This window comes from Dromiciops gliroides, chromosome 6, assembly GCF_019393635.1.
Source record: "Dromiciops gliroides isolate mDroGli1 chromosome 6, mDroGli1.pri, whole genome shotgun sequence".
Classification (NCBI taxonomy): domain Eukaryota; kingdom Metazoa; phylum Chordata; class Mammalia; order Microbiotheria; family Microbiotheriidae; genus Dromiciops; species Dromiciops gliroides.
Window position 1 is genome coordinate 183,241,090 of NC_057866.1, and position 70,039 is coordinate 183,311,128.

At 39.2% G+C, this 70,039-nt stretch overlaps 1 pseudogene; it reads right to left on the reverse strand.

Moving 5' to 3' along the window:
- Positions 1-18,785: 18,785 nt before the first annotated feature.
- On the reverse strand, positions 18,786-52,326 carry LOC122732157 (annotated as a pseudogene).
- Between the last annotated feature and the right edge of the window lie 17,713 nt (positions 52,327-70,039).

A 70,039-nucleotide genomic window follows, 5' to 3' on the forward strand; every position in this document is an offset into this window, starting at 1 on the left:
CTTACTAGCTGTGTGTCCCTGGGCAAGTCACTTAACCCCAATTGCCTCACTTAAAAAAAAACTTATTAAAAATTATTTTAAGGGGCAGCTAGGTGGCGCAGTGGATAAAGCACCGGCCCTGGATTCAGGAGTACCTGAGTTCAAATCCGGCCTCAGACACTTAACACTTACTAGTTGTGTGACCCTGGGCAAGTCACTTAACCCCAATTGCCTCACTAAAAAAAAAAAATTATTTTAAAACATGTAAATAAATGATGAAAAATATAAAACAATGATTTCAGGAATGGTGATTTCTCATTCCCAAATCCCAAAGACTAATATCTTTCAGGAATTTGGAAATGCTAAGTTCAGATGTGGCCCAAGGCCAGCAAAAGATTTTGTATACCAAACCAGGCTCTCAATAACTCAACCCTACCAAGACCAGTCCCAGTGTATCACTGTCCACCCAACCCCACCCCTCTGCCATGGAACCCAAGATAAAATGAAATATCCAAAAATCATAGTTTTGGAGTTCAGCACTAAATACAGAATTAAGAGCTAACTTGTCCCTCCATAAAAATTTTAAAAATTAAAACTGTGGGGAACAAGTGTGATCTCTTCTTCAAAAATGCAACTTTATTTGGAGGAAAAATAAAGTGACAAAGATAAACCCTTTCAGTTAAAATTAGACTGCACAGAGCTGTGAGTACTCTGATCAAAGTGGTCCCTCTTCTCATCCCAATGATGAAAGGCAGCCCTGGTGTTGCATTGTGTATTTCAAGAGCTTTTTTGTGAAAATGGGCGGGTAAAGTGATTTTATCAGCATAAAGTCCTCCAGAAAGCCTTGAGATTTCATAAAATAAAATACTTTCTTAGCTTGTAGGGGGAAATGAGGGGAAAAAAGGAAAAGCTCCTTTCAGAGCTGAGGGTCAAGATAAAACTTTGGGTGGCAGAAGTGATCAGTAACAGAGATAAAAGTCAGTGTCTGAGATGAAAGTGCCAGTTTTTCCTTTAGGATTATTCTTCAATAAATAACTTTACATGACAGATAGTATCTGACTTGAGCCTTCTGGCTGACTTCCAGATCCTTTTCCTTGAATAAAATAACTATTCCAGTTTCCCTAAGAAATTCCTTCAGACACTTATCCACAGGAACTGGCATTAGGTCAGTCAACCCAAATTTTGTACCAGACATCGTGCCAAGGGCTGGGCATACAAAAAAAGGCCAAAACATTGTTCCTGCCTTCAAGGAACTGACATTCTACTGGGGAGACAACATACAAACAATTATGTTAATAAATGGGAGTTAATCTTGGAGGAAAAGCATCTTTTTTTTTTTAATTTAACCCAAGTAGAAATAGAGAATATGGGACCACATAGCAGGGAGAGAAAAGCTCAGTAACAATAACTATTACTGTCATTTGTATGCACTTTCATCATTACCCTTTCTCCCCTGAGTTCAGAGTGCTTGGCAGACTTTATCTAATTAATCCTTCCAACAGTCCTGGGGGGAAAAAGGGTGAGTTGGAAAAACACAGGTTTTGTCATTCTCTTTGACAGATGAGGCCAGAGAGGAGTTGATCCAAGGCCCTCTGTGAATCAATAGCAGGAAAGGGACAAAACTCACAGCTCTCTAAATGTTCTTTCTGCTGGACAAGAAGGAAACTTTTCCAAAAAGTGCTTTGAATTTTGCTGTTAATGAAAAGCCTCTTTGGACAACTAATGTTGAAAAGGCTTTTTTGCTTTGTTTTAAACAAAAAAGCCTTTGGCCCTTTCTTCTTCCTATTTGCTGCTTTACAATCTAAGGCATATTTGATATTTCCCCCAACATTGCCTTGCTTCATCTCAAATCTTGTCCTAACTTTCTAGGCGTGATGGGAAATAGCACAGCAGATGCACTGGGTTTGGATCCTGACTCAGACATTATTAGCTTTGTGGTCCTAAGCAAATCACATGGTAATATGGTGTAGAAAGCTCAACCTGGAATCAGGAAGTACTGGGCTCAAATACCACCTCAGCAACTGATTAGCTAGGCAATGAAGTGTCAGAGTAGGCAGAATGCTGAGCTTGGTGTCAGAAACACCTGAGTTCAAATTCAGCCTATCCCAGCTACTCTAGGCACTGTGGCTATTTACAAAGTTGCTAATTATAGAAACAGTTATGAGCTGGAAGTAGTCTAAGGGGTTTCCTCAACAATCAGGGAAAGTAAAAATATACTCCATCAGATATAGGACAAGTAGTTTTATTCCTACACACACAAAAAAGGAATGCCTAGAATTAAAGATGTGTGGAATGATTAAAACTGTCTATTAATTTAGCACTACCATTATAATCAGAGCAGCTAGGTGGAACAGTAGATAGAGCACCAGTCCTAGAGTTCATCAAGTTCAAATCCGGCCTCAGACACTTACTGGTTGTGTGGTAAGTCATTTCACTTTCTTTGCCTCCGTTTCCTTCTTTGTAAAATGAGGTGGAGAAGGAAATGGCAAACTACTCCAGTATCTTTGCCAAGAAAACCCCAGATGAGGCAACAAAGAGTCAGACATGACTGATCAACAACAACAAAACCACTACAATCAGTTGGCCAGCTGATAGGCAAGCTTTATTAGAACCTAAAGCAGTTTTTGCAAGGTTGCTAATTAGCCAGTTCACTTTTTACCTCCGCTGAGTACAGTCAAATCAAACACCAAGCATGGGCTTCTTTCTGCGGACTCTTGATGCTTTCCATCTCACAAGCTCAATCCTACTACTGCTGCTACAACCACAACTCCTGACCTGCAGCACACAAGATTCACCAAGTCAATACAAGAAGAAAAGGAAATAACAAAAGAGAAGCAAGAAAGGCTGAAGTAAGCCTAGTTACTTTGTTGTTTTTGTTTTGTTTTTAGTAAGGCAATTGGGGCTAAGTGACTTGCCCAGGGTCACACAGCTAGTAAGTGTCAAGTGTCTGAGGCCAGATTTGAACTCAGGTACTCCTGACTCCAAGGCTGGTGCTCTATCCACTGCACCACCTAGCTGCCCCTGCCTAATTACTTTGAATCCATACCTCATGCCACAAGTGGAGGGGTGTGTGTGGAGGGGGAAGGGGATGGGAGGCGGGGAGAGGACTCTATTAAATTAGGTAGTGAAGGACCTTCCCCTCTTCCAACACCCAACTGGAAGGACATCTTGTTTTCTCAAGAACTGCCTCCAAGAGACTCAACAACCGACCAGAATTTGCATCTTCTACCTAGAACGATAGCCCATATCATCAGTTTTCCTGGCTCAGAAATCAGCCAAAAGACTTTTTGTCTTCACATTTAAGTCATTATTGGCTCTTGCTTTGAAAATGCATGTGGAAGAAGTACATGCTCTTGAGTGGAATGCCAATTGCATGTACCCAAGTCTTGGGGAAACATCACTTAAGGATGCTACAAATGAAAAGTAAATATAATTCCATGGGGAAGAAGAGAAAAGAATGTGGTAGTTGAGATTCTATGAGAGAGAAGCAAAAAGGGAGTATAGTCTAGGCATGGTAGACAGCCTATATGAAGGCTGGAGATCAGAGATGGAATAATAAACCAGTTTGACTGGACCAGAGAGTATGTGGGGGAAAAAATGTATAGGACAGTCTAGAAAGGTGGGCTGGAACCATATTGTATATTTTGTCCTAGAAATCATAGGGAGTGTTTCGTTCATAGCAATCAGGAATATGTTCCTTAGGAATATCATTTTGTGGCTATGCAAAAGGGGTAGGGAAGATTTGAGGAAATAAGATCATCAGGTAGGAGTCTATTGAAATAATCCACACTTGGGATGCTGAGGGCCAAGTGAATGGAAAGAAGGGATTCTTATATGATTCTTAGCAAAGTAAAACTTTTAATTGACCTTTCCAATGCAGCTGACAACTGAGATCCTAGAGTCTACTTATTGTCTCATCAAGTTGTAACGATTGGAATGACGCCACCTGCTGGAGACTTACTGTAGAAGAGTTCTGCCCATGAAGCAAAGGTCTTTGAGGGCAAGACCAGGCTTCAGGAAGTGACGCGGACTAGTGGGAGGAGGAAGGAAGAGACTGGCGCTCGGTCTCACTCTCTTTCCTGAGGACGTTGGTGGAGAAGGGAGCTAAAAATGTGCTCTCCCTTTAATAGATAGAAATCTAGGCCTTTCTCTCTCTCTTTACCAAATTCTTATTCTCCTTAATAAATGCTTAAAAGTCTAACTCTTGCTGAAGCTTATAATTTATTGGCGACCACTCATTAGATATTTTAGACAGACTAGCTAGAATTTTAGCCCTTAACAGATGGCTGACCACGAAGAGGAAAGCTAACCCTCAGTCTTCTTCTGATCTTCTGGTTGGGTAAGAAATTTCCCCTCCCTCTCCCTTTAACTGCTAAGTACTGGTGTACTGGCTGTGTTTTCCTTCAAATTTTTTCGAATGGACCTTTTAGACTCCCTAATTATCCTATTTTTGATTTTAGTCTGTTTAACCAGACAAATGGGAGATAAGATCATGTTAATGCTTTGTTTTTGTGGATTTTCTATTTTTCTTTTTATTTTTGTTAAAAGAGCCAGCAACTTACTCACACAAGGAAATATCTCTCCCTCTCCCAACCATGCTTTTTCAGAGAAACCTGAAGAGATTCCTGCAGCTTTTCCCAATTCTAACACTAATTGTTGCTCTAATTTTGCATGCCTGGAGGCAATGACCCCCCTCTAGAAGCTTTTAATCCCCTAGCACCTGGAGGCAAAGTGGGGGAAGAGGAATCCAGGCCTGAGTTCAAAATCAAATCTGATTCAAATTGTGCTGGTCCCTCCCCTCCTCTCCAGACCCCACCCTCTACTCCTCCCATGGCTAAGCCCATTGCTTCCCCTGCCTGGGAAGTCCAGAGATCTAATGCTCATGCGCAACTTTCTCTAACTACATTTGCAGCTTCAGGCTCAGCCCTTCCCCAGCCTGGCTGTGCTTCTGAGACAACTTTAGAAAACCCTTTAAATTCCAGATATGCTCGTTTTGTTCATAATTTTGCTAACCTGCTTTTGTCTTTAATTAGTAATCTTATAAAGCATTCGTATGGTGAAAAGACTGACAGACAATATAGAGGGGTTAAAGAAGAAAAACTTAAGCTGAATAAGAATGACAATCATCAACATAGTTCAAGACTCTGCTTCTTTTGCCATGGAAGGATATATATTTTACAGAAATGTAGAAGTAAGCAGCAAGGTATTGATATGAGTATTGGGGATTTTAGATACCGGAATCAAAAGTGTTCTGAATTCACTCAGAGTATTAATGTCAGTTCAGAGGTTACATAGGATTTCTATGCTATTACATATACATTTTGAAATTAATGGTATGGGTTTATTTTCATAGAGATTTTCATGCTTTTGAGATTGTGTCTTATACTTAGTTTCTAAAACAAGGAGAATATTTGTAAAAGCTTTTTATAGTCATGTGATCAAGTTTATATTTTATAATACTCTTATTAATATTAAGTTCACATTCATTTAGATTTCCCTAGTTTGAATTTCATTGTCTTTTATTGTTCCATGTGTATTTTTTTTTCTATTTATTCATCTCTCTAATTTTGAAACATTGCAAGATGGTTTTGATTTCATAATACAATGTTAATTCTAGGAGTATTGTGCTCCCATATTCTGAGTTGTTTGTTTTTGTTATTTTTTCTCAACTGATTATTTGATCAAACTCTTTAAAGCATTTCCCTAGCAAATTGTTTGCCATGGCAAGTGTAAATTGATTCTAGAAGTATTATTTTTGATAAGCATATTCCAAAAAAAAAAAAGAGGGGAACATTTGTAAAAGTTGTCTTTGAGATTGTGTTGTGCTTTAACTTGTATTTAAATATGTTCAGATTTTTCAAAAAAGTAATTGTATGCTAAGTAAAAAAAAGGTATTATTTGAAATTGTTGCATAATTATATATTATATTCTGAGTCAAGATGTATTCACATTTTTTGCAATCATTTATTATCCTTAATTTTTAAATCCATATGAGACTTGGATTATGGGAACTTATCATTTAAGACATTAATTGCCTTTATTCTGAGTTATCAGATGCCAGTTGGCCAAGATGCCATCCAATCACAAGAGGAATACATGCAAGAGCAGACACTGAACTGTCACATGAGGGGAGACATGCATGAAGTCAAGGTATGGCCAAGGGAACGGCTTTTGACAAATGTTGAGGTTGGATTCTCTTGGTTTAATATTTTATTTTATTTTTCCTCACAATATTGTACAGATGGCTGGAAGTATTGATCCCACCCATCTCACTTCTACACCTGGCTTCTATGCTCCCTCCTATATGCCTGATGCCATGGACCATCTCAATCCCATGCATCTGATTAAGTCCGACTCAGTTTCCTCCAATATGTTCGGTGGCATGGACGTATATTCCATCCACCTATTTTAAGCCTGGCATACTGTATGGGCAGTACATATTGCTCAAGTGTGGGAATGCTCATATCCCATCATTTCTCTGTTCTTTTATGGTAACCCCCATAATTATCTCAGGTGTCATGATAAATAACAGTGTTGAATTTGGCCTTGACATCTGTTACTAATTATATTAGATTTTAAAATTTCTCATAATGGCATGAGGATAATTAGGCAGATGATGCAAAAAGTGATGAAACAGATAAAAATTATTTTTAATAATTAATATTGCAGCAATTGTCTTCTCAATTACCCTCCATAAGGGGGGGACTATAGTAATATTATAATTTTAAAGAATGTTTCAATTTTTGTTTTATTATATGTTTCATGTGTAACAACTAAGATTCTGTATTCCCTTAGACATGTTTTTGAGAACTTTCATTGTTTGATTTTATTATTGACAAAGCTATTTTAAAGTTGTGTTAAGCTCAATTTTGTAGGAAATTTTCCTGGCTGATTACCAGCATCCATACCTCAACCCCTGAAAAGACTTCCATTCCATGACTACACCTAGAGGACATCTGAGAAAAGACTTTCAGAGACTTTAAATGAACAGTTTTGATTTGTTGTTTTTGTTGTTTTTTTTCTCTTTCTGTTATAATATACACCATCTGTAACATGTATTCTCTGCAGAGGCCCTCCCTTTGCAAGACCAATGTCAAAGCGTCGGTTCATGAGGACAAAAAAAAAAATCGCCCCTCTGGACAAAACTTTCCTCTCTTCCTTTTCTATATTGTTGTTCACATATTATTAGTTAGCAATAGTTATTATATTGTTTTTACTGTTCCGTCAAGGAAACATTTTGTTTCTTGAGGAACAACAGGGGGGACTGTAACGATTGGAATTACGCCACCTGCTGGAGACTTACTGTAGAAGAGTTCTGCCCATGAAGCAAAGGTCTTTGAGGGCAAGACCAGGCTTCAGGAAGTGACGCGGACTAGTGGGAGGAGGAAGGAAGAGACTGGCGCTCGGTCTCACTCTCTTTCCTGAGGACGTTGGTGGAGAAGGGAGCTAAAAATGTGCTCTCCCTTTAATAGATAGAAATCTAGGCCTTTCTCTCTCTCTTTACCAAATTCTTATTCTCCTTAATAAATGCTTAAAAGTCTAACTCTTGCTGAAGCTTATAATTTATTGGCGACCACTCATTAGATATTTTAGACAGACTAGCTAGAATTTTAGCCCTTAACAAAGTGAAGATTGACAATAATTAATCCAACAATAATTAATTATGCAGGACTAAGAGAGGAACAGTAAGTTCAGGTAGGTACTTAGTGTCTTAGCCAAGCTTCTGAATGAGTGCAGATTTGGTGGGTGTAAAGAATTTTTTATTTATCTACTTTTGCAATTTCCTGGGAATATTGTTCAACTTAAGCAAACTCCTCTCTAGAAAAGATATGAAGGGATTCAAACAAGAGTGACTAAAACAGTTTAGAGGTAAAAAGGATTGGTAATAGTTTTAACAGAGAAGAAAGGCCAGAAAAGATTAGCAGGATGTTCCTACCTTGGCATGTAACAAAGTAAACAGAGAAGGAAGATGATAAATACTGACAAACATCTAATGTTATGGAACACTTAGAACCCTACAAATCATCCAAATGAGAGATAACAGGAGGAAATGGAGAAAAGGAATGAGTAACTGGAGAACTAGCCTGGAGCCATTGTCCTTTCTCTTTCTAATAATTCTCAATCCCAGTTCTTATAGCATTATGGCAATAGGATATGGTTTGGCAGCAGAATTGGACGGTCTCTTCCTGATGAACTAAAAGAATGTCCATGACACAAGCTGAGAGTACAACTGGAATCTCAGGGTCAACTATTCCACTCTATTATCTTTTTTTAAGGAAATTAATCTGCTTTATTTTATTTTAAAATTTTAATAGGAAAAAAGTATACATACATATTTAATAGGAAAAAAGAGTTAGTAATGAAGCAAAAGGAAAAAATCAGAGTGTGAGTATACATATCACTTGCAGTCTAAGAGAGATGTCGTTGTCATATTCAGTCATGTTTGACTCTTCATGAGCACATTTGGGGTTTGTTGGCAAAGATACTGGAGTGGTTTGTGATTTCCTTCTTCAGCTCATTTTACAGATAAGGAAACTGAGGGAAACAGCATTAAGTGACTTGCTCAGGGTCACATAGCTAGTAAGTGTCTAGGGTCACATTTGAACTCAGGTTTTCCTGACTCCAAACCCAGTTCTCTTTCTACTGCAGCACCACCTAGCTGCCCAGCTCCAAGAAATAAGACTCCCCAATTTTTTTTAAATGGAGAATTCCCTTTTTCCCCTCCTTTGCATAGGTACTAATCACCTCCTCATAGGTAACAAATTGTATGACTAACTCCCTGGTCAGAAAACACCAAAATAGTGCTATTGTATAGTTACCAACTTTCACTCCCCACCTCCCTGCACTGGGGATCCTGCTTAAGAGTTCATTGTGGGAAGGACAACCCATCATGGATAGAAGGACCCAGATCCCATCTTAGCACTGTAACCACAATGACATTAAACTGTATTAAGAAAGATAATACTGTCCAGGACTAGGGGGTAATAATCCTATTGTGCTCTCTTGGTCAGACCATGTCTAGAGTATAATATTTAATTCTGGACATATTTTACAAAGAATATTGGTAAACTAGAGGGCATCTGGATGGGTGTCAACAGGATGAGTTCGGGTCTTTTAATCTTGCCAATGTGGTGAAAGAAGCAATATGAGATACTTGGAAGGAGCCACAATGACTGCCCCCATGTATACCATCTGTCAGGGTATAGAACAACAAAGTATGTCCATAGTATGCTCCTTCCTCCAAAGGAAGACAAGCAGCTAGAATGACTGATCAATCCTTGAGCAGCCACTAACATCAAAAGAATTCTATCAACACCTGTGTATCCTTATCTAGCTTACTCATAACTGGTGTATTCAGAAAGTCCCTGGGGTCTGCTCACACTGGGGTTAGGTACTTGAAAAAGGACTGGACTTCCTTTGGCCTCCAGAGTATAACAAAACAGTGAAACTCCTGACTACTGTTGCCCCTCTACCTGTCCTAGAACTTAGTCAGGATTGTTTTTCCTACAACTACAGCGTGAGCTAGTTTGGGTCTTAAGGACCAAACAAATAGCTAAAAAATTGCAGGGCTACCCTGGCATGGAGATTCATGCCTGTGATTCCTACTACCAGAGGAGGCTGAGGCTGGTGGATCACTTGAGTTTAGGAGTTCCACAATTAGGCTGTGCTGTCTGGCCATGATATAGTGATTGTATGGGACAAGCGGCAAAGAGGAAGAGATTGGAACTCTGGGGTGTTTGTATAAAGGAATGTGACATCATTTTTTAAAAGGATGGCAAATATGAGAGCCACCAGTCTTAAAATGAGTTTTCCTGAACATTCCAATCCTGCCTTGGTGAGATAACCTATTCATTAGAGTGAGCCGGAGGGCAAAGCTAGCCTGGCAGAAGATTGGAGTTTTGAGTATCTTAAACTTCATCCTTCCAATGACATGACATCTGCCTTGTAAAATCCAGCACCTACCTTTTGCTTCTTGCTTTAAGGATCAATAATCAAATCAACATAACCATTACTTCCATGAAGGGCATAACAATCTACTGCTCTATGAATCCCCATGATTCTCAGTCCTAGGATACTTAGGCTAAAGTTCCCTTCCTTGATTTCCACTATCTAATCCTATATACCATCTAAATCTGCCTCATTTCTCATTAGGACCATATCACATTCATTCTATCTTACCCTTTTGTTATGTACTCTAGAACCCAGTTCTTTGGGGTATCCTCTGTGTGTCCTCTCAGAAATCACTTAGTACAGTCATACCTCAGCACTCATCAGCTTCAAAACTCACTGAATTTGGTATTTGACGTGTTTCTATGAGGAAAAAATTCTTCAGCATTCCACACTTGCTCAGCAATCATTGCACTTGCTAAAACCTAATGTGTTCATCTCACAGTATCTCACACTCAGTGCAAAACCCCACCTATTTTACTATGTACTTTCTTGTGCTTTTTTTTTTAAATTTTCCCAGAACAGGGAAAATTCATGATCACAGCACCAAATCCCGGAAATATCATCATCCCCTCCTTTCCCCCTTGAGTTTGGATTTGCTCCTAAACAGACCCTTTTCACTTTAGATCTTCATTGAATCACTATGGGAAAAATCAAGTTTACTCCATGCCTTTGGATGGAAAGAGGGAATTTGGGGACTAGGGAAATGAAACAATCAATTTTTTAAGAGTTGACTTTTGTTATCTTTTAATTTTTTAAAAAAGGGAAAAAACATCAATTTATAAATTGGCAAGTAAAATGTGACATTTCTGGGGTTCAGAAACAGATTGTTTCAATTTACATTATTCCTTATAGGAAAAATTTGTTTGGTACTCGTCATTCCTGCCATTCATCATGCCTTCTGGAACCAATTAATGACTAGTACAAATGGACCACTATATATATTTTCAACGCACTTATAATTTCCTTTCCCCCTCCCCCAATAGAATGTAAGAAACTTGAGGCCAAGGATAGTTTAATTTCTTTATCTTCATATCACTAGCCCCTCAAAGGGCCTGGCACATACATTTTTGTTTAATTAAAGACCAATTAAAGCCACTGACTTAACAAAACCTGTATTAGGGATGGGCCTAATATAATCACCCTGTTAGTTCAAGTTTGAAGTTAGTTTGAAATGAAACACTGTGAGATTAAAATTGGATATTAGATCATAAATCTACCCTACTTAACCTTTCCCTTAATTTATCTCCCAGACTAGTAAATGGAAGAAGCTTCTGGTTTTCTAGATAGAGCTTTTATTGTATGGTAGTCACAAGGTGATGTTGATTAGAAGGATAGGAAAGTAGAAATACAATACAAATCGTCTTAAGTCTAGGCTTAGTCTATATTCTATATAAAACTCACCAAAACCCAAGGCCACCTTTGGGGAGAGAGACCAAGTCAAGAGCGTGCTGTTAACTGAGAGCCAGGCCGAGTCAAACTCCAATCCGCGTCTGTCTGTGCAGCGCAGCCAGGAGACCAGCGGAGCAGGAAAAAGGCCCCACTTCCATTCTCTCCTTGCCTTTTAAGCTCGCACCCCGGAAGTCGAGTGCTCAGCAGGCAATCTGGCGTGTGTCGCAGGTGGACTGGTGTGTGTAGCTCATGCTGTTGGTCTCCTCCCCAAAAGGGTGGTCCTAAAAAAAATTGGCTTCTCTCCATTATCTAACTGACTGTTAAAACTTTTTACCACAACACTTATAAATCAGTGAACAATTAACAAAAGTAGGTTTATCTTACCCTAACATAGAACGAATATTCAACAGTGATATGGTAGCACTTAGCTGAAGTAGGTGCTAACCCCCTCATCTCTATGTCATCTCTATATCTATAACACATCTAATTAGAAGACCAGGGTGTGGTGACTCGTATGGTGATTCCTTGAGACATACACAAGTCTGAAGGATGCACACCCCACATGAATGGGTGGGTTTTGGGGGGGTTTTTTGGCACTTAGGTATCCAGGAAGCCATATCAATAGAGGCTAGCAGGAAGCTAAGTGAAGGGAGGCATGGTGTGAAACTTGTCCCATTCTAAGATCAATCAATTCCCAGCCTTATTACCTTTTAGGGAAAATCTACCATCCTTTGGGGAGTAAAGGGAGAGAGAAATAGGAAAAACCCTACCAGATATTGGTTCTATTACAACCTATAAGACCCATACATTTATTGGGTGTTCAGAACCACTTAAGACATCCCAACCAGAAGATTAATATCATAGAAGTATGATGTAAACTTCATCATACTTTATTGCTAATTCAGAGTATAGGTTATTGATTATAACTAGCAGAAAGTAGTTAGTCTCAGAGTAATTTGTAATTCATCTAACATCATTTAAATCATTTTTATTAACGTGTGTCCCTGAATGTATAAGTCTTTAGTCATGCTTATATACTCCCATAAAAAAAACTATAGTGTAATAGGATGAGCACTGAACTGGGAGTCAAGAAACTAGCAGTCTAATCTTGGCTCTGCTATTTACTAGTTATGTAAAAACCTTCAGCTCAAGCACTTTTGTCTTTGTACCCACAAAACATACTACAAAATGTTTACTTCCTGTTTAACTTTCAAGTTACTTATCCTCCCTGGACCTCAGTTCCCTTGTTGGTAAATTTAAAGGGTTAGACTAGATAACATATAAGGTTCCTTCCAACTCTAGATCTATAATCTATACTGCACATGCTTAATAAATATTTATTGATCATATGGCCTTAAGCAAATAGTTTAACTTCTATAAGTCTAGCTTTTCTCAAACATAAAATGGTGGTCATGGTTCTAGAGTTGGAAGGGATTTTAGAGGTTATCTTGATCATTTAATTTACACAAAAAGGAAAATGAGACCTGAAGAATATATAAGCAATTTTTCCAAGGTAGCAGAAGTATTAAGTAGTAGAGCAAGGACTGAAACTCCATATTTGGAACTCTTACTACTATACCATGCTAACTTCTAAATAATAGTATTTAAAGTGTTTGAGGGGATTTTTAGGGGCAGAGTTCTTTATAAGCTTTTCTTTTTTTCTTTTCTTTTTTTTTTTTGCAGGGCAATGAGGGTTAAGTGACTTGCCCAAGGTCACACAGCTAGTGTCAAGTGTCTGAGGCTGGATTTGAATTCAGGTTCTCCTGAATCCAGGGCTGGTGCTTTATCCACTGCACCACCTAGCTACCCCCAGCTTTTCTTTATAAGCTTTTCAATGTTAAATAAAAAAGTGAGCTACTCTCATTCATCTTTATATATGAGGGAACTATACTAGATTGTCTCTCAGTTCCCTCCAGCTCTGGGATTTGGATGCTATTAAAATTAATCTTATTTGCTTTTCAATTGTCTCTTCTACATAGTAATTGAAGGGTTTGGGGGGGAATGCTAGGGAAACACAGCACCACTTTATTTATTCATCTCTGTAATAAAGTAAGATATACACATCAGTTGTGTTTTATAGTTTCCTTACCATACAGAAGGTTAATATGTTGCCAACAGTTAGGTAAATACTTTACATCTAGGGGAAAATCCCTCAACAAGAATCTGTACTGATTTAATTCTACTTCTTTGCATCTTATTGCTATGTTTCACTATACTTTCCCCTTTTTTTCCAGAATTGTACAAAAGAATCATGCTTTAAGAATCTCTCTCTGTTCCCAACCCCCAAATCATTTTCATTCAAAGTACCTCTTTTTGAACAACATACTTCTAAAATGGTACTGAGGTCAACAGAGACTCCCAAAAAAAGAGTCACTAACCCTATAAATGGAAGCAAATAGGGCTATAAAATTGTGAAGTCCAGTATCAAAATCAATGATAAGATGGAATATATGGACCTGACAGTGGAGTGTTGGCTCAGTATGGGGAACTCCCATGGTCCTCTAAAGCTCTAGAAAAACCACTAGACCTCTACCTCCAAAGAGATAAAAGAAAGAAGAAAAAGACCCATATTTCAAAAAATATTTTAAGCAGTTCTTCTTATAGTAGCAAAGAAATGGAAACCAAGAGGATGTCCATCAATTGGAGAATGGCTGAACAAATTATGGTATATGAATGTAATGGAATGTTCATATATTATTTTGCCCTAAGAGATAGAGAAATGGATGGGAAGACTTGTATGAACTGATGCAGAGTGAAGTGAATAGAACCAGGAGAGCAATTTATACAATAAAATCACAAAAACAAACAACTTTGAAATTCTTAAAACTCTGATTAATTTAATGACCAACCATGATTTCAGAGGGCTTATGATGATGTTTTCTAACTACCTCCTGACACAGAAGAAATGGACTCAAGATATATAATGAGACATATACAATTTTGGATATTGACCAATGTAGGAATTTGTTATGCTTGACTATAAATATTTGATTAAAAAAATTTTAACTTTGTTTTGGGAGCGGTTTTTTTTCTTGTTTCCCAATAAAGGGGACGAGGGAGTGAAAGGGAGAGAAAATTAATGCTTGTTAATTAAAAATTAAAAAATTTAAATGATGGGGGAAAGAATTGGATTTCCTTGTACAATCCTAGTTTTTAACAAGGGTACAGGTAGTATACAAGTGAGATCCTCTCAGTGAGGCTACCAATGCCAAGAAACAATATGGTCACTTTATCAGATGAATTCTTTCCTGGTATGCTGTAAAAACCCAAAGAAAATCTTAATGATGGGCAACTTGATGGTGTTTTGAAGGAAAAATAAAGTCAGGAGTGAGTGTGGGGCTGGGTTCCTTATGGGATTTCACTTACAGTTTCAATTTGCTCCTAAACGCAAATATTTGGTATTACTGGTAAGTTAGCAATCTATATAAGGTGAACCTTTCCAGGAAGCATCTTTAAAAGTTTCAGAATTGGGCAGCTAGATCGCGTAGTGGATGAAGCACTGGCCCTGGATTCAGGAGTACCCGAGTTCAAATCTGGCCTCAGACACTTGACACTTGCTAGCTGTGTGACCCTGGGCAAGTCACTTAACCCCCATTGCCCCACAAAAAAAAAAGTTTCAGAAATGCCATAGAAACTAAAAACTAGTTTATTTCTATAATGGATTCTCCTTCCATTATGTCAATTCACTGGAAAAGAAAAATACATGTATACTCCAGCTGAAATCCTATGCCAGTACCTCATGGAAGTACAGAGATGATTCTAGATTCTCAAAGACAGTGCTAGTGAAACAACTTTTTACAGATCTTGCCAAACTGAAAAAGCTTTGAGTATAAGCTCAGTGTCAAACAGTATATATATTGTTCAAACACCAGCCTAATTCAGTTTGGAAGGGTTCATCGCCAGGCTGGCTGCAAAGTGGTGAATTTTTTTACTATAACTTTTGAAGACCAACTATTAAGTTGTAGGGTGGGGTGGAAATACCCTTACTGATAAAATCATTACCCCTCAAAACCCTTAAAATAAGGGTAGCTCCTATTTGTCGTGATAGTATTTCTGCTAGATGTGTTAAATTTTAGCTATTAATTACAATCAACTTGCAAAAAAAGCTAGAGAAATCGAAATTGTATAAAGGCCTTCATCATGTGCAATTCTTTCTTCTTCTATCTATCCTGACTGTCCCTAGAGCACCTATCTGATTAGTTATTATCCTCTGTCATATTCTCCCTTCAGTTTCATCTGTCTGCTGTTACTAACCCACATTGGTATAAGAAACACAGGAAAGAGAACAGAAAGAAGGCCAGAAAGAAGCATAAAGAGGACAGCTTTGAAAGCTACAAATTTAATTTACTATATACGCAAAAAGAAAATAAACTTAAAAGAAGCCCACAATTTCATGTACAATTCTTTTTTTGTTCTACATATAGTAATAATATATATATACATATATATATATACACATATATATGTATGTATATGAAAGAGATTGAGAAAGAGAAAGGGAGAGAGACAGACAAAGAGAGACAGAGAAAGAGAGAGAGAGAGCGCTTTAAGGTTTACAAAGCATGTATATTTTTTTTTTCCAGATGAGGCAGAAAAGTTAAATGACATACCCAGGGTCACAGAGCTAGTAAGTGTCCAAGGCAAGATTTAATACAACGTCCTCCTGACTCAATTTCCAGCACTCTATCCATTGTTCTAACTAGGTACCTAGAAAACACCTGTTTTATTTGTTGTTTGTTAGCATCCGAATGTGTGTAAATATGTGTATATACACACATATGTATTTTATAAATACATACATGTACATATGAAATGTGTATTTTATGTTTTTATTTATATATGTGTATTTTTATATACACACAACAGCAACTAGGTGATGCAGTGGGTAGCATGCCCAGCCGGGATACAGGAATGAGTTCAAATCTGGCCTCACTTACTATGTAACCCTGGGCAAGTCACTTAATCCTCTTTGCCTCAGTTTCCTCATCTGTAAAATGAGTTGGAGGAGAAAATGACAAACCACCCCAGTATCTTTGCCAGGAAAACCCCAAATGGGATCACAGAGTTATACACAACTGAAAATGACTCAATAACAACTTTCTCACACTCTCTATGTGTGTGTATACATTTGAATATGTATTCATTTATATATGTATTGTGTATACACGTGTGTATCAGGACTCCAGATTTCATACAAAAAAAGACAAGTATAGAAGAGAGATTTGAGAAATGCCTTATATTAAAAACATTTTTAAAATCCAGTTCAATAACCAATTAAATGCCTTCTATGTGCCAAGAACCATACTAGGCACCAGAGATAAAGACAAAAAAAAATAGTCCCTTTTCTCAAGAAACTTATATTCTATTGTGGGAAATGACCCATACAATGAAAACTAAATACAAGATATACACAAAATAGTTTAGGGGTGAGAAAGCACTAAAATGGGCATCAGAACAATCAGTCATCAATTCATAAGCACTCTTTGTGACAGATTTCAAAAAATACTTGTTTTGTTAAATGTAAATGAAGATCCTCAGATGGAAAGAGAGCTTTTGGGGATGAAGCCCTCACTTCTTGATCCAGCAGCTATCCCAATGTTTCTAGCATCCTAAAGACTCTTTGTGCCTAAAAATAAAAACATATCTACCTGATGGAAATCGGAGTACATCCATAGTTTCAGAGGTTCTTGTGGAACATGAAAGGCCTGGGTACACATCTCGCCTCCAGCTTGTTTTCCTGTCTCCCACCCAATGCATTCTCAATAACTTCTTTGCAAACCCAAAGATTTTCAAAATTCAAAGAAGAATTTTTTTTCTTTGAAAGCCCAAAGATTTCCAAAACTCAAAAATGAAAAAGAGGCTATTTACAAGTAAAACAAACAAAAAACAAAACAAAACAAAAAAATAGAACTCCTATGAGAGCTTATGGGAAATAGCAACAGGCTAACAATGAGCAGCCCTTCCACAGATGTCTCTGCAGCCTTAGTGACTTATAGTCATGCAGCCAACTTTGCCTCCCGTCTGTAAAGAGGAGCCTTTAGGAATCTTCCCTTTCCCCTTTGGCTAGGCTTTAGTATCATGCCTCCAGCAGAATCCTCATCTCCCAGTGATTGGTCTCATTAGCCTTTTCTTTCTTCAGAGGATAAGCCTCTCATATATATGTCTCTTCCCCACTGGGCCGGGAAAGATGTGAGTTCTGTCTCTATGCTTCAGATTGAGTTTTTCTGTCACGACAGGATACAGTTCAAATGCCAAATCATGCAAGTATGCCCGCACTAAGAAGTTTCTCCCCTGTACTACAGATTCAACCAATCTCTGACCTCAAAACACAAAATTACCTAGGATTCAGCATCACCCCTCTTCCCTCTCACGGCTGTTGGTTCTGCTGTCGGACCAGGTTCACTTTTGAAATCACCACAGTATGATGTTTGTTTAGACAAGACCCTGGGGGATGCCCACCCATATCAGCACTTCCCCCAGGTGTGGAAGCTTGTCAAAATGCACCAATTCCTCTCCAATTATCTCCCCAACCCTACCTCCCTCTCTAGGGGCACCTGAGTGAAATTATTCACATTATCTGGGGCTGCTTCCTGACACTTGTAGAATAGAGCAAGGGAGCCAAAGGCTCCCACCCAAGTGTAGAATAAAAGAAAGATCAAAACTGAACAGTCTCCACTACATCTGGTCATCACTAGATTTTTGTTTGGCATTTACAATGTGTTCCACAGATACTTCCTTTGGCTGGTATTTGAGCTGTGGGGGATGGCGATATAAAGATAAAATAACTTTTTTTCAGTTGTGTCCAACTCTGTAAGCCCATTTGGAGTTTTCTTGGCAAATATCCTGGAGTGGTTTTCCATTTCCCTCTCTGGTTCATTTTATGGATGAGGAAACTGAGGCAAACAGGGTTTGATGACTCACCCAGGGTCACAAGATAACTTTATGTAAAGAGAATTCTCCTGAGGTTGTGAGAATCGCAGGAGAGCAAAGATTTCTCCTGTCATTCCCTATTCTTAATATTCCTCATAAAGTAACTCACATCATCACAGCAGCTAAATAGAAGACACCTGGGAAGAGCTGCCTACAAAGTTCTTGTGGCAGTTGTTAGCTTCATCTAAACATGAGCAAATGGACCAACGAACAGCTTGAAATATTTAGTTTAACCCTCACTGAAGCTACCGGATGTGCAAGTCATTTGTCTTGTAATTACATCTCATCTTCTAGACCCAAGTTAATTTGCTTCCAGCGTCTCCCTAGCAGAACAACATTCCTACCTTCCACTGTTTCTTTTGTTGTAAAAAGAGAGGGGAAAAAATGAATTAGGATTTTCTATGCAAGCACATGCTTATCAAAGACAAATTTGTATGTTTCAAACCATTTCCCTCTTATTTCCATCTTCAGACAGAAGAGGATTCCACGATTCGAATCCAAATCAAGTTATGCAGAATATGGAGGGGTTAAATCTCTCACATGCCTATATCTGCGAAGCATCTGGGAGAAATGTTCACATTTTGCTTTTCAATGTATTCCGACTTCACAGATGCTGGAAGGCATTTAAAGCTCAAGATGGATCTGCACCTGTTCCGTGCCATTTAATGAATCCCAGACCATCTCCCTTTAGACACAAAAACAAGCAGTCTTAAATTATTACCAGCAATGGGCTTTGGAGCGCCGTAAGAAAAACGTAGGTTTATTTGTACCCTGGAGTTTATATCATCTGAGATTTCTGGAAAGCAGGCATACAGGCTGTAAGAACAGAGGAGGGAGGGTGGAGTTAGCCTCCTTGAAGCAGGCGAGATGTTTACTTATGATACAAAGCATAATATCAGATGTGGAAATGGTATATTTCATCATAAAATGGAATTGCATTGATGACTTTGGACTTTTCTATAGGGGGAGGGAGGTGGGGAGCTTCCCCTGCCCTTAGCCCCTTGGAGAGACATCTAGATCTTCATTAAGAGATACAGAAGCCAATTCTCCAAATCTCGAGATCCCTAATGAAAAATATTTTGTTAGGTAAATGCATGCATGCACACACACACACACACACACACACACTCCAAATCTTACTATCACCTAATTAAAAAATACTTGTTTTGTTAAGTAACTATACACACATACAAATATATATGTATGTATACATTTATTTATATTGTGTGTATGTGTGTATAGTTACCTAACAAAGCAAGTGTATTTTGTTAGGTAATAATAAGATTATACACATGATATGGATGGATATATACACACACATATATACACTTATGTTATATACATGTATGTATATATCCAGATACACACACACACACACACACATATATATATATATGTGTGTGTGTGTGTGTGTAGTTACCTAACAAAGCTAGTGTATTTTATTAGGTAATAGTAAGATATGAAGTATGTGTGTATATGTGTATTCATATGTATAAATATTTAATTGTAAATTTAATTATAATTATTGACATATTATATAATATCTATTGCATTGTATGTGCGCATGCACATACAAGACCCATGCCTACATACATGCATGCACATATAAATATGTATGTTCATATTGTATGCACTTTGTATATATGCATATGTGTGTATAGCTATATACATGTGTGTTTGTGTGTAATTTACCATGAACATCTCTGTATCACATTCCTATGTATATATACACAGGTATATATTTGCACATGTGTGTGCTTGTGTGGGTATAGACATGGATTTAGTTCTATATCCCTGTAACATGTATGTGAGGGTTACAGAGGGTTTCAATCCACTCTTGACCTTTCACACTGCTCTAGCTACCTCCAAGGCAGCAGACACACTAAGGCAGCACACATATACTCCACTGACTTGCACATTTTGCGTGTTTGTGTGATTTCATTGTAGAAAAGTACCTGGGAGGACACTCCCCCTCCCAAAGCAGACCAGCCCCTGCTCTGCAATGTGTCATCTTGAGGGGAGGGTGGAGAGGGCACAGGGTTTGGCATAAACTTCTCAGTAGAACAGCCAGGAATATCAGAGGCACCGCTCACCCCAAGTCCTCCTGACTGCTCTGGGACAAGCCCTCTCTATGTCCCTCCATTCCCACTGCAATGCACAGAGAAGATACTTCATAAATGCTTATTGAATGAACAAATGCATTCAGAAAGGACTCCTCTTTCCCTGCATTATTCACTTACCTTCTCCTTACAGTTCAGGCTCCACTGACTGAAATCTCCATAGATTTGTTTAAGGGACTGGGGGGAGGTGGAGAAAAGGGTAGGAATCTAACTAGTAGGGGCAGTTTTATGAAGGAAGTAGAAGCACTGAAATAATGAATAGCACCAAGCGGGAGGCTGTTGTTATTTCAGAGATAAAGGACTGAAACTGACTTTCCACGACAGTGAGAAAGAGTAGACTGGTGGTCATCCAAGGAACAAAACCGTGCTTCTGGGAAGAAGGCTGTAAAGCAAAAAACAAGTAGCATCCATCAATCAGCAAACATCTGGTAGGTGCCGACTAGGTGCCAAGCTCTGTTCCAAGTACTGGGCATTCAAATACAAAAGTAGAACAATGCTTACCCTCAGGGAGCTTACACTCTTGAATCTCCCTGTTGGGGTAAAGAGAGATAGTGCCATGATATAGCCTACTGGGATTTCTTCCACTGAACTTAGTACAAAACTGGTGAAAGCATGACATAATGAAACCATCACTCATCTGGGAACCTAAAGGCCTGGCTTCCAATCCCAGACTTACTATTTATTAGCTATGTGGCCTTAGGCAAGTCACCTCATCTCTTTGTTCACTGTTTCCTCCTTCTTTAAATGAACGTTATCAACATAATAATGCCTGCCATCCTACTTCATAGAGGGGTTATGTGGATCAAATTTCACAACTTATGCAAAAGTAGTTCCAAAATTATAAAGAGCTCTGCAAATGTGAAGTGTTATTAAGTGTCTTGGTGAACTTAGATCTGGGTTGAAATCCCAGTAATACCTACTTAGTAGACAAGTCATTTAATGTTTCTGGACCTCAGTTTTTCATCTATAAGAAGATGGGGGGCAGCTAGGTGGCACAGTGGATAGAGCACTGGCCCTGGAGTCAAGAGGACTTGAATTCAAATCCAACCTCAGATCCTTACTAGCTGTGTGACCCTGGGCAAGTCATTTAACCTTAATTGCCTCCAAAAAGAAGAAAGAAAAATTTTTTAAAAAGAAGAAATTGGATTGTAGAACCTTTAACGTCCCTCTCAGTTCTGGATCAATATTTTCCTGAGCTGAAAATCCCCTGGTTGCTCTGAAGAGCTGAGATTTACCCATATCAAAATATACCAGGGTTAATTTACCACACTTTCCTACCTTCTCTTTCCTAAGCTATTGCCAGTAAATCAATGTTTCTGTAGGTTTCTTTCCCTTTTTCAACCACCAAAACTCCTGTTCTTTTCCACACAGCTTTGAGCAATCTATTTCTTACCATAAGAGGAAAAATAAAGCAATGCAATGTAAATAGGCCTCAGTGACAGTGGATTAAGCCTAAGCAGTATGATCATGCTTAATTCTCAGCTGCGGCTGGGGGCCATGCTTCATTGATGGGTCTTGTTCCTACCCCAAGTTTCTCACTAGTTAAAGTCACCAAAGTCATCTGGAATAAAGTGGGGCAGAGTAGAACAGATCCTCTGGGAGGCAAATTTCAGTCTTTTGGGAAAGTCATAAAAGCTTCATTTTTTTTTTCACCAAAAAATCTATGTAAATGAGATCAGTGAAATCTCTTCTATCCAACTGGCACCCAGCTGCCATTGGCCAAGTGTCTTGAGACCAGGCAAGAGGAGGAAGATGGTGCATGAGGTTAAATTTCATTAGCACAGTGCTCCCTTATTCTGCCATTTCTCTTTCATTTTGAATTTAAAAAAAAAAATTAACTGTTGCATGACAATAGCTGGGTTCTAAATAAGTGATGTACAAGGAGGAATCTATAGATAGGAGCAGGGGTATCATAAATCAATAATTTATATTTAATGTCTGTATTTTCTAGTATTATCAGTTTTCCCTTCCCATTCCAAAGCTGGGAAATGTGCTGTTTTTCAAAGGATATTTATGGAGTATTCATGTCATCCTAGGCCCTGGTGGCTTTAGTCAAGTTCACAGAAGTCTGTAATGGAAAGATCCCTAGACTCTGGGAATTGAGAATCAGATCAGGTTTGAGTCCCACCCCTGCCCTATGTGACTCTGGGAAAGTCTCTTGTCCCCTCTGGGGGATGGGGGGGAGGATCAGGATAGAAGGGGACTAGAAGATTTTTTAGCTCTCTTTCAGCTCAATATAAAGCAAACCCAAGCCAAGCCAGTTGAAAGAGGATTGTCATGGAAACAAAGATGTAGCCTTTGCTCCTCTCTTCCTTCTCTCCTGTTTGATCACTAATGAGTTGAGTAATTAAACACAGATTCATAAGGAATGCAATGCACCATTAAAACAAAGTCATAGATGAATGGTTAAAACTATCTGTTTCATGTCTCAAATATTAAATGCAAAAGGGAATTGAACTTGTTTATCTCCATTGGAAACCAAAACACTGTGGCTGTAGTCTTTGGGGCTGTTTTAGTATTGGGGCAGGGAGGGGACAGGTGTGGAGAATGTAGGGGGAAAGGGGGAAATAGCCTGAGGAGGGGAAGGAAGATCAGGGAAAACAAAGGAAGAAAAAAATTCATATTTGTAATATTTAAAGTTTGGGGGGCAGCTAGGTGGTACAGTGGATAAAGCACTGGCTCTGGATTCAGGAGGACCTGAGTTCAAATCTGGACTCAGATACTCGATACTTACTAGCTGTGTGACCCTGGGCAAGTCACTTAATTCCAATTGCCTCACAAAAAAAATATAGATATAGATATAGATATATATTTAAAGTTTTGCAAAGCTGTATCTTGTCTGAGCCTCATAACTACCCTGTGAAATAGGTTCTATTATTTTTTCCACTTTGTAGATAATGAAACCAAGGCTCAGAAAGATTAAATTACTTTCCCAGGGCCACAAACTAGAAAATATAGGTGGATGTCAAACCCAAAAAAGGGAGGAAGTGGGGCAGTGGGGGGGGGGGGGAGGGAATGAGAGGGAAATGGATTGGAAGAAAGAACAGAGAAAAGAGGAGGAGGGGAAAGGAAGAAGGAAAAGAAAGGAAGGAGGAAAAAGGGAAAGGGAAAGAATGAGGAGTCAGGCAGTATGGTACAGTGGGAAGAGCACAGATTTTGAAGTCTGAGGACTCAAAGGATCTCAGTTTGAATCTCAGCTCTTGCACCTAATGATGATGACCCTAATTCCATCCCATATCACTAACAACCTCTATAACAATGAATAAGTCATATCTAAACCTAAACTTTCTCCACTGTGAAATCACAGAAGGGGTAGGGGGAGTATAATAGAGGACCTGTAAGTTCTTTCTGACATAAGGAGACCTTAAATTCCATATGTATAAAAATAATCATGACATTAAACTAAAAACATACAGAAAGTCTTTTACCCCAATAATTTCTATTTAATATCTATATTGTCCAGCATTATCAGTGGGGGCAGCTAGGTGGTACAGTGGATAAAGCACTGGCCCTGGATTCAGGAGGACCTGAGTTCAAATCCAGCCTCAGACACTTGACACTTACTAGCTGTGTGACCCTGGGCAAGTCACTTAACCCTTATTGCCCTGGAAAAAAAAGGAGAGAAAGAGATGGAAGGAAGGAAGGAAGGGAAGGGAAGGGAAGGGAAGGGAAGGGAAGGGAAGGGAAGGGAAGGGAAGGGAAGGGAAGGGAAGGGAAGGGAAGGGAAGGGAAGGGAAGGGAAGGGAAGGGAAGGGAAGGGAAGGGAAGGGAAGGGAAGGGAAGGGAAGGGAAGGGAAGGGAAGGGAAGGGAAGGGAAGGGAAGGGAAGGGAAGGGAAGGGAAGGGAAGGGAAGGGAAGGGAAGGGAAGGGAAGGGAAGGGAAGGGGGAAGGAAGGAGGAAGGAAGGAAGGAAGGAAGGAAGGAAGGAAGGAAGGAAGGAAGGAAGGAAGGAAGGAAGGAAGGAAGGAAGGAAGGAAGGAAGGAAGAGGAGGGAAGTTAAGAAGGACACTGTATTCTACTCCAGTCTAATGCAATGGTGAATATACTGAATTTTATTTCTGAATCTGTCGCTTATGAGGTGTGTGACCTTGGAAAAGTTATTTAAAGTCTATTAAATTTATGTCTATGTTCCCTTAGTTCAAAAATGGAGAAGATAACAAGTACACTACCTATGTCACAGCTATTTTGATGATTAAGTGGAAGAGGGTGGCGCTGCACCACATTTTTCTCTGTGTATCCCCAGTGCTTAGCACAAGAGCCTGGTACATAGTGTTAAATGAATGCTTTGGTGTTCATTCACATGTAGAGCTGTCTTGGCATAGCCATGGAGATTAGGATGCTGATAGTTTTGACAGAAAAAAACAACAGTGTGTCCCCTCTCCCTCTCCCCATCCCTTTGCTTTAACTTTAGGATGGACAAGCTAGCCCTGTCCATCCTAAGGATTGTGGGCAGCAGAAGCTGTTTACACCAGAGGATCACATGGAAGAGGCAGAGGGGTGACGATCACCATGAAAATCAACAAAGTCAGATGAGAGACAAGAAAGAAATCATCAAATGGGGGAAGTCACAGAGGGAAGGAGGACCATGCATGAAGCATTAGCACCAGACACCAAGCCTGGGGCAGTGTGGAGAGAGGACACACAAGACTCGTTTGGATGGTACTCGTTAACTACCTACCTCCCTTCCACCTCCTTCAGACCCAAAATGGTGAGATGAAGAGTATATGCATTCATGCTAAGATAAGGATCATGATAAAAACAAGCTGGATTGTACATCAAAAAGGGGGAGAGTGCTCATTAATGGAAAATGGCTCAACAAATTGTGGCACAGGACTGGAATGGAATAATTTTTGTTGTTCAGTCATTCAGTAATGTCCGACCCTTCGTGACCCCATGGACTCCAGGCTCTTCTATCCTCTGCTATCTCTCAAAGTCTGTCTTAGCTCATGTTTATTGTTTCCATGACACTATCTATCCATCTCATCCTCTACTGTCCCCTTTTCCTGTGGCCTTCAATCTTTTCCAATGAATCCTGTCTTCTCATTATGTGACCAAAGTATTTAAGCTTTGGCTTCAGTATTTGACCTTCCGGTGAATAGCCTGAATGAATTCCTTTAAGTATTGACTGACTTGATCTCCTTGCTGTCCAAGGCACTCTTAAAAGTCTTCTCCAGTACAATGTGAAAGCATCAATTCTGCAATGCTTAGAGACTCTCACGATCATGCATTGCTACTGGAATTACCACAGCTTTGACCATACAGACCTTTGTCAGCAAGGTGACGCATCTGTTTTAAGTATGCTGTCCAGATGTGCCATAGTTTTCCTTCCAAGGAGCAAGTGTCTTTTAATTTCATGGCTGCAGTGGCTGTCTGTGGTGATCTTTGAGCCCAAGAATATAAAATCTGACACTGCTTCCATTTCTTCTCCCTCTGTGTGCCAAGAAGTAATGGGACCAGTTGCCAAGATATTTGTTTTTTGATATTAAGATTCAAGCCAGGAGATTGGTACCTCAGAGCCACATGCTTTGTTCCATACCTATCTCCCCATGAGAAGTCCAAGGATTTCTTTCATGGTTTCCCTTTCCTCCCCCCCCCCCCCGCTTCCGTTCCCTTGCCCCTAAATAAACTACCATCTTATTCTAAAAAAAAAAAAAAAAGATTCAAGCCAGCTTTTACACTCTCCTCTTTCACCTTCATCAAGAGGCTTCTTAATTCCTCTTCACTTTCTGCCATTAGAGTGGTATCATCTCCATACCTGAGATGGTTAATATTTCTCTCAGCAACCATAATTCCAGCTTTTGATTCATCTGCTATTAAAAAAAAAATGTTTGTTTGGGGTTTTTTTGAGATTATGGAGTTCCATGATTATCAGCTAAATAGCATTACCGAAAGACAGTCTGATAGGCCAAGAATGTGTAATGTTGGGGGCAGCTAGGTGTCGCAGTGGTTAGAGCACCGGCCCTGGAGTCAGGAGGACCTGAGTTCAAATCCGGCCTCAGACACTTAACACTTACTATCTGTGTGACCCTGGGCAAGTCACTTAACCCCAATTGCCTCACTTAAAAAAAAAAAAAAAAAAGAATGTGTAATGTTTTTCATCATGGAAATTTCTTCCACCATTCAGATCTATAGGGCCTAACCTGTTATAGATTGCCTATTACACATTGACTCAGAAAGTTGCCTTAACAGTTTTCAAAGGAAGAAAACCAACTTATTAATAGCCATGTAAAAAAAAATTCCCTAAATCACTAATAATTAGAGAAATACAAATTAAAACAATTCTGAGGTGCTACTTCACATACCTATTGGATTAGCAAAGTTGACAAAATAGGAAAAGAAGAAATGTTGGAGGACTGTGGAAAGGCAAGTACTTTAATGTGCTGTTGGTGAATTGGTCCAGCCATTCTGGAAAGCAACTTAAATTACACCCCAAAAAGCTACTAAACTTTAACCCTTCAATATCGCTACTTTGTCAATACTCCCAAAGAGATCAAAGAAGAAGGGAAAAGGATCCATATTTCAAGAATATTTAAAGCAGCTCTTTTAGTGTAGCAAAAAAATTATAAACTGAAGCTCATAAGTTAGAGAACAGCTGAACGAGTTATGATATATGAAAGCGAAGGAATCCTATTGTGCTATAAGTAATGATGACAAGGATGATTTCAGACAAGCCTGAGAAGACTTATATGAACTGACACAAAGTGAAGTGAGCAGAAACAGAAGAAGGATTCATACAATAACAGCAGTATCATAAAAATAAATAACTTTGAAGGACTAACTCTGGTCTACGCAATGACCAATCACAATCCCAAAGGACTTATAATGAAACATGCTATCCACAACCAGATAGAGAGCTGCTAGACACAGAGTGCACACCAAACCATCTTTCTTTTCTTTCTTTTTTGACATGGATAATGGGGTAGATTGTTTTATTTAACCATCCATATTTGTAATGGGTTTTGGTTTTGTTTTTTTGTTTTGGTTTTTGTTTTGGTTTAGCTTTCTTGCCTTCTCACTGGGTGTAGGAGAAGGTGATAAGGACAGAATTTGGAACAGAAAGTAAAATAAAACTGAGTTTTTAAAAAGAGGGGGGGGCACAGCTAGGTGGTGCAGTGGATAGAGCACCGGCCCTGGATTCAGGAGGACCTGAGTTCAAATTTGGCCTCATACACTTAACACTTACTAGCTGTGTGACCCTAGGCAAGTCACTTAAACCCCATTGCCCTGCAAAGAAGAAGAAGAAGAGGAGGAAAGTTGCCTTTATTTCCCCTCCCCCCCTTCTCCCTTTAGCTCACTGTACTGGGTTGAGTTCTTTACCTTTCCTCCATTCATCCTTTGTGCTCAATGCATTCCCAGGTTTGTGTGATATGAAAGGGAAGCCTTTCAGTGGCCCAAGTCAAAGCAGGGAGTATAAAGGGGGAGAGCACAACCACCCTAGGTCTTCCCCTGCTCCCCCACCTACTATAATCCAGTGAAAGTCTCTTCTCCCTTTTGTTCTGGAACTTAGAGACCCTGGAGCCTCATCCACCCAGTGCCCACTGGGCAGAGGTCAGACACGCTTTAATCAGCACCAGGGTGATTTCTCTAAGGCAGGGCTCTCCCTAGAACCTCCCTCCTTCCTGTACCACTTCCTCTTCTCCTACTGAATCACACAATGGGATCTCCTTCCTCATGCTGAGGTCCTGATTCAGCCACCCTAGCTCAGGCATGGATGCCAACCAGAACAGAAATATCTCTCCTGGATCCCATGTTAATGCAGTTGCTGTCTTCTTCCTTGGTTTTTCCTCCCCTCCTTTCACTCTCAAGGGGCTGGCACAAAATCAGAAGGGTAAACAGTATGGCTACCTCCAGTACTCACTTAACTAATGTCTTGGGAGGATCCCTTTAGACTTGAATCAGAGTGTTTTAGGTCAAAGGCAAAAATCATACTTTGCTCTTAATAAAGGTATGTACCTTAAAAAGGCGGGGGGGAGCTACGTGGCTCAGTAGATAAAGCACTGGCCCTGGATTCAGGAGGACCTGAGTTCAAATCCAGGTTCAGACACTTGATACTTACTAGCTGTATGACCTTGGGCAAGTCACTTAACCCCAATTGCCTCACCAAAAAAAAAAGAAAAGAAAAGAAAAGAAAAAAAGTTGCCTTAGGGATTCTTAGCCCTTAAGATCATGGACCCCTTTGGTGGTCTGTTTAAACTTTTGGACCCCTTTTCACAATAATGCTTTTTAAATGTATTCAGTGTTACAAAAAAAAAAATGATTGAATTAAAATAGTTATCAAAAGAGATTTTAAACCACTCAATGATCCCACATGAAGAACACCAGCTCTGAGAACTTAAGTGACTTACCCATGGTCACATAGCTAGTAATTGTCAGAGGCAGGATTTGAACCCAGTTCTTCCAGACTCCAAGTCCAGTATACCATGCTTCTTCTCACTGAAAGAATATTGGAGTTAAAAGGAGGAATTTGGAAGTACTAATGGTGCTACTAATAATGCAAATCCTGTTAGTTCCCCTAGAAAAAGTAGTTTTATGCTCTTTATTTTCAATGTTTTATTGATGCCCCCCCCTTTTTTTTGGTATTGCTTTCGCTTCCCAATCAATAGCTTTCTGCACCCTGCAGAGAACTTTTCCTTTTAAAACAGAAGCATAAACAAACAAAACAAATTAACATATTAGCCAGGTCTGTCAACATGTGTCTGAGTCCACATTCCTAGTACACCCCTTCTCTGACAAGAGGCAGGAGATTTACTTTACCAGAGATCCTTTGAAATCCCAGTAGCTTACTATGTTGACTAGAATTCTGAAATGTTTCAACACTGTTTTCTTGTAAATTAATGTGCCTGTCATGTAAAATTTTCTTTTAATTTCACTCATCTCACCCTACATCAGTTCAAATAAGCCATCCCAAGTTTCTCTGATTTCTTCAAATTCATCATTCCTTATAACACAATAATATTCCATTTTATTCCTACTCTACAACTGTTTCAGAATTCCCAACTGATGTGTTTCCACTTTCCTTCCAGTTCCTTCATAGTACAATAAGCATTGCTACAATTTTTTTGTTATGGAACCTTATCCTTTATCTTTTATCCCTGGGGGGGGGGGGAGGGGTATTTCCCTAACAGTGATATCACTGGGTCAAAGGATAAACTGTTTATCAAATCTTTCTGTCTAATTTGAAGTTGCTGCAGCAATTCAGACCAATCATGCATTACTGTTTCTGTCTTCCTAGAGTACCTCTAACATCTGCCAATTGGATGGGTGTGAGGTGAAACATGAGAGTATTTTTCATTTGCATTTCTCTTATTAAATTAACTTCTCTCACCCTATAGCTAACAGGGTGACCCGCATTGCCTTGTAAACATAAGATATTTTGAAATAAGGTGAAAGCTGATTTGCATTAGTCCAAGGTCACTTAATAAAGAGGAAGGCAAATGGACAGTTTTGTCACTCAGGATCTACAAATCAGTCTTGAAAGGGATATTCTTCCAGGAGATTTATAAGTTTGTATAAATTAGACATACATGTCACTGACACAAAAGCAACCTTTGTCACCTCCTGGGTGTTTGCTCGAACCCTACACACAAAGGAGTCCACGTCATGTTTGAAAAGTTATTTCTGGCCCCCCAAAAAAAAGAAAGAAAGAAAGAAAGAAAGGTTATTTCTGCCTTGCTTTTTTCTCATTAGCTGGACATGTCTTTTACATATACTGAGACAACACTACTGGGCTGTGTCCAGAGTCTTATATGTGGTCAGTGACAAAGTACTTCTTGAGGTTTTTAACCCTTGCTTTTGTCTGGATCCTTTGCAAATGTGATCCTTTCACAAAAGAAGAAGAATAACTTCTAAACCACATTACAATATGAGCATGGTTTTTGTTTGGCTTTTGGGGGGGGGGATTATTTTTTCCCTCCCCAAGCTTAATGATATAGCTATCTTAAAATGAGCCATAACATGGGTGGTCAAGGTTGTAGCAAGCAGTGTCCAAGGGAGTTCAAATTTATCCTGGAAATGACTGCTTCCCAGGCTGGTAGAGACCACCAAAACGGTTGCCTTTGAATATTTAAAAAGAAAAAGAGAGAGAGAGAGAGAGAGAGAGAGAGAGAGAGAGAGAGAGAGAGAGAGAGAGAGAGAGAGAGAGAGAGAGAGAGAATGTTTTGTCTCTTGCTTTGCAGGGCTCTTGTTCATTTGAATATAAAAAGAAATTCAACTCCTAATACATGTGAATTTAAAGTAGAATGTAAGGTATGGCATCCTCACATAGCCTGATGTTTAAAATGCAAGATCTCTTTGATAATAGAATGAGGAGTCAGATGGAGGCCACACAATGCAGTTGTGGATTCATAGCCTGATAGTATTTTGAGCTAGAAGGGATCTCATTTTACAGCTGAGGAAACTGGAATCCAGAGGCTAAGTGACTTGCCCAAGGTCACACAGGTAGTGTGTAGCAGAGCATAAATACCCCTACTTTGACCCCAAGTTTATTGCTCTTTCTACAACATCCTGGGAATACAAACTATAGACAGGCAAATCAATTATATATCCCAGCACAATACTAGGACAGAAAAAGACTTTGGGGAAAAAACATCTAATCCAGGGGTTCTTAACCTTTTGTGTGTCAATCTGATAAAGCTGTTTTTAAATGCATAAAATAAAAATACACAAAATAACAAAGAGAATGAATTATATTGAAAAAACAGTTGTCAAAATACTTTGTGGTGGTTGTTGTTTGTTTTTGCGGGGCAATGAGGGTTAAGTGACTTGTCCAGGGTCACACAGCTAGTAAGCGTCAAGTGTCTGAGGCCGGATTTGAACTCAGGTCCTCCTGAATCCAGGGCCGGTGCTTTATCCACTGCACTACCTAGCTCCCCCCAAAATACTTTTTAAAGGTTCACAGACCCCAAGTTAAGAATCCCTTTTCCAATGCAACCCTTTTAATTTATAGGTGTGGAAATCAGTGCCCACTAATGGTCCAATTTAATGCTTAGTTGAGATATTTTCTTAACTCCAAACCCAGAGCTTTCTCTCAGTCCCTTTAACTGTCCATTCATCTAGATTCTCCAAGTTTGAGATAGTTCCAAGAAAAACATGGTCTCTGCAGATAAATATGAATGCTTTCTCATCAGAAAAGAAAACCCACATAACCTAATTTGTTCAGTCATTTCAGTTGTGTCCAACTCTTTGTGACCCCATTTGGGGTGATTTGCCATTTTCTTCTTCAGCTCATTTTACAGATGAGGAAACTGAGGCAGACAGAGTTAAGTGACTTGCCCAGGGTCACACAGCTAGTAAGTGTCTGAGGTCAGATTTGAATGTAGGTCCTGATAGCATATATTCCTTCTGATAGTTTTCTATGGTCTTTGTTTTATTTTGTCCCTCATTGTCCTGTTTTGTACCATATCTTAACCTATAGCCCTGCATCCTTGTTATTGTTGTTATTGTTTGTCCTTCGTTCCCGAAGGGGACCATGACATCAGGGTGATGTCATGACTTGCAGTGAATTGGATTTAAGTGAGGGAGGGCTGTGCAAAGTCACCAACCTCACTCTCTCCTCCATATTTATATCTATATGTGTGTATGTGTATATTGTGTATGTGTATGTATGAGGACAACTGGAGATGGCCCCGGATGTTTGTTTGTTTGTTTGTTTGTTTGTTTGTTTTTGTTTTGCAGGGCAATGAGAGTTAAGTGACTTGCCCAGGGTCACACAGTTGGGAAGTGTCAAGCCTTTGAAATCTCATTTGAACTCAGGTCCTCCTGAATCCAGGACCAGTGCTTTATCCACTGTGCCACCTAACTGCCCCGCCCCCCCCAGATGTTTTTAAGACAAATAGGATTAAGTGACTTGCCCAGGATCACACACCTAGTGTCTGAGGTGAGACTTTAATTCAGATCCTACCAACTTCAGGGCCAATGCTCTAACCACTGCACCACCTAGATGCCCCTAAATCCTTGTATAAATATTAAACAAATCAACACATCTCTCCTTGAAAAAAGCAAAGGTGGTTTGGGATCCAGAGAGAGGGAATATCAGGCCAGTGGAGAAGGAGGTATGATGTACCATGAAAAGGCTAGGGGCCCAGGGGTCAAGGGTATGTATTTTAGTCTCAGCTCTTTTATTTACTAGCTGCCTGACTTTGAGGAATTCACGACTATTTTTTTGGACCTCATTTCCTCTTCTGTCAAAGGAGGGGATGGGAACTTGAAGATCACTTCCAGCTGTAAGAATCTATGATTCTGGGAAGTGAAAATGATAATACCCTAAGAACATCAGTGGGGGTGAGATTTGAGCTGAGAGCCTTGAGTGAATACCATCTATTCTGAGAATACAGTAAAGAAAATGTAACATTAGAAATCTTTATAACCTGTATATTGCCTCTTTTCAGTGAGTAAATGCTGCCTAAAATCACTACGCTTGTAAGGTATTTGGCCCAAATTAAATTATTATAAAATTATGTATTTTCTAAATAAATCTTGAAGACTTTACAATGATAATAAAACTGGAGTTTTTATGGTAGGATGAAAGGAATTTTATTTCACTTTTTAAGAAGTATGAATGAGGATAAAATTGATTCATATTTAAACTGCTTTTTAAAAGGGTAAATATTTTCTTAGCTTTTAGGAGCTGCATAACATGAGGCCACATAGCTGAGATGTCATATAAAAAAATCCCACATGCTAAAATAATAACAATAGGTCAGATTCCTAAACTATTTTTGTACTGCTACATAACATAAGAATTTTTCCCAGTAAATAATAGTGCTTTCTATGTGCATCATTTTAATGAATTTCTTGTGATTAGCTCAGTGCATTTTACAACCACCTCACTGGTGGGCAGAGGTAGCTATAATGCATAAATATATAAGTACATGCTCCTCTTTCTATTAATATTTTCCCCCTTTTAACCTCCCTTCTCTTTCTCTTCTTCAGACCCTTAAAACAGAACCAATCTGGGGGCGGCTAGGTGGAGCAGTGAATAAAGCACCAGCCCTGGATTCAGGAGTACCTGAGTTCAAATTCGGTCTCAGACACTTGACACTTACTAGCTGTGTGACCCTGGGCAAGTCACTTAACCCCCATTGCCCTGCAAAAAATAATAATAATAATAAATAAATAAATAAATAAATAAACTAGTTAAAAAAAAAAAACAGAACCAATCTACCCCCAAGCCCTCTGTTCTTCCTATTTAAATCCCTCAATGCCATTTAAAGATATTCAATTTCCATTAGTAATAATAATAATAATACTATGTGCTTGCTATGTGCTAAAGACTTTACAAATATTATATTATTTTATCCTTACAATGATCCTGGGAGGTAGGTACTGTTATTATCCCCATTTTATAGATGAGAAAGCTGAGACAAATACAGGTTAGGTGACTTGCCCAGGATCACATAGCTAAGTGTCTAAGGCCATATTTGAATTTAGGTCTTCTTGATGCCCAGCACCCTGTCCACTGAACCACCTCACTGCCTCCAACATGTAGAGATTCCTTATAAAGACATTTAATTTAGAAAATAAAGACATTCTAGTTTGATTCAGCTTAGTTAATAGTAATGATACTAATACCTTTTTAACAAAAGATAGTTCTGTCATTTGTCCAACATTCATTTGAAGTTTGTTTTTTTTTTTTAATTCTAACAGAGAGGACAAAACTTAGGACAGTAAATTTATTTAGACCTGGGAGTTTAGAGGTCATCTAGCTGAATTGCATAATTTTACAAATAAGGAAATAGGAATGGTGAAAGGTAATAGTCCTCTTTCGGCTGTACCTCACTACCTCTGTAACTACTGAGAAGCAGAAAGGATGTCATCAGAAAAATGTCCTTAGTTTTGTTTTGTTTTTCCCTTGGATCTGTAACATCAATGATGTAGGAACTGTCCTGGTGTGAAAAAATTATATTTTTTCCAATGAAGATCAGCAACTATTGTGTACCTTAGAGTACTATCTCCAGTACTATCTGGGCACAGAGAAGCTAAATTATTTACCCAGGGTCCCCAGTCAATATGTCTAAGTCTGAACTTGAGCCAAGATCTTTCTGATTCCAAAGTCAACTCTATACAATATGCAGAATGTTGCCTCAGAAAAAAGTATGATCAGAAACCAAAATGGGCCATCAATATGGTAAGAGGAATAATTAATTCATGGACAAGCCCCTTGTTCCATTAGTAATCATGCATTATCCAGAAGAAAACCTCTAGAACACTAGCTGGACCCTTGAAGGAAGATTAATAGGAGATGGACAAGGGTCACTCACAATGAGAGAGCAGTGGCTAGGTTACACTCTGTATACAAAGAGGGACTCCCCATGTTGATGAAATCACAGTTCCATCATTGTTCCAAAGTGTGAATGCTTCATCTTTTAGTTTAAAAATCTGATAGTTGTTTCATGTGATTGTACATATATAATCAATATCAGATTGCTTAATGTCTTGGGGAGGGGGAAGGGAAAGGAGAGAGAGAGAAAATTTCGGAACTAGAAATCTTATAAAAACAAATGTTGAAAACTAAAAAGCTGATTATTTCTTCAAACTAGAATGTTTGGAACTTATATCACAGAATTTGGAGCTGGAAGGGACCTTAAAATATGACCTCATTCAATTACCTCTTTTTACAGATGAGGAAACTGAGCCCAGGTTGGTTAAGTTACTGGTCCAAGGTCACACAGATAGTAGATACAATAAAGCTGGGATTTGAGCTCAGGTTCTATGACTTCAAATTCAGCATGCTTTCCACTGCACCATAATATTTGGTATTTGGTAGACTCAGATTATTAATTAATCATTAGTCAATTAAAAAGTAGTAATAACATTCATTCACAACAGAGTACCTATAAAGTGATAAAATTTGAAGAAAAAAAAATCAACCCAACAGGCCAACAAGCAAAGACAGCCAAAAGCCTAGTAGTATTGTGAGGCTTTATTGAGGATTGTGTAAACTGTTGAACCTTGGGAAGAGAACATAATTTTAAATACAAGTAACCAACCCCCCCCCCCAGAGGTAGCAAGAAGGGTAGGCAAGGTAAACAGCTGCCTAGGGGACCACATGCAGGAGAGATCAATGCTTTTTAATGGTACTTTTTAACAAATGCACATATCTTAAATGCCAAAAATGTCACTCCCTTTGTCATGTAGGCATTTATTTTATGATAAGCCAAGCCACCTGTACCACAGGAAAGGCTCAGAGACCCAGGTGGGTGACAGTAACTCAGGGACTGGGGGGGGGGGAGGGGGGAGAAAGAGGGAAGAAGGGGGGAGGGGGGGAGGAGGATCACGATTTTTAAGCCTTGCCTATGATATTCAAATGCCTTTTGTTGGTTCTGGAACTGACAGCACCATTTTAAATGGCATGTTCCACTCAACAAGCATTTATTAAGCACCCAAGGCACCAGACACTGTGCAAAGAACTGGGAGTCATTACACCAGCAGAAAAAGTTTCTGCCCTCAAGGAGCTGACTATTCTAATTAGGAGAGACCACACATGAAAGGAAGCTAAAGAACAAAAAAGTCTAGAGTGGCATGGGGTGGGGTGGAATATGATGGAGAAGAGATAAAGTGGGGCATTGAAGAGAAAGTCTGCTAGTCAGGACCACAGCCTCAAGGGGGCTGGTCTTCAGCTTTGCAATCTCTTTGACAATTCACTCCTACTTGACAGAAGCATGTTCTCTTGGTGACTGACTGGTAGATACCATTTTAATCAAGAGTGAAATGAAGTCTTGGAATCTTAGGGAGCTTTTCTCATAATCTTCACCTGTCATTGGACCACCAGAAATAAGATAAAATGTCATAGAGTGAGAACTAGAAGTCAGTCAGTCAGACAACAAGCAGTTATTAAAGGTTTACCATGTGCTGGCACAGGAGATGCCCCCAAAAAAGGTGTTAAAAAAAAACAAATCCTACTGTCTCTATCCTCAAGGATCTCAAATTCTAATGGAGGGGACAACCTATCATTGACTTGGTACCCACAAGATACATACAGCATGAAAGGAAAGTAGGTGGTTCTGTGGATAGAGCATGGGGCTCACCTTCCCAAATTCAAATCCAGCTTCAGACACTTACTAGCTGTGTGAGCCTGGGCTAGTCCCTTGACTCTGTTTGCCTCAGTTTCCTCATCTGTAAAATGAGCTGGAGAAGGGAATGGCAAACCTCTCAAATATCTTTGCCAAGAAAATCCCAAATGAAGAGTCAGGCATGACTGAAAAGATTCCACAACAAATGGATCATTATCTTAGATCAAAGGCACTAGGGCTAAGAGGAAGGGACAGGAAGTGTGATTCAAAAAGGAATCCTATAGAAAGTGAGATTAAGGGCTGAGTCTTGAGGAAATCCAGTGAACCTCAGAGGCAGAGCATTCTAAGTATGAGGAATAGCCAGCAAAAAGGTAAGGAGAGGAAATGCTAGGATCCTAAGATGATAGGAAGCCAGTGTGGCTGTATTGGAGAATGGGGAGAGAAGAGTAGGAAAAGGCCAGATTATAAAGGGCTTTAAATGCCAGAGGAGTTTATATGTGATCCCGGAGGTAATAGAGAACCACTGGAGTTGATTGAGTTGAAGAGTGACTGACTGGTCACAACTGCACCAGAGGAAAAATCACTTTGGCAGCTGAGTGGAGGATAGATAGGAGTAGGAGAGACTTGAGGCAGGAGAAGCAATTAAAAGGTCATTATGAGCCTTTTGAACATGACATAGAACTAGAACCTAAACAGGTGCTCAAACTAGGAAACACTTGAGCAAATTCTAGTATATGAATGTAATGGAATACTATTGGGTATCACAGGCAATGACAAACATATCATCAGAAAAACCTGGAAAGCTTTGCATGAACACTCAGGAAGATACCAGAAGGGTTTGAGGGCAGAGATAAGGAGTTCCGTTTTGGTCAAACTGAAAATGCCTAAGAACATCTAGTTGAAAAAGTCCAAATGGCACTTGATTACATGTGCATTCAGAGAAGGAATATGTAGAGCTGGGAATCATTTAGATGGACATGATCATTGACCCTATGGAAGCCAATGAGACTTCCAAGCAAGAGAGTATAGACAGAGAATAGATGAGGGCCCAAGACAAAGCTTTGGGGGACACCCAAGGTTAATGGGTATAACACAGATCAAGGTCCGACAAAGGATACTGAGAAGTTGTCAGACAAGAAAAAGGATAATGTGAGGGCCAAAATTGGATATACTGATAGCTATTTGGGTGACTTGCCTTAATATTGGAGTCCCAGATATATGAGGGATCTTTTTTTTAGGTTTAATCTCCCTTCTGAATTATTCTTTTTAAATGCTTCTCCCAGGCCAATAAGAAAGGAGTCTCTAAGCTTTAATTCACAAAAGGATCAGATTTTATTACTCGGGGAATTGATTAAACAACAAAGGTGAGACTCATAAAAATCAAAGATAAGGAAATGGGAAAATAGAAATACAGATAGATGCCCTTAACTCTAAACTCAGCCTAAGCTCATTCAAAGGAATTTAGGGCTTTCAGTAGGTAACTCACCAACCTGAACAGCCGGTCAGTCAAAGGTTGCTCACGCATCCTGGAGACCTCAGTCAACTGCCAGAGAGAGCATTCCCATTCCGGAAGTGCCCGAGAGCTTAGCCTCCCTTCAGGTCTCCTTCAATCTTTCCTCCCCCAAAAAGGGGAGGTTCTTCAAAAGCTGCTCATGGAGAGTTCTCCTTCTGATCTCAGTAGCATAGTAATCTCACAGTGGTCCAGCTGTGGCCCCTCCCAAATGATTCAGCTAAAACTTGTGATATTAATCTTTACCACAAATAATTTTTACCACATTCATCAACACAGAAGAGCGTCATGAAAACTTTGGAAGGAGAGAATGTCCAGGAATAGATGGTGATCGACAGTGTCAAAGGCTGCAGAGAAGTTAAGAAAGCTAAGGACTGAGGAAAAAACCATTCGATTGGCTATCTTTAGTTCATTGATAACATTGGACAGGGAAGTTTCAATTGAATGATGTGACTGGAAGAATTTAGAAGTAAATGAGAAGAGAGGAAGTGGAGCCACCTAGTATAGATGACTTTCTTCAAGAGTTTAGCCAAGGGGCAGCTAGATGGTGCAGTGGATAGAGCACTGGCCCTTGAGTCAGGAATACCTGAGTTCAAATCTGGCCTCAGACACTTAATACTTACTAGCTGTGTGACCCTGGGCAAGTCACTTAATCCCAATTGCCTCACTAAAAAAAAAAAAAAAAGAGTTTAGCCAAAAAGGAGAGGAGAAGTAGCAAGAGCTAGAGGGATGGTCAGATTAAGCCAGAATTTTTTAAGGATGGAAGAGATAGGGGTATGTTTTTAGTCAGCAGATAGGAGCCAGTAGATAAATAAATATTGTAGGAGAGCGAGACAGAAAGAGAGAGACCAAGAGAGACACAGACAGAGAGACAAAGACAGAAAGAGAGACATAAACAGAAAGAGATAAAGGATAGGGGAGCAGTTAACGGAGGGGACAATATGCTGGAGAAAACAGGAGGTGATGGGATCAATGGTGCAAGTGGAAGGGTTTGTTTGGCAAGAAGAGCCACCTCTTCATCAGAGAATGGAGTGAAGGAGATAGTTGGGGGGGTGGATATCTGGGGCCATCACCTCATCTGGGGACATGGACACTCCATGTGTATCTACTACTCATAGTGGCTTAAGAGGTGGTAAGGAAAATGCTAAGCAGAATTTGAGAATTCAAGGGTCCACCTCTTCCTCTGGGATTTCCCTAACAATAATGTGTTTTAAGATTACTGTCTGGAAACTCTCATACTTCCACAACATCTAGCATCCTTCTGTGTTCCTATAGCCCCAGGCACCAGATGACTGAGCTATCTGTTATCAAGACAACCAATGATGGCATGATAAGCAATTAAAGTCATCATTCATTGACCTGATTCCTATTCACAGCATTAGTTAGCCAATGATATTGGGGAGAAAGGAAAGAGAGTCAATCTTGCCTTATAATGAGATCTTTAGAACACATGTTGCCAAGCATGCAAATATTTAAATATGTCTATTACTCATCTGGACAGCTAGGCAGCACAGTGAGTAGAGTGCTGGGCCTGAAGTCAGGAAGACATTTTCCTGAGTTCAAATCTGGCTTCAGACACTTCCTAGCTGTGTGACTCTAGACAAGTCACTTAACCCTATTTGCCTCAATTTCCTCATCTGTAAAATGAGCTGGAGAAGGAAATGGAAAACCACTCCAGTATCTTTGCCAAAAAACAAACAAACAAAAAACCAAATGGGTCTCCAAGAGTTGGACAAAACTGAAATGACTGAACAACAAAATTAGTTATCTTCCACCACTGAAGTCCCACAATGATGCTTCATCATGGTGGGTGGAGATATTCCCCTTTGCCAATGGAAGATAAACTCTGGTAGGACCTACCAAACTGAAAAATAATGGAATAATAATAATAACTAGAATTTATAGCTTTAAAGTTTGCAAAGCACTTGCATATGTTAACTCATTTGATCCTCATCACGACCCTATGAGATAGGTGCTATCATATTATTCTCATTTTGGAGATGAGGAAACTGAGTCACAGAGATGTTAAGTGATTTGCCCAGGATCACACAGCTAGTGAGTATCTGAGGCAGGATTTGAACCCAGGTCTTCTTGACTCCAAGTTCAATACTCTATTCACTGTGCCACCTAGCTGTCTGTAGTCTGAGCATGATGATAGACAGGATGTTTATTGTCTAAGGACCAGCCTAGCTGAGCTCAGAGAGGTTCACCTCCATGTTAGTTGCAGAGTGATGACTTTTTCAACAGCATATCTCAAAGACCATCTGTCTACTAAGCATAGGTGGTTATTATTTGTTCTGCTGGGACTGCTTACATCTATTAAATTACACATCCTTAGAGTACTAACAACCTTAATGAGTGTCAATTAACAGATCCTAACAAGAGAGGTGAAAGATAAATAGAATGGTCTGAAAAATTTGCCCTTGAGTTTAATTCAAACACATAAATAAATAAAAATACAAAATGTCTCTAAGTTTTGAGCCCCATTCTGCTTCTGCCATGACAGAGAAAAAGTAGTGGGGGGATAAACAGACATGCTAGGAGTTACCATTTTTAGATCTTCTATAAACTATAACTTGGCTATCAGTGCCCTAAATGTGAGATCCTTGTCCAACTACCTAAGAATTAACAGACTACTAGAAGAAACAAATCATATTAATCTTGACTATTTCACTGTAAATGAAACCAGAGACATGGAAGGCTGATTCAAAGGATCTCCTTTGAGATATAAGAATAAGAGTTCTCAGAGTTGGTTTTAGCATGAGTCCAAAGCAACAAGAAAAATCATTTCATGGGCCATTTGATAAGTTCATATACCTCAGAAGTATCCCCACCTCCCCCCCACACACACACACAAAAGAAAAAACCTCCATTAAAATAATCTAGTTCTAAAGATAAAGTAACAGAGAAATTCTATGGAAAAACTTGACAGGATCGCCCTAATTAGTAAATCAGCAATTGCTTTAATCCTTGGTGACTTCAGTACAAAGGTATAAATAAACAGGCATGCTGAAAATTATGTTGGAAAACATGAATCAGGAACAAAGAATGAGAGGGGCCAAAGATTTGCAACCTACACAGAACCCTCGTGACTATACTTTATGAATATTTTCTTCTAGAAAAGAATCAGGCAATCCTACAAGTCTACTAACATCACAAAAAAATGGCATTGATTATATTTTAATGATCATGAAATGGCCAGTTACTGATGCTGGAAGTCATTCCGAAATAAACTATCTCTATAGAATCATATCACTAACTTGCTAGAACAAAAGCTGAAATTAATACAAAACCAGAAGAAAAAATTTTTAAAAGACATGGAAGGAACCAAAACTCCAGACCAACCTATTTAAACATATGATTGATGCAAGAAAATGGGATATGGATGAAAGAAATGACATTAACACTGATTGCACTCATTTCAGACAGAAGTTTAACTATTGTAAATCTGTCCATAACAAGGAGACTAAAAGAACTTAAAAAGGAACTAAATAAGAAAACTACTTACTTGCTAAGCAAAATATATATGGAAGCTAAAGGCAACAAAGACTTGGAATATAAACTCATTCGTAAAAATCTTGCAGCAAAGGATGATGGAAGATTATGAGCAGTATCACCTCATAAAACAGAAGAAAGCAGTAGAGGATAAAACCAGTTTAAAGAAAACCTTGAGAGAGACCCAACTCAGTTAAATCAGCCTGAGGGCTCTTAAAAATAAAACTGGAAGAACAACAAACAGACAAAAGATGGAAAAGATCTACAAAAAAAATTTATAACAAACAATTTTCAGCATCAAGGACAACAGGACCACAACACTTAGACTTTACTATCACAATTCTTTACTACCATAGTTCAGAGCTTACAGAGGAAGCAGAAATTGCACTAAAGAGACCAAAGATGGGTAAAAGAGCTGAGCTGAACCAAGATTATAGAGAGGAGGTCCATGCTGGTAGCAACATAAATGTGAGGTCATTTATTTCTTTATTTTTTGTTAGATCTGAAATTCTTTGTTTTATTTTTTTTTATTTTTCATTTTGCTTTATTTTTCAATTAGCATTTATTTGCTCTCCCATGCTCCAAATTTAAAAGAAAAACAAAACCATTGTACTAACATGAATAACCAAGCTAAACAAATTCCATGTGCAAAATTGTACATGCATGTACATGTGTGTCCTTCCACGAATATGGTTCAACCCATCTTGAACTCACCATCTGTCAGGAAGTGGGTAGCAGAGTTCTTCAACAGTCCTCTAGAATCATGGTTGGTTATTGCATTGGTGGGAGTTATAGGAAAGGGAGATAGCAGAGGTATGGGGGGGAGCTCAGACTCTATTAATTTTTTTTTAAAGGTATCTAAGAGAACATCAATATTTGACAAACTCTATAAAAATGTTTGTGTAAATAATATACACATGCACTAAACGACATTCTTCATGAGGGTGTTATGAAGAGGCAGCCTTTCACAAGGCTTTCACAAGTATTCCACAAGAGAACACATTTTTCCTATCTTGCAATTGATTACAAGATATGGTGAATATGAGATCCCACTGTACTTATTATTTGCTAGTGATTTTGTTTTGTTTTGTTTTTTTGGGTTTTTTTAAGTGAGGCAATTGGGGTTAAGTGACTTGCCCAGGGTCACACAGCTAGTAAGTGTTCAGTGTCTAAGGCCAGATTTGAACCCAGGTACTCCTGACTCCAGGGCCGGTGCTCTATCCACTGCGCCACCTAGCTGCCCCAGCTAGTGATTTTTAAAAGCTTTTGAGTCAGTACAGCAAAATAGAATCTTCAAGGATCTCTGTGAACATGCCATCTCTCAAGTGATTTCTCAAAATTATGCAAAATTCCTTGAAAGATAAAGCAGAGATAACCTTGTTTGACAACCCTCTGGTCATTAATATCAGACAAGACATAAAACAGGAAGGTGCTTTCTTGCCAAAAGGGTTTGTCACTGTTATGGAAGATGGCCAGAGTATAGACCAAGATGAAGAGGGCTTCACATAAGTGGTGAGCTCCTCCAGATGTTCCTGGTTGCTGATGACAACGTACTGGTGGCAGGAAGCCCCCCACGCTGCAGAGTCTCCTGGAAAAGAGATTCAGCCACTCCCCAGAGTAAAGCCTAAAAACCAAATGGATAAAGTATGCCTCTTGTCTAGACCAGTGGTTCTTAACTTAGGGTACATGAATTTGTTTCATACTTATATACATACACACACCCATATGTACATATAATTAACTATGTTTTACTATAATTGATTTCTTTTGTAGTCCTAGATATTTTATGCATTTAGAATCATTATTCTGAGGAGGGGTCCATAGGCTTCACCAGACTGCCCAAGAGGGTCAATGAAACAAAAAAGTTTAAGAACTTCTACTCTAAACTATGACATGCAATTAGATGGACAGCTAGTAGATCCTATCTATCAGTAACTAGATCTAGGAAAGACATTGTAAATAGACAATGAATTGTGCCCCAAATTGAGCAGGAAGAAAAAAGTGGACAGGATTGGTTTTTTTAGGAAATTGCCATGTTCTTTAAATGACTCCAAATTACTATGTGGAAAAAAATCCATTTTTGTTACATCTTAATACCATAATTCTATAAGGTATCTCTGCAAGAGATATGCAAAGATACCTTTCCCTGCTCCTTTGCAATTGATAGGGGGTTCTGCATATAGAACATTGCATTGATGTATTAAAAGGATTTACTAATTTTTTTAATCTTTTCCTTTTTCAGTTACAAAAGACTCTGTGACAGGAAGGGAGAGATATATTGAGGAAAATATAAGGAATATAAAAACAAAAGATATAAGTAAAAATGTATTTTTGAAAAAGGAATGTCAGCAAAGAAATATATAAAAAAAATAAGATTGGCTGGTCACTTGGGGAGAGAGAAAGATAATCAAAACAAACCCATGCTGTGCATTGGCATCATTGTTGTTGTTTGTCCTTCATTCTGGAAGAGAACCGTGACATCAGGGTAATGTCATATATGTCTGGATGACTAGAGATGGCTCTGGATGTTTAAGGTAATCGGGGTTAAGTGATGTGATTTGCCCAGGGTCACACAGCTAGTAAGTGTCTGCGGTGAGATTTGAACTCTGGTCCTTCCAACTCCAGGGCCAATGTTCTATCTACTGTGCCACCTAAAAGAAAACAAAGAAGGCCTCTTGCACACTAAATGGATTCCAGTTGGTGTATTTATTGGAAGACTTGAGAAAGATCCAGAATGGTAGAGTTGAGAGAAAGCTGAATTTGAAGTCAAAGGACCTAAGTTTGAATACTGGCTCTGTCATTTACATTGAACAAGTCACTCGTTTTCTATGGGCCTTTTTGTTGTTGCTTAGTCATTTCAGTCGTGACCAACTCTTTGTGACCCCATATGGGGCTTTCTTGGCAAAGATAGTGGAGGGGTTTACCATTTCCTCCTCCAGCTCATTTTACAGATGAGAAAACTGAGGCAAACAGGGTTTGACTTGCCCAGGATCACATAGCTAGTATCTGAGGCCAGATTTGATCTCAGGAATCTTCCTGATTCCAAGCCCTGTGCTCTCTCTACTGTGCCACTCATCTATCAAAGAAATGGTTGGAGAAGATTGTCCCTACCTGCCCTACATTTCTTTTTGTTTGTTTGTTTGGTTGGTTGATTGGTTTTTGCAAGCAATGGGGGTTAAGTGACTTGCCCAGGGTCACACAGCTAGTAAGTGTCAAGTGTCTGAGGCCAGATTTGAACTCAGGTACTCCTGAATCCAGGGCCGGTGCTTTAACCACTGCGCCATCTAGCTGCCTCCCTGCCCTACATTTCTAATCCTATAGATGAAATATGTTAGGCAGGCAAGATTGGTTACAGTCCTCATCACGGAAAAGAACAACCAGGTTTAATGGGATTGCAGATAAGTATTTGAGTGTCATGAACCTTTGGATGATTCTATCCTAAATCTTTGCATCTTAAAAATTGTTCTTGCACTTTCATTAACTTACTCTCATAACGTCCTTTTAAAGCAAGGGGCCATGAATAATAATTTATTCATTTTACAGATTTGGAAACTGAACCACACGTGGAAAAACAATTTGCTCCAAATCACTTGGAACTAGAGGGAACAGCTTAAAATAGGGGTCATCTCAAATTGGTTTTTGATATCTCTGTATTCATTCACTCTTACTTTCCAAAGGCCTACAACCTGACAGAAACCAAGACCTCACAGCTTAAGAAATCAACATTTGGGCCATAAGGATGAGGAAAAAAAATTCATTTATGTTTCTTTTTGAGTGACTATTGCATTAAGATACTCTCAAAGTCAAATGGTTTTGAATAGAATATGGTCCTGTCATGAAAAAGAATAGTGGGGCAGCTAGGTGGCACAGTGGATAGAGCACCGGCCCTGGAGTCAGGAGTGCCTGGGTTCAAATTCGGCCTCAGACACTTAACACTTACTAGCTGTGTGACCCTGGGCAAGTCACTTAACCCCAATTGCCTCACTAAAAAAAAAAAAAAAAAGAATAGTTTCTCCATTATCCCAATGAAAGAGAGCTTCAGTTGGAAATGCATGAGGTGTATTTTTTAATATATTTTGGAGGTATTATTTTAATTACTAAATTTTGTTCTAACGAAGTACATAGACATAAGCAAATGTGAACAAAAATCAGTCTATTCACAGAAAATAACCAAACCAAACAGCACAACAGTACTCAGAACTGAGAATTAGGGCAGCTGGCTGACTTTCATAATTTTCTGTGCTTGTCATTTACTATTTGTTAAAAGAGAAAAAGACTGTGTACTTGAACAAAGAAGTAACTCCTACATATACCAAAAAATTTAATAGCTGCACTTTTTGTAATAGCAAAGACCTGGAGATAGCTGTGATACCCATCAACTAGGGAATAGCTCAACAAATTGTGATACATAACAAAATATTGCTAGGCTTTAAGAAAAAATCAAGAAAAATGTGCGTGAAAAATGCTGTAGTCTGCATTTTAGCCAAAAGTCTGCCAGAGATAACTTTATTAATTAGGTTATTCTAAGCACCTCTGCTTACATAAAGAGAAAATCCAAGGGGACAAAAGTCCATCCTACCATTGAAAATCTCTCTACCCAAGGCATTTTCAAGTTATAATTTGTAGGATTCAAAACCAAAGATAAATTCCATAATCAAGACTAAAAAGAAAGGCAAAATCTAGGGAATAGTTCTGATTCATCAAACATAAAAGTGGTCTCTTAATTTTTGTCACACCCTGGATTTTTAAAATCATTCAATCTCTTTTTAACCATTCCCTCAGGATTTTCTTTTCTACCCCATCAAAGGCGCAAGCTCGAGACACTTCTCTTGATTGAATCAAAGATGTGTTCCTTCACTCAGTTTGATCTATATCCTAATCACTGCAGAGAAGAATCCTTTCCGGGCTTTGGGAAGTGGTTTGGAATTTATAAGAAAGACTAATAAGGGTTTTTCATACAGTTTATACCAAGGACTTCAGACTATGCTACTGCTCTATTTTTTTTTTTTTTTTGTAATTTGTAGCCAAAAGAGGAAAAATGAGAGGACCCCTGTGTGCTTCTGCACATATACAGAGAATTTCAGTACATCCATGATATGGGAATGATACCAAACCACCCCCTTCTTTCTCTTGAGTGGCTTGCTCACCCAATTGGCACTGATTATGACAAATCCCTCATGTGAAGCAGCTCGTACTACAAAAAACTAGATTCTAGAGTCCCCTCCAGGGTGCTTCCCATGTAACAAATCAGCTAAGATAACACCATTAACTCCTGTTTGTTTTTTTGTTTTTGTGGGACAACGGGGGTTAAGTGACTTGCCCAGGGTCACACAGCTAGTACGTGTCAAGTGTCTGAGGTCAGATTTGAACTCAGGTCCTCCTGAATCCAGGGCCAGTGCTTTATCCACTGTGCCACCTAGCTGCCCCCAACACCATTAACTCCTCATCAGAAACATTTGCTAACCAAAAAGCAAAGCAAAATTAATTTTATAATAACTTTTCATCTGTAGGCTTGGTAAATATTCTCTCATCAAAGTGCCTGTGGCAAGAATGGGCAGAGACTTACAAAACCATAGAATGAAGACATATGAGTAAGGAACATACATGCCAGGGGCAACTCATAAATCTAGACTGAAAGCTTTGATGTTTCTCCCTCCCACCCCCTTCAGGAACAGTCTATACAATAGTGTCCCCAGATCTCTGGGCTTTTCTACTTTCCCGATTGGTGGGACCACTTCTCTCTCTCTTTTTTTTAAACTATATATCAAGTCCTCTTTTTTCTTGACAACAATGATTACAGCAATGATGGTGATAAAAGCTAGCATTCATATATTAGTTTAAGGCTTGTAAAGCACTGTACCCGTTATCTCATTTGTTTTTCACAACCCTTTGCCTCCCGAGGTAAAAACCTAATCATGAGTTTGCTGGGTCAAAGCATGAGTTATAAAAATAATATTTAATGTAAAAAAAAACCCCTGTATGCCATGAGTCACAGTGCCAGCTGAATTCTTGAATGTATGCATGTCGATTCTTCTAGGCAATGGTTTTCACTGCCAGAAAAAAAACAACCCTTTGAGTGTAGGTCTGTTCTTCATCAGTCATCCTTCCCTTACAATCTTATCCTAACAGGGAGATGGATAGGGAGCTACCCTTCCTTAACCCTCTAAGACATATAGTATTTAGCCAAGGAAACCAATCAAAGTAGATTTGAAGGTTTGGTCCTTTCAACGCAATCCTACAGAAGCTCAGGCCACACAAAATGCACATAAGTGGTCAGAACTATGTACTGGAGAACTTTCTGGATGAAAACATTTACTATTCACAGGAAATAGTAAAACACTGGGAGGGGGCCAAAGTCTAACAGCTAATCGTTGGGAGCATGCATTTCTCTAGAGACCTATAGAAGTCAAGCACCTAATACAAAGAAAGATCTATTTGCCATATTTTTTTAATGACTCGATTGGTTTTGTTCTAAATCAAGATGAGTTACTGTATTTGCAGCCATCCAAATTAAGAATAGATCATTCAATATTTTTATTCATGTGCTGTGAAACAATGGATAGACCCTAGTTCTAATTCCAACTCTGACATACTGACTATGTGATCTTTGGTGAAGGGCTAGCAGGGACTCAGGTAAAGATTCTGTATAAAGTTGTAAGACAAGGTATGGAATTATATCAGAAGGAGTTTCTTACCTGGGAATTTCCTATGCCAATAAAAACACATTTCCACCAACCTCTACCCCCCCCCAAAAAAAAAGAAATCTTACTTCTCCTCCCCCTCCTAGAACTCCTAGCTTCCTTCAAAACACAGTTCAACTACCATCTCTTACATAAGGCTTTTCCTAATTCCCCCATTATCAGTATTCTCCCTCTTGAAACTGTACTGTATATAACATATATATAAATACCAATACTAGTTCATTATACAAGGTTACTTTGGGTATAGTTCTCATTATATCTCTTGATATTGTGAATTTTTATTGGTCTGGGGTTTTTTCCCCTTTTTTAGTAATGCCTTCTCTCTGATATTGCCTCCAACTTATCATATAGAGAGAGAAATATAGAGAGAGAGATAGATGTGTGTATGTGTGTGTATAATATTGTATAGAATCTAATGTGTACAAGCTATATGTGGGTATACATATACACATACACACATATGCATACACAGACACAGACACAGTTTGTACTCATTCGATTGCAAGCTCCTTGAAGGCTGGTAGCGTTTGCCTTTCTTTGTACCCCCAGTGCTAAGAAGAGTGCCCAACATGTTGTTGTTGTTCAGTCATGCCCAACTCTTTCTGACCCCATTTGGAGTTTTTCTTGGCAAAGATCCTGGAGACATTTTCCATGTCTTTCTGTAGCTCATTTTACAAATAAGGAAACTGAGACAAAACAGGGCTAAGTGACTTGCTATGGGTCACACAGTAATTGTCTGAAGCTGAAGTTGAACTCAGGAAGATGAGTCTTTCTGATTCTAGAGTCAGCATTTAATAAATGCTTGCTGATTTGACTCGACTTATTTAACCTGTGTTTTTGCTTTACCTGATAGCATGACTGTAACCTCTGCTTTGTTGGATTCTCCTGATGGATGCATAGCAAATTTTATCCCAATCTCTCAAAAAGGAATTACATTATATATTTTTAGTATTTACTTTCTTCTGTGCTGTTGAATCCTCCAATAGAATGTAAACTCTTTAAGGGCAGGAACTGTTTTATTTTCTTTTGTTTTTTTTTTATGTTGGGCACAATGTTCGGCACATAGTAAGCACTTATCAAATGTTTGTTGTTGAATTTGTTGAATTTATTAACACAGGATATCAAATGTAGTCTATTTCCTCTTCTAAAAATGTACAGAAATCAAATTAAATTAAACTTTCGTAGACAGACATAATTTGTTGAAACTACATTCTGATTTGGAGCTAAACAGAATCCTGCTGTGTGTGATATTTCAGCCTTTATTTAACTTCATGTTAAATCAGGTAGTTGCTTCTTCAGGATAGGAAGGCACAGAACCCTACTCTGATTGTTCTCACTGATCAGAATTACAATATAATTTTTCCTTCCATTATCCTTTTGTGGAGAGTTTCCTCAACCTTCATAGCCCTGAAAGGGGATATCGGGAGAAAAAGGAGCAAGGTTTCAGAGAGATCTGAAGAATTCCAGGAACAGCCTCATTTGATCTTACTCACCTTACAATATTCCCCTCCCCATTTTACCCAACCCCCTCTGCTGACAGATACCTTCTTGGACTAGAGACAGGGCAGGAATTCAGTAGAAGGAGCAAAGTTCAAAGGTTTATCATGTTTTAATTTTGATTTTCGAAGATAATATCTTCCAAAAAATGAGACATTCAACTACAGTGGGAACTTCATATGTTAACCAATCTCTGACTCTCTCATGATGAGGCTACCATGTCTTCACTCACTAATCCAGCATTTTCAGATTTTTAAATCTATTCCAGAATAGTGTTATGTCATCCCCCATACATGCTCTTGAAGCTGTGTAATGCTTCTTTAGTGTTACTTAATTACCATAAGTAATCTTAACACATAATTAAATTTGCAAAGCAAATTTCCGATAAACAAGTGAGGATTCATTTGAAATTCCATAACAATCATTTCCTTTACTCAGCTTTCCCTCTTTAGTGCACCTTCATCTTTTTTCAATTTTTTCCTTTCAAATGGTGCTATTATAACTGTCTCTGTCTCTGTGTCTCCCTGTCCCTCTCTCCCTTTCCCTTTCCTTCTCTTCTGTTCTCTTCTCTTCTCTTCTTTTTTCTTCCCTGTTTCCCTCCCAACTTCTTCCAAAAGGGACAAAGGGGCAATGACATAGAAGTCATCTTTCAGGAGTTTGCATGTTGATGTCTAGCAGAGTGGCTGAAATTAGGAGATGTTGGTGATGTTACGACTCCACAGAAAATTCGATAATTGTATCCATATGTGCTAGCTATGAGCAATTTTAAAAGAAGTACACTTGAAGTGTGTGGTTTTTGTTCCAGTCAATCCTGAAAGAAGGCAGAAGTACAGGCACACCTGCAATTACTCATCTAGCTGTTTGTTGGCAACTTAAACAGCACTGGAACGCTTGTTTAGAGACCTCTTTACAGATGTGTGTGTGTGTGTGTGTGTGTGTGTGTGTGTGTGTGTGTGTGTGTTGAGGAGTAATTGGGTGTTTTGATGTTATTTGCAGGAAGAATAGTTACCTAAATTTGAAAAAAACCTTAAGCTAAAAGATACTTATACATTTTTTAAATGACAACCAGCAAAATAATATTTCACTTGGGTTGTATACAACATGTTTAGAAACTGATATTTGTTTGCTTTGCTCTTTTGAAATCTCTAAGTACAGATAGAAAACTTAAATGAAAAACTATCTGATTCATTGTTCAAATTGTAGCAAAGTCCATTTCTTTTCCAGTGTCTCGGTTTTACAGAGAGCTAAGTGATATAATGGGAAGTGTTTCTCCAAAATTCATAGGACTCTGATTCTTCCACATTCTCCCCAGTGGTTATTGACATCTGGCTAATTTGAGGAATTCAAGAATCATTGTTGGGTCTAAGAAGCAGTGGAGTCACTAGGGAGAAATAGCAATACAAAAGAGTATTGAAAAAGCATTTATTTTTACAAAAAAAGAATAAATGTTATCATTTCTATGAATTCAAATGAAATTCTGAACTGAAAATGGTTATATTATATGTGTGCGCATATAATACATACACTAACACATATGCCGATTAAAGCTTTTACCTGCAGGCTAATAGCTAGGGTTATATATATATGAGAGAGAGAGAGAGAATTCAATGAGGGGAATTCATATCCTGGACACAAAGAAAATTCTAAACCTGGAATATTAACCAGCACAATTTGACAGCAAACTTAAATCAGGATTTAGTAACTTTAACTTTTAATTGAAACCTGATTAGACTGATACTGAAACAAAATCAGAACATAAAGTAATTTGTAGGACTGATGATTGGTCATTACATTTCACCTCAATTTTGCACTATCCAAATAATTCTTGATACATATCTGCTTTTTAAAACAGGTCAGGTTTGAACCGATCCTCTTCTCAACATCTTTTTTTTTTTTTAAAAAACAAACAAGACAATTTATTAATGAATCCAGTGTATTTATTTTGTCCTGATGTTTCTTGTCAGTAACTGCCACCAGTCCAGCAATTCTTATCCAGGTCTCTCTGTCCCTGTTGTATCAACTTCCAGCCCCCAGCCTCTTCCTTTTCCACCAGCTTGAGATCTTCCAAGGCTTGCAGGACCTTTTGGAGCATGTTCTGCTGAAATGACTGAGCATGACCCCATTGTGCTGGTACCCACTGTAAAGCTTAGTCATGGATCCCACAACCACACCACCTGAAAGGTACAGGTGATGGGCCATGGAGGCAGCCTAGGTGTAGAAGCAGTTCTTGTCATAGGGCACCATCTTCTCATGTTTTGACAATTTGATCATGTCCACTCATTCAAGGACTTTCAGCTTTGCTAATTTTTTTTTGCACTTTTTTTTTTTTTGGTGAGGCAATTGGGGTTAAGTGACTTGCCCAGGGTCACACAGCTAGTAAGTGTCAATGTTCTGAGGCCAGGATTTGAACTCAGGTACTCCTGACTCCAGGATCGGTGCTCTATCCACTGCGCCACCTAGCTGCCCCTTTGCTGATTTTTTTAAAAGGTGGCCAGGCTGGATTCAGGAAGACCTGAGTTCAAATCCAGCTTCAGACACTTGACACTTACTAGCTATGTGATCCTGGGCAAGTCACTTAACCCTCATTGCCCTGCAAAAAAAGAAAGAAAGAAAGAAAGAAAGAAAGAAAGAAAGAAAGAAAGAAAGAAAGAAAGAAAGAAAGAAAGAAAGAGAGGTGGCCAGGGCCCCAACAAATTCCTGCTGGTTTTCATCCTTCACTGTGACTCCAGGAATCATTCCAGTCATCTTCTCTGATAAATAAATTGCTCTTGATGCCAGTCAGCTTCACTCAATGGATCCAGAACCTGTGGATCTCTCAAATTCACAAAGTCACCTCCAAGCCTCAACATGTTCATCTCAGGAGAGATACTCATTCACCTAACATCAGCAAAGAACAAACACCAAAGCACAAAATGGGATCAGCATAATGCCAGGGTGTAGAAGGGCCAGCCCTTTTCCACCCAACTGGAAGTCTTAGAGTTACATGATGCCACCAATAGAGTCAAAGAAAAGAGGGCCAACTAGAAGCTGTCCTACCTTTTAAATGACACCTACTGTCAAGGGATAGAAGGAAAATGACATAACTACCCATGCTTTGCCACATCATACCTAAATATGGCATTTTCAGCACTAGATTGCTACACAATCAGGAGAGGGCAGGGAATATGATATCTCCAATGTTAAATTACCATGTCCCTGGAGTCCTTGTAAGTTTACAGGGAAGTCCCCTTAGGTGGTCCCCCTAAGGAATTAAACTTTCACTACACAAATACACATACCACATATATGTTGTATATGTATATACATTTGCATAGTATATGACTATATGCATACAAGATGTCCCCAAAATCCTAGCGAAGTTTTTTGTTTTGTTTTGTTTTGGTGAGGCAATTGGGGTTAAGTGACTTGCCCAGGGTCACACAGCTAGTAAGTGTTAAGTGTCTAAGGCCTGATTTGAACTAAGGTCCTCCTGATTCCAGGGCCGGTGCTCTATCCACTGTGCCACCTAGCTGCCCCCAATCCTAGTGAAGTTTTAAGCTATGGTAGCTGTCTATACACACTCACATCATGCATGCACTCACATTTATGTAGTTTTTCAATCAATAAACATTTATTAAGAACCTCCTATGTGCCATGTACAGCACTAAGCTCACAGTGGCTTAAGATTGGCAAAACATTTTTACCTACTTTTTTCACTTAGATCCATTCACTCATTTGACCTTCACAACTTTCCAGCATAGCTGTTATTATTGTCCCCCTTTTGAAAACAAGAAAAACAGATTCAGAAAGATTAAATACACAGGGTCTCACAGCTAGTAAGTGTCTAAGGCAGGATTTGACCCTAGGGTTATCCTGACTCCAAGTCCAGAGCACTATCCATTACACCAAGCTGCCTCTGTTTATATTTATACACGCACCCAAACACATATAAAGAGTAGTATCATCAACACATACTCTTATTTTCAATTCACAATCAAGTACAACTAGGAGACAAACCCTTGTGTGGGAGAGGAAGAAAAGAAATAAAAGTATTAAGGAATAAAACTTTAATTTTCTAAAATGACATGAATTTCTTTAATTCCCACGCAGAATAATAGCTTCCATATTTGCCTCCCATTAAATATACAAACCTATTATTGGTGGTGAATTTGGAATTTTCATGGTCATTCAATGACTTACAATAACCCATAAAATAATTCATATTATGTTCACTTATAAAATGGGTCCAAAGGTCCAAAAATAGAGAGAATCATTCAGCAGTTGACATAAAACATTTCCAGTCCCAAATTTCTGGGAATGCAATGGTAACAGCACAAAACCATAGAATAATATCCCTTTACAGTCAACTCAAAATGAATTGCATAGAAGCATTCTTCTACCCTGAATTGAAATTTATTGTAGAAAAAGAAAAGTGAGACAACTTGGAGTTAAAGGGAAATTTTTGCAAATTGTTCTTGGCCCATATCTTCTGAGTGAAGGCCAGGGAAAATGCCACTACAATGAGCAACAGGACAGAGCTCCCAAGGATAGAACTTCTTGGACTAGAGCCTATGGGAAGAGGAGTCTATGGTTCAGTGGCACCTCATGTGACTTCACTGGGGTGCAAGATTACTGAGGAGATGAGGGATGAAAGAATTCTCTACAGCTGACCTACAAAATCTATAAGCATAGATCTACAGGCAGCCACAGGACACATGGTTCAGTGCCCTCCAGAGTAGCCAGCCAATCAATCCACAAGCACTTGTTGCCTGCTATGCGAAGCACAGAGAACTCAGAAAAAGAAGTCCATTCCCTCTAAAGTTTACATTCTAGGTGGGAGGAGGGGATGGGGATGGGGATGGGGATGGAAGGAAGGGAGAATGGAAAGGACAGAGAAAAGAAAGAAGGGAGGGAGGGAGAGAGAGGGGGAGAGAAGAAAGGAAAGAAGGAAAGGAGGAAGGAAGGAGGAAGGAAGGAAGGAAGGAAGGAAGGAAGGAAGGAAGGAAGGAAGGAAGGAAGGAAGGAAGGAAGGAAGGAAGGGAGGAAGGAAGGAAGGGAGGGAGGGAGGAAGGGAGGAAGGGAGGAAGGGAGGAAGGGAGGAAGGGAGGAAGGGAGGAAGGAAGGAAGGAAGGAAGGAAGGAAGGAAGGAAGGAAGGAAGGAAGGAAGGAAGAATTTATTTTCTACTATATGCCAGGTACTGTGTTAAGTGCTTTACAAATATTTTCTGATTTGATCCTCCCAACAACTGTGGGACATAGAAGCCATTAGGTATTATTATCCTCTTGTTGAGGAACCTTGAGCAGAGGTTAAGTGGCTTGCCCAGGGTAACACAGCTAGTAATATTAGAGGATGGATTTGAACTTGGGTCTTCCTGACTCGAAGTCCAGCACTCCATCCACTGCACCACTTAGCTAACTCTTGACAAGGGAAACCACATGTCTTGGTGACTTCAATACAAAGGTGAGAGGTGAGGATGGGGAGAATATATGAGAAAGCTTCATACAGAAAGGACTGGGGCCAAAACTCGTAGAAGCCCCAACAAAGTCCTATTCTGATGTCTCATCATGGCATGAAGATGATCCTCAATTAGCAAAGGCCATACCAATAGAGTATAAGCTCTGTCAGGTTCTATCATGCTGTAAAGGATTTCAACTGACCTAGCAATACCAATACTAGGCCCCAAAGAGATTGAAGAAAAGGGGAGGGGGCAGCTAGTTGATGCAGTGGATAAAGCACTGGCCCTGGATTCAGGAGGACCTGAGTTCAAATCCAGCCTCAGACCCTTGACACTTACTAGCTGTGTGACCCTGGGCAAGTCACTTAACCCCCATTGCACACACACACACACAAAAGAAAGAAAGAAAGAAAAAGGGAAAGTTCCTATATGTACAAAATTATTTATGGAAGATTTTGTAGTGACAAAGAACCAGAAATTAAGAGGCTCATCGGGCCCATAAATTGGGGACTAATTGAATAAATTACAGTATATGAATGTAATGGAATACTATTGTATTTTAGGAAATGATAAACAAGCTGATTTCAGAGAAACCTGAGATTTGTATGAACTGATGCAGAGTGAAATGAGCAGAACAAGGAAAACAATTTATACATAACAACAACATTATAAAATAACAACAGAGAGATTTAAGAACCCTGGTCACTGCAATAACTAGTCACAATTCCAGAGGACTGATGGTGATCTATGTTAGCTACACCCTGACAGAGAAGTAATGTACTCAAGATGCACAATGAAATCTGTTTGGACATGGCCAATGTGGACATTTGTTTTGCTTAACTATAGATATTGTTACAAGTGTTCTGTTTTTCTTTTTTTTTTCCAAAATATGGAGAAGGGGCAAGAAATAAAATAAATGCTTATTAATTTTTTTTTTTTAGTGAGGCAATTGGGGTTAAGTGATTTGCCCAGGGTCACACAGCTAGTAAGTGTTAAGTGTCTGAGGCCGGATTTGAACTCAGGTACTCCTGACTCCAGGGCCAGTGCTCTGTCCACTGTGCCACCTAGCTGCCCTAATTTTTTTAAATTAAGCTTTGAATATGGTCCTAGAACAGACCAGGTCTGTGTTTTTGTTTTTGGGTTTTGTGGGGAGTTTTTGAGAACCAGCTTAGCTAATCACAAAGAGGCACATCACTCTTATTTTGGCCAACAGCACCTATGAAGAAAAATAAATAAATAAATGACCCTCAGTCTCTTGTGACCCTATTTTCTTTTTCTTTTTAAATTAATAAAGTATTTTTTTTCCGTTACATGTAAAGATAGTTCTCGACCTTTGTTTATACAAGCTTGACAATTTGAGATTTTTCTCCCTCCCTCCCCTCCCTCCCCCTTCCCCTAGACAGCAGGTAATCTGATATAGGTTTTATATATATATATATATATACACACACACATAATAACATTAATCCTATTTCTGCATTAGTCATGTTATAAGAGAAAAAAATCAGAGCAATGATGGAAAACCTCAAAATAGAAAAAAAAACCAACAGCATCAAAAACAAAAGAAATAGTATGGTTCATTTAGCATCTATACTCCACAGTTCTTTTTTTTTTTCCTGGATTTGGAGATCCTCTTCCATCACGAGTTCCCTGGAACTCTTCTGTGCCATTGCATTGGTGAGAAGAATATAGTCCATCACAGCAGATCAACACTCAATGTTGATGTTACTGTGTATAATGTTCTTCTAGTTCTGTTCATCTCACTCATCATCAGCCCACGCAAGACCCTCCAGGTTTCTCTGAACTCCTCCTGCTCATCGTTTCTTATAGCACAATAGTATTCCATTGTATTCATATACCACAACTTGTCCAGCCATTCCCCAATTGATGGGCACCCCCTCAACTTCCAATTCTTTGCCACCACATAAAGAGTAGCTATAAATATTTTTGTACATGTGGGTCCCTTTCCCCCTTCCATGATCTCTTTGGGAAAAAGACCCAAAAGTGGTATTGCTGGGTCAAAGGGTATGCACAGCTTTATCGCCCTTTGGGCATAATTCCAAATTGCTCTCCAGAATGGTTGGATCAGTTCACAGCTCCACCAACAATGGATCAGTGTTCCAATTTTCCCACAGCTTCTCCAACATTTATTATTTTCCTTTTTTGTCTTGTGACCCTATTTTCAAAATAAACACAAAATAAATGAGAGATGTATGACACTAACAGCTATAGTGGAAGGTAAAACTTTAGCAGAGTCTTTAAGTACAATGAGGGTTTAGCACATGTACAGATTATCTAAGATTGTGCTACCCTACATGGAAGATACTACTGATCCACTGCTTAAAAATGGGAAAACTGGAGCATGGATAGACACTCTGTGTTTGTTGGCCTGCCACGTGGCTGGTGGTGGCCTTTTTCCATTGGCTGTATAACTGGAACTGTCAGACTCATTACAACAAAGTTGACTTAGCCAACAGCTGTGGCTTTTCCTGTATTCATGTTTGACAGTGAAGGATTCCTTTACTCATAGTAGTTGGCACCATAAAGTAAGGGATAGGGTCTGAGGGCCACCTCCCCACCTTAGACCATACAGAAGGCCCCCACCTAAGAAAGTGGCCTCAGGGTCTGGTCCTACCCTTGGTTCTTTTCCATTTTAAATGCAGGAGTGGGATTTCAAACTCAAGAATTTAATCCATGAGGATCCAAGTCTAGAGATCCAGATCAGGTATTACACCCATTCTGGTAATGAAGCCTTAAAGAGCAAAGGTACTGGACACTAGCCCCAGTGTGGCTTTAGTGGAGAACTTGGTAGGACTAATGCTGTGTAGGAACTGAAAAACTAATATGATGTTTTATTTAACTAGAAATGGAGTGTTAATCACTGAGTCCCTGAAGATGGGTGGGAACACAGGAAGTGTAGGCTTCAGTAGATAGCAAAGAGAGAATTCCTAACCCATTCAGAGTTCCCAAGAAGGGAGAGGTATATAATATAACAGGCCTGGGCCTCACACAGTGGGCCAGAGCAGCCTTGTTGGTAAAGTAGGAGCATAGAGGATCACCATTGAAACTTTTATGTCATGACTGCTATACCCTTTCCTTAAAAAGGGCTATAAAGTGCTTTAAAATCTTTTCTGAAACTTCTAACCTTTGTTCTGCAGTGATTTCAGTCACATCCAGCTCTTTATGGCCCCATTTGTGGTTTTTCTTGGTAAAGATACTAGAATGGTTTGCAATTTTCTTCTTCAGCTCATTTTACATTTGAGGAAACTGAAGCAAACAAGGGTTAAGTGACTTGCTCAGGGTCACACAGCTAGTAAGTGTCTAAAGCAAGATTTGAACTCAAGAAGATGAATCTTTCTGATTTCAGGCTTGGCACTCTATTCATTGGGCTACCTAGCTGCTGAGGTATTATTACTACAAGTATTATTAGCCCTATTTTCAGATAAAGAACAAGAGGCTTAAATAGATTAAATGACTTGCCCATGGTCACAGGGTGATCAGTAATTGTTCAAAGTGGGATTTGCAGCCAAGCATTCCTAACTCCAAATCCAGCATTCCATACACTATCCTGATTCAGATCCTGGACCAGCCATTGAATCTCCCTCAGCCTCACTTTCCTCATATATAAAATGGTGTTGATAATAATAGCAACCCTAATTAGCCTAAGGCTTCTGTGAGGAACAGATGAAATAATATATGTAAAATGCTTTGTAAACCTTAAAGTGCCATATCAATGCTAGCTCTCACTGCCATTTTCATTACACTACAATTCCTAAATGAATAGCAGAAAGCTCCCGCACAGTTGGAACTGTACTGGTATAGATCTCCAAATGTAAGGCATCAGTTGTAGTCACATGCTGACTCAACACAAGCCAAAACAGGAACTCACACTTAACTTCTCTGGGTCTGTATCCACATAACCCCTGTTGAATAGAAAAGATTCCCGGAGTCCAACATGTGAATGTACATTCAAGATCCCATAAATATCCCCTTAAGAAATTTCAACATTGTGATGACAGGGTTTATTAGAGGATCGAGTGTGTTTAACTCTTCCAATAAATCATAATTGATGCTTAGGAAGGAATTAAGATTTATTATGAAAATGCCTGGGACTGGATTTTATTCAAAGAATCACAGAAGGAGAGGAGGAAAAGAGAAGACTGTGGGGGAGTTGTGAATAGAAGGCACCCAAAGGATTCCCACCAACAGGAAATTTACTAAACAGGGTCTGTTCTCCAATAATAGATCTCCATTTGTGGCTCCTAACCAAGGTGAAAATCAGCTATATTCCTTTGAATGTGGTGGGCCGAAAAAAGTAACTTTTTAAATGTTCAACTTGCTGATCAGCTTAACAATTTAATATAGGTAAGAATCACTACAACTAAATATGCAATCTGAATACTACACGTTACAACAGCTATTAATTTTGTATGTTAGATATTTGAGAGTCTAGAATGCTCAGAGCCATAGCATTTAACAGATTTCCAGACATATGAGGCTTTAGAAAGATGTCCACAGTCTCCAAAATGTGCCTTTTGGGGAGTTATGGTCTCCTGAACAAATATATTTTTTGGCATCGGTTTGGGTTGATATAGCACTTATAATAAGTTATATATTGCCAGCTAGCACATGTGCCCAAGAAGATCATGGGAAAAATCTGAATGAGGTTTCTGCTGAATAAATGCTTTACCCACATGCAGTACTCCATCTGTAAACCTTGGCAATAAAAACACTTATAATTCACCTTTTCCTATAACCATAAAAAAAAAATACAGTTTTGGAGATGGAAATGGCAAATGTTGGAAGGACTGCGGGAAGATAGACATACTCATAGACTGTTGGTGGAGCTAAAAACTGGTCCAATTGTTTTCGAAAACCATGTAGAAATTATATTTGAACATTCATTAAACTTTTCCTACCCTTTGACTCAGTAAATCAGTACTGAGCATATAATCCTAGGAGGTCAAAAGATGTCTTCTCCCACTCTCTTCCTTTGCTGTATAGCCTTCGAGAAAGAGATGACCCTTCTTAACAGCAACCCCTCTGCTTTTAACTTTGACCCCATTTCCTCCCATCTCAGATTTGGTCACATCATTCAGCAGTTCCACACACATTATTAAGTGCCAGCTCTGTGAGAGGCACGCCACTGCGGCTCACCATTCCTTCTGGAAGAAAGTTCAAATGCTTTAATTTGACATCCAAGTTCCTACAACCTAGCTTTCCAGCTTTATCTCATGCTATTCCTCTTTAGCTACTGAGAGAGTGATGACTTTCTAGAATGTTAACAACCCATTATTAATTAGGATCCAAGCTCTTTATTTCCTCATTCAGGGACCAGCCCCTGTAGGTCAGTCAGCCAGTCTCTGAAGGGCATGGCTGATAGAGGGAGATGGCCCTAATCCATGGGGTACCTTGATTCTTGATCTTGGTCAGAACCCCAACCAAATAGAAAACCTTCCTTCTGTTTGAAATGTAAACAGAGTCTAATCTGGGTGAATTCTTGCCTGGAGGGAATAAACCCCACGTCCTTGAACCCCTCCATTGGAGTTTCCAGTGACCCAGCTCAGAAAGGAGAAAATGAACTAGAGCCATCTGGGTGGAGATGGATTCCTTTGTTCAGAGTTCTAGAGGCTGCTGAGTCTTCATGATGAAGTCATGTTCTCAGCAAGACTTTTAGTCCACCCCCTCATTAACCAGTAAGGGTTGATTTTCATCTGTCAGAAGCACCCCTTTCCCAAAGGTATTTGAAGTATTCAGTGTCACCATGGTTTTGTCTTTTGTTACTGAGAGAAACCACTGACCATCAATTTATTGATTATTAGCTAGCCTAATTAATAAATTAATTATTAACTACCAAGAAACTCTCTGTCAGGTTTTTCATTTGTCTCAAAACCCTCTGTTCCAGCTAAAATATGACTCACTGTTCCTTAGATCCAGCTTGCCTTTTTTCCTCCCTCCATAGCTGAACCTGGATCCTCCCATGAGGGACCCTGACTGTCACCTTGATCCCTCAAGTATGAAGGACAAACAACAACCTGCTGCTGGGATAGAGTGCTGAGCCTGTAATCAGGAAGACCTGAGTTTCAAATGTGGCCTGAGACATTTAGCAGCTGTGTGACCCTGGGCAAGACACTTAACCTCTGCCTCAGTTTCCTCAACTGAAAATGGAGACTATAATAGCACCTGACTCATAGGATTGTGGTGAGGATCAAATGAGACCATATTTGGATAACGTCTACCAGGGCTTGGCACATAATAAGCACTAAATAAATGCTTGTTCCCTTCCTTCCCCCTCCCTGTCCAGGCTTATTGAACATTACCTTCCTTCATGCACTCTGCATTCCAACCAAAATTCCCTGCTTCCTGCTCCCCATTTAATTTCATCTTCTGTCACCATGACTTTTCCCAGACAATCCCCCATAGGTGGAATGTACTTCATCCTGACTTCTAATAGAATTCCTTATTCAGTTTGAGGGACACTTCCTACACAGAGCCTTTTCTGCTTCCCCTGGTTGATAGAGACCCCAACAATTTTGTATCTGCTCTGTAAATATTTTGTGTTTCCTTTTCCATGCTAATGTCCTCTTAGCCCCAATAAAGTGTGAGGGAAGGAACCATTTCCTTTTTGTCTTTCTATCCCAGGGCCTGGCACAGAGTATGCTCTGATAAATGCTCATTGGTGTAGATAAGTTAAGGAAGGAAAAGCCCCACAAATACAAAAATATTTACAGCACCCTTTTTGTGGTAGTGAGCTGGAAGTGAGTTTGGGAATTGTATAGGCTTTTGTTAGAGTTAGGGGAATTATCCATTTTCCTCTTTCCCTATTCCCTTGTCCTTGACTTTATTAATTTTACCTTTGCTGTGTATTTTATTCCCATTAATAAAATCTGATTCATTTGTGGAAAAGAGGCTGTTAAGCTCCTTTCTTATTGGCCTGGAAGAAATAACTAAAAAGGCAGTTTGGAGGGGAGGAAGTTTTGGACCTAGAGGTCCCTCATTATTTTCTGAACCCTAATATCATGGTGAGCCACCCAATTAACTCTCCACATATTAAATTTGGCCCCTACAGTAGCATACAAAAAACAACAGCAAAAAATAGCAAGATGGCTGCCTATTGATTGGGAAATGACTGAACAAATTGTGGAATATTCTTTTTCTCTTTTTTTTTTAAACGGGGCAATGAGGGTTAAGTGACTTGCCCAAGGTCACATAGCTAGTGAGTGTCAAGTGTCTGAAGCTGGATTTGTACTCAGGTCCTCCTGAATCCAGGGCCGGTGCTTTATCCACTGTACCACCCAGCTGCCCAAATTATGGAATATTAATAGATTGGACTAGTATTGAACTATAAAAAATTATGAATATGAAAAATTCAGAGAAACTTAGGAAGATGTGTTTGAACCAATACAGAGTGAAATAAAGAGAACCTGTAGAACAATCTAAACATGAGCACAATAACGTAATGAAAACCCTGGAAGGCATAAGAATACTAGAGGTATCAGAATGCTGAAAAGTGTAGGGACTGAACTTGACTTCACTGATGGCAAAGCGGGTTTCCCTCCTCTCCATGGAGAAGGAAAGGAGGGAGTGTGAAGAAAAGAGCCAGAGAGAAAGTCAGAGAGACAGAGATGGGGGGGCGGGGAGAGAGAAAGAGAAAGAAAGAGACAAAAAAGTAGAAAGAAAGAGACAGAGATACCAAGACAGGCAGAGAGAAAGAGAAAGAGAGCTGCAGAGAAACAGAGAGACAGAGATGGAGACCTAAAGAAACAGAAATGGACAAGGAGAGACAGAAAGAGGAAGACAGAGGAAGAAAGAGGAGAGAGAGGGAAGGAAGGAGGGAGGGAAGGGGGGGAAGAGAGAGAGAGAGAGAGAGAGAGAGAGAGAGAGAGAGAGAGAGAGAGAGAGAGAAGGAACAAGCAAAACCATGCTCACTTTTATAGTTATAGTTAGAATTTTAATATTTACAAAGCACTTTCTTTATTCTTTTTTTTTTTTTTTTTTTTGCAGGGCAGTGAGGATTAAGTGACTTGCCCAGGGTCACACAGCTAGTGTCAAAGTGTCTGAGGCTGGATTTGAACTGAGGTGCTCCTGAATCCAAGGCCAGTGCTTTATCCACTGCGCCACCTAGCTGCCCCCATGCTCACTTTTAAGGTCCACTAAGTGAGCTACTCTTCTTGGATTAGCAACCAATATCTTCTCTCCTCCACTTGATCATATCATGGGATTAAGTCCCAAGGGGCCACCCAGCATTTGCTATGTCCTCCCAAACAACAAGACATTCAACACATATGTTCACTCCACCCCCATACACACTCCGTTAAGTTGATCTTCCTCTTCACTGGTAAATCCATTAAAAGTACACAGCATAGCTCAGGAATCCACTTTGTTCAGGTCAATTCCTCCTTAGGGGTATTCTGCTTCACCTCCAACCTAGTTACATGCTTTATCTTAGCCCTTAAGGCCTTTGAGGAAAAAAAGACAGACACTGTACCAAGACCAAGCCCCCCCTACCTAAAGTAAAATATAATCTCACTGAAAGCAGGGACTACCTGATTTGTTTGAATCTGTTTCACCAGTGCTTAGCACACAAATATCCTAGCTAGCTAGCTATTTGACTTTCATTTCTGTATTTCCAGCACCCAGGACAATCACTGACACATAATGGGTGGTTAACAAATGTTTGTCAATTCACTGCTTAATTGCATTCCAAGGTCATTTCCCAAGTTCCACTAAAAACTCCTCTTCCCAGAACATCCTGATGTTCCTTCTACCCAATTATCTATACCCAGAATATTCTAGGGGGCAGCTAGATGGCGCAGTGGATAAAGTACCAGCTCTGGATTCAAGAGGACCTGAGTTCAAATCCGGCATCAGATACTTGACCCTTACTAGCTGTGTGACCCTGGGCAAGTCACTTAACCTTCATTGCCCTAAAAACAAAAAACAAAAACCAAAACCCAGAATATTCTAAAATTGTCTCTTCAAAGTTCTAATCCAAGGCAATCTTCACCACCTTCTCCTCTAGTTCCAAAGCCCCTCCAGTTTTCTTCAACTCATTTTCCCACATCCTTTGTCTTCACTTACCTTTCTTTCCCTGGTGTCATATTGACCTCATCATCGTTCTGTCTCCTTTAAGTCAGTTGCTGGCTCATTATACCAGTATCCTCTAAATCCACACACGTATTACACATATATGTAGCTCTGCTGAAAAAAAAAAGTGCAATAATCATGACATACCTTTAATTGGGGAACGCTTAACAGAAGTCTGGTTTGTCTCTTTAGCTGTTCATCACAAGGACTGAAACACACATGAAAGGTAGAGCTGCTATTTGCAGAGCCTATATGGGTCTGCTTAATGCATGCACCATTCAGAGAAGTACAGCATCCAAAGTGAGAGAAAGGATAGTCCCACTGTGCCCTGTCCTGGTCAAATCACATCTGGAATCCTGGGTTCTGAGCCAAATTTTAGAAAGGACTTCTGGCAAAGTGGTGCACTTTGAGAGAAGGGTGACCAGCTTGGCAAACAGACTGGAAATCAAGTCATACTAAGACCAGATAAAGGAACTAGTGAAGACTTAAGGGAGACAAGATAGCTGTTTTCAGGTATTTTGAAGGATTGTCACATGGAAGGAGTAAAACTAATTCTGCTTGGTCCCAGAAAGCCAAAATGATACCAAAAGATTGAAGTTTAAGGTAGGCAAATTTGGCCTTAATATAAGGAAAAACTAAAATTAATGATATATCTAGACATAGGATGGGCCACCTTTGGGGGCAGTCAGTTTCTTCCCCCTTGAAGTTGTCAAGAAGAGATTTGATGACCCATTTGTTGGGGATATTATAGATGGCATTCATCTGTAGTACTCCCCAGGGAATTCAGATCATGTTCGAACAACAAGCTCCTAATAAGTGTTTGGACACAAAACATTGGTTATGACATTGTTGAAGCCACAGTTACTAAATGAAAGGATATAGATTTTTTAAAGTGTTTTTTAAAAAAACACCTTTTAATTATTGTGTCATAGAACGCTTTGACCCTCTGGGGAAGTCAATGGACCTCTTGTCAGAACAATATTTTTAAATGCATAAAATACATAGGATTACAAAGGAAAACAATTATAGTGAGATAAAGCTGTGATTTTTTTTTTCCCACTCAGGTTCCCAGACCCCCTGAAATCTATCAGTGGACTTCTTGGGGATTCTATAGACCCCAGATGAAGAGGCCCTAGTGTAGATAGAGCCTTTCCCCTTCTAAGTAAGTTAGTCTCTCCTCCCCACATCAACAATTTGGCACTGACAATCAAAAAAGTGCCAAGAGGAAGTGGAGATGGAGACCAGTAAAGACAGGGGTCAGTGTCTCCCTATTGCTTGCTTCCTCTGGGACTTTTGCTACCTCATTTACTCTGATATCTGTGCAGCTGGTTTGTGGAACCGTCTCAGGTCCCAGTCTACAGTACGGCAGGATTGTGATGGTCCTTGTGCTCTGGTTGGCTCAAATGCTCATTAGCACTTGACCAAAGGAGCTGGTTTTGCCAAAGTGGCTATTCCTAATAGATGCCAGGCTTCCTGGATGGCCCTCTTCTATTTGTGTGTGACTAGCTGTCTCCCATTCAGCATCAGAACCTCAAGCTCATAGTATGTTTGGAAAGTCAGTTCTTCCCCATCAACATGTCTCACATATATGGTTTGAGCAAAAGTTGGAGTATATGATCTCTGATTTGCTTCCCAATTCTTTTTTTTTAAAATATGAATTAATGTATTTATTTTCCATCTTAGTGAAATTGTCTTTGTAGCTCTCCTCCTTCAGTCTTGACTAGCAAACTAGCATGACCAACATGATGCCTTCCGATTCTGTAATTCTATGATTCTTTATCTCTTTACCTCCATATTTGACACCTTTGCTTGAAAGAGCAGCATATCGAATTGGCTTTTCAACATTTCAGCTGGTATAGTGGAAAGAACACTGGACCTAGAAGTCCAAAGGCTATGTAAGGGGAAGGGAAGGGAGGGAGGGAGAAAAATCTGGAACTCAGAATCTTATAAAACTGAATGTTGAAAACTATCTTTACATGTAATTGAGGGAAAAATACTATGGGGGTGGAGGGAAGACTATATGAATCCCTACTCTGACTATGGCAACAATTCACAGAGCATCTCTGAATCTCAAATTTGTCACCTACTTCACAGGGTTGTTGTGAGGATCAAACAGGATTATTTATATAAAGTGTTTTTTCTTAAAGTGCTATGTACATCTTTATTATTGTTGTTACTGTTATTATCCACAAAATAGGAATAATACCTGCTCTTCCTGCTTCAAAGAGGTGTTATCAAGATCAAGTAAGAGTGAAATTTTTTAAAAAAGAGTGCAATTAAAAAACTTTGTTGGGAGTAGCTAGGAGGAGCAGTGGATAAAGCACTGGCCCTGGATTCAGGGGGACCTGAGTTCAAATCCAGCTTCATACACTTGACACTTACTAGCTGTGTGACCCTGGGCAAGTCAGTCAACCCTCATTGCCCTGGGAGGGAGGGAACTTTGTTAAAATAAAATGCTACATAAACTCAACTATTACTATTTATACTTTACTAAAGTCTGATTCCAATGTCTCATAATGACATGGAGGTAATTCTGGCTTTTCTAAGACTATGTCACCAAAAGAAAGGCTTTACATAGGTTCCCAAGTGACAGACAATGTATTTTGTTTGAAGACCAGCTTAGCCAAGTTCAGTAAGACTAACTGAGGAAGAATTGTCCATCAAATGATTAATTTTTCTGGCCACAGCATCTGGGTGTAGAGACATTGTGACTCACATTAACAGATTAAAAAATACTTATGAGGATGAAATGACATACCATTAAAGCATCATTGTTATGTGACTGTCAAAAGATACCAACAGAAGAAACGGTTCCAAAAGTTGGATATGATGTCTGTAGCAGAGGCATGTCTTATCCATGAAAAGACTGGAGACTGGTCACTTTTTGTATACTCTTAGCTTTTCCTCATTTCCCATCAGGCCAAACTCTTCTGGATTTGTCCCAGAAACCTCTTCATTCTGGAAGATAACTTCAGCCCTGGAATTCACATCTCAGAAGTACCCACAAACATACACCCAGCAAGAAAGACCCCTCTATCTGATTGGAGGGTGAAGGGCTCCTCCCAGAATTTCCATTTAAGAAGGCAGCCTTCTTTTCATTTCTTATCAGCCTGCATTCTTTTGGGCTTTTTCCATGTTCTATGCTAGCTACCTTCTTTCTCTCCCTTTTATATGCTGTCTTCCCTCTTCAAATATAAGTTCCTTGGGAGTAAGGATTAAAAAATGAATGAATGAGTGGATAGTTAGATTAATAAATAAATAAATAGATACATGACAGACAAATGGATGGATGAATTACTGAATGAATAAATGGATGAATAAGTGAATTAATTAATTTAATTAATTAAGAAGAAGAAAGATTAGAAAAGAGAATAGAGATAACCCTTCTTTTTGCTTGTTTTTATATTGCCAATGCTTAGCATAGTGCTTGGTAATATAGTAAATACTTACTGAAAACTTGTTGACTGACTGACATATATTTATTGAAATAATATTCTTGGTGGTGAAATATTGCTGTGCTGTAAGAAATACCAAACATGATGAACATAAGGAAGCATACAAAGACATACATTAGTTGATGCAAAGTGAAATAAGCACAGCCAAAAAAATAATATAACCAATGATAACAGCAAAGTTAATAGAAAGAACAATCATCATCAAACAAGTGAAAATGAATGTTGCAAAGTTATAGAAAACTAGGTTGTCCACAAAGAAGAGCTAGGAGAACATAACATGCCTTCTCTCTTTTGCAAAGGTATTGGGGGGCAGGGCTGCACAGGTGTGAAAAATGGCCCATCATGTCATATTTTTTTAATGTATTGACTATGGGGGCAGCTAGGTGATGCAGTGGATAAAGCACCGGCCCTGGATTCAGGAGGACCTGAGTTCAAATCCAGTCTCAGACAGTTGACACTTACTAGCTGTGTAACCCTGGGCAAGTCACTTAACCCTCATTGCCCCCCCCCCCAAATTATGCAGCCATGTCTTAAAATTGATAATGTACCCAGAAATTATAGTTCCTTTAAGATTTTCCTGTTGAAATAGGAGCAGGAGGTCTTCCCAGCCCCTATCTAGAGATTTTCACTGAGAAATGTGTTGAAAATATAATAGATTTTAAACATATGTAATAATGGTTAGAGAACTACAGACTAGAGAGTTGTTACAAGAAGTTTATTTTCCTTTTTTTTTTAATGGGAGGAAGTGAAGAGAAAATAAATTCTTGTTCATTGAAAAATAAATTTTAATAGAACTGCATGCTAGAAAGGAAATATGATCTCAGGATACCTGAACCTGGGGAAGTACCCATTGGGAAAAGGGAGAGAAGATAAAGAAAACTATTGCAGTACAAGGGTAGTCACAAAGAGTGATTTTCAGTCAACCCCCCTCCCATAAGCCCAGCACAGGAATTACCATATCCAAAAGCTGAGCAGTTGTTAATGGGCCATAACTAAAAAGAAGGGAAGAGGTAGCTGAAAGATAACATTTGTTGGACAGAAGAAAGGATTGGGCCTCTGTGAGTTTGTGGTTAATGTTAATGCTAGATTCTAAAAGGGCTGGTAGAGCTGAGCAGCTCACTTGGTAATCCACATTAAGGGGTAAATACATGCTGTCTCAAATGCTATAATTCATTCAAGTAGTGAATTACCCAATGTGTGGGAGGGGAGAAGATGGGATATGAGCCCTGAGAAGGAAATAAGGATGAATTCGAAGTTATTTGGGGAAAATCCTTCAAGTTAAAAAGTCTAGAAACATTTATAAGTTTTTGAGACACCATAAACATACAGAAGTTCTTATTTGGGGAACTGTATGAATGAATGGATGGATGGATGGATGGATGGATGGATGGATGGATGGATGGATGGATGGATGGATGGATGGATGGATGAAAGAAAGAAAGAAAGAAACTCTAAGTAAAAGATTATGAACTGGTTTCTAGACTCAGGATAATTTTACAGATTTATTTTAAAGCCTAAAGAACAACACAAAAAGTTTTTATAGGCAATTCCACCTTACCACACAATGTTCCCCTTCACACAGTCTACACTTCACCATTCCCCAGATTCCTGTCACCTTATTCCACATCTGTGCCTTCGTTTTCACAATCCACTAGCTTGGATAGATCCACAGAGTCACAGAAAGAGAGCTAAAAGGAACCCACCTCAGAGGCCACATAGTCCAGTCCCCATTTTTTACAGATGGAGAAGTGAGAATAAAATCAAGTGACCTGTCCAAGGTCCCACAGCTAGTATCTGAAGGGGGAATTAGAAAATCCAGGTTTTCTGATTACCAGAACCCATGCTATCTCTTCTGTACCATCCAATCTCCCAAAAGAAGAAAACTCTTGTCTCTGCTTTCACCTTTCTACAACTCAATCTCTACCTGATGAAATCCTAACAATTTTTTTCGGGGAACCAGGTTAGGTGATTTGTCCTTCATGAAGTCTTCCCCATCTCCCCAGCAGTACAAAACAAAACTCCAAGTCCTGGTATAAGAGGATGTTGTTTTCACTTCTCTTATGAATGTAAATTTCAATTTCTATTAGAATTAGCTATGAATATGTTTTGTTTCCCCCAGTAGACTGCAAGCTTCTTCAATCAAATGGGCTTAACATTTGTAAAGTTTTCAAAGTAGTATTTAAATGGTAGTGGTGGTGGTGGTGGTCGGCAGGGACCTTATCCCATACATCTTATCCCCCAAGCAGCCCAATTCCCTGACTTGCACTTAGTATTTGCATTACCTGACCAACTATATTCAATTGATTTTTCTCCAGCCAAGCACATGGCTCTCTAACAATGAACCTGAAACTAAATACAAAAAAAAAATTATTTATGACCTATAGCCAGAATTATTCTTTTCTACCTGTAGCATTTTCCCATGACATCATCATTCATTCTGATTGACTTCTAAAGTGTATTGTCTTCCTAGAATGGCAGCAG